The sequence below is a fragment of the Apium graveolens genome, chromosome 2 (genome assembly GCF_009905375.1).
Source record: "Apium graveolens cultivar Ventura chromosome 2, ASM990537v1, whole genome shotgun sequence".
NCBI lineage: Eukaryota > Viridiplantae > Streptophyta > Magnoliopsida > Apiales > Apiaceae > Apium > Apium graveolens.
Genome location: NC_133648.1, coordinates 281,137,045 through 281,209,133, shown reverse-complemented (window position 1 = coordinate 281,209,133; position 72,089 = coordinate 281,137,045). Strand labels below are relative to the sequence as shown.

Genomic DNA, 72,089 nt, shown 5'->3' with positions numbered 1-72,089 from the left:
AGGATTAATAATTAAAAGGTGTTTTAATTATTAATGAGAATAATAAATGGGATAATAATAATAATATTTATGGGAAAATTTCAGCTGAAAATTTTGCCTATAAATATACTATTATAGACCCTATTTTCATTCGAACCCAAAAACCCAAAAGTTTTAGAAAACCAAATTCTCTCCACCTCCTCCTCCTCCTTAACGTCGTTTTCTTGGTGGATACCGGTGGAGTGCTTCACGTTTGAGGAGCAGCTGCTAAGGATCTCCGATCGTTGCTTTTGGATTGCTATTAAAGGTTAGTAATCGATCCCTATGTTTTTACCACGATTTATATGCTTTTATTTGGATTTTATGTGTGTAAAAGTGTTTTACCATGCCTCCGCTGCGATTAAAATCCAACAATGATCACGTAAAGCAGTAGTGAGACGTCTCAGAAGAATGGGTAAAAGTAGTTTGCCAAAATTGATCCTTTGATTGAAAACAACCGCAAGACCAATATACTGCAGAGTGGAAGTGATGTTGTGAAAGTTGGATTTAGTGCAGTTGGCAAACACTTTAGAAAGTGTATCGAAGAAAATGTCCCATTCAGAAACCAAATTGGATTTAGACAACTTGGTTAAATTAATCACCCCCTGATAGTGAATAGCATGGAAAAAGTTTGAAATATCATTTTCAGAGGGCAAATTACAGAAATTGTCCAATGGAAAAGTTAACGCCCGATTGACGACTGTTTCATCAACCACATACTGTGTGTTTGCCACGGTGAATGAAAAAGATTTAAAATCATCGGCCACAGTAGAGGTTGTGCAAATCAGTCTGAGCAGATTAACATTTAAAATCACATTTGATTTAATAGCAGAGCTAACAATCGAATGGTCATTTAAAAATCTAATCCACGGCTTAAATTTTTCCACATCACATTTATCTGGATTAAAATAACCAACAAGATTATGCGAAACAATTTGGAAATTGAGAGCCATTAAAAAATAATAAGACACACACTTTCAGAATTTTAAGAGTAATATTAAGAAAATTCGAATTAATTAAATTAATTTAATAATTCGAATTAAATCAATTATATCCGAAAAATTTAGAAAGTAATGTATCTCGTTAAAGTTCTTAACTCTCAACACAAGATCTGAAAAACGCATATGACACAAAACAAAATTAACTAAATAACACACCCAAAAAATAAACAAACACAAAATGATTTTGAGGGGAACAAAACGAAGTGAAAATTTAAAAACAAATAAAAATGGACAGCACTTCTGTATGTATATACGTGTATGTATATATCACAGGAGTGAAGTTTTGAGAAGCGGAGTAAAAAATCGAGCAAGAAGACAATGGAGGTTTGATTAAGATCTGTTCGAAATGAGAGAGACAAATAAGAAATAAACAGACTGTTGGTTTTTTTTTGAAAGAGAACTGAATGAATTACAAAACACAACAGAAAAAAATATTAAGTAGAACAACTGGTATGACAATCGAGGAAAGTCATACCGATTGTCTTCCCGATTGTCATACCAGGCAAATTGAGAAAACAAAATAGTAATAATATAACTGGTATGACAATCTGATAGTCATACCGATTGTCATACCAGTAGAAAATAAAAACAAATATTATCCGGTATAAATTTTATTACTGGCATGACAATCAATAGTCATACCGATTGTCTTTTCAGTTATAAAATTAAACTGACTTAAAAAATAAACACTTATATGTACTGGAATGACTTTCAGCAAAACAATTTCAATTGTCTTGTCGATTGTCATTCTAGTATAAAATAAATTAAATATTTATATAAATATACTGAAATGACTTTTAGCAAGACAATTTCAATTGTCTTGCCGATTGTCATTCAAGTATCAAATGAAAATACACAAATATATATAAATATTATATAAAACAAATATTAACAGTTTTTAACAAATACAGAACATATTAAAGAAAATTACAGAAAAAACTACAATAAATACTAATATAGATATGGCAGAAAATATTTACCCAAATAAAATATTTCAGAGATAATTATACTTTCAGTTCAAAAATAGATTTCTTTTGAATTTTAGCAAATAAAATTCATAGAAAAATATTTTTAGAGAAAATAAAATATTCTGAGACATTAAAATTAACAAGTTGGATAAATAAATAAGATAAGATAATAAAAATTACATAGAAATAAGCAAGTATTATGGAAAATATGATAAAATAAATTTGCATAAATTCACTCAAGAACAGATTTCAGATATTCACAAGTTTAATCACCAAAGCTATTCAACATACCCAATTTACCAACTAATTTGGTAAATGTGGATTCATCAAGAGGTTTAGTGAAAATATCTGCTATTTGTTCTTCTGTTGGAACAAAAAATAGTTCAACAGTACCATTCATGACGTGCTCTCTAATAAAATGATACCTGATGTCAATGTGCTTGGTCCTTGTATGTTGCACAGGGTTGTTGGTGATGGTTATTGCACTTGTATTGTCACATAGAATAGGTATTTTGTTCAATACAGAGCCATAGTCCCGTAGCTGATTCCTAATCCATAAGATCTGAGCACAGCAGCTTCCAGCAGCAATATATTCTGCCTCGGCCGTTGAATTTGAAACTGTTTGCTGTTTCTTGCTGTACCATGACACTAGTCTGCTACCTAGGAATTGACAACTCCCTGAGGTGCTTTTCCTATCAACAACACTGCCTGCGTAATCTAAATCTGTATATCCAACAAGGTTAAAACCAGATTCATTAGGGTACCAAATACCTAGATTTGGTGTTCCCTTAAGATATCTTAAGATTCGTTTAACAGCAACGAGATGAATATCTCTAGGATCCGCTTGGAACCTTGCACATAAGCATGTAGCATACATAATATCTGGTCTACTTGCAGTAAGATAGAGTAACGAGCCAATCATACCTCTGTAGCTTGTGACATCTACCTTAATGGAGTTTTCACATGGTCCAAGCTTGACAGCTGTAGTTGACGGAGTCCTTGCTGATGCAGAATCCTCTAGATTGTACTTTTTGAGGAGTTCCTTGAGATACTTGGATTGACAAATAAAAGTTCCATCTAACCTTTGATTTACTTGTAATCCAAGAAAGAACTTCAGCTCTCCCATCATGCCCATTTCAAATTTGTTGTGCATTAACTTAGCAAATCTCTTACAGAGATTATCATTAGTAGACCCAAATATTATATCATCCACATAGACTTTGACTAATATAGTATCATTCTTATGCTTTTTAGAAAAGAGAGTTTTGTCTATGACACCTCTAATAAAGCTATTTTCAATAAGAAATTCAGAGAGAGTGTCATACCATTTTCTCGGAGACTGTTTGAGTCCATAGATAGCCTTGAAAAGAAAGTAGACAAAATCCAAATGATCTGGATCTTCAAAACCAGGAGGTTGCTCTACATATACCTCTTCATCCAGCTTTCCATTCAGAAAGGCACTCTTGACATCCATTTGATAAACTTTAAAGTTAGAGAATGCTGCAAATGCCAGAAATATCCTGATGGCCTCTAGTCTAGCCACTGGAGCATAGGTTTCATCATAATCAATGCCTTCAGATTGAGAATACCCTTTAGCTACCAGTCTTGCTTTGTTTCTTGTAACCACACCATCTTCATCTAGTTTATTCCTGAATACCCACCGAGTACCAACAGCTTTCTTGTGTGTAGGTCTAGGTACCAGTTTCTAGATTGTTGATGTTCAAACTGATTGAGTTCATCTTGCATAGCAATCACCCAATCTGGATCAGTCAGTGCTTCCTCAATCTTCTTAGGTTCCATCTCAGAAAGAAATCCTGAGAACAGACACTCATTTTGAGTAGCACGTCTAGTTCTGACTCCAACATCTGGATCACCAATAATCAACTCAAAAGGATGAGCTTTATTCCAGACAGTCTGTCTTGGAAGATTTGATCTTGATGATTCGCCTTGAAATTCACTGGGATGTTGTGTCCTACTAGTTGATCCTTCAGCATCTCCCCCTGAGTTGTTGCCATGTTGACTTGAAGATTCTCAGTCAGTAGCAGTGGTATCTCCATTGTTGCCAAAGTTTCCATCACCATTACCTTGAGTATCATCATGATTAACAGGTTCTTCATCAGCAACAACCTCAGGTTCTTGATCATGTTCTAATTCTGAATCTGACATATCATCAAACTTCAGTTTCTCAGAAGGATCTTCAGTTTGGAAACTAAGGAGTTTAGTGTCATCAAATGTAACATTGATGCTTTCAGTTACTTTGTGTTGATCAATGATATACACCCTGTATAATCTTCTTCCATATCCAACAAAAATACCCTCATATGCCTTTGCCTCGAATTTACCACGACGATCATCTCCATCCTTGAGCACGAAGCATCTGGCACCAAATACATGAAAGTATTTGATAGAAGGTTTCTGTTCATTCAAAATCTCATAAGGAGTTTTCATGAAGTCTTTGTTGATTAGAGTTCGATTCTGAGTATAACATGCAGTATTGACAGCTTCAGCCCAAAAGTATATTGGAAGACCTAATTCACTTAACATCGTTCTTGCAGCTTCAATCAATGTACGATTCTTCCTTTCTACCACTCCATTTTGCTAAGGGGTTCTAGGAGCTGAAAATTGTCTAGTAATCCCTTTGTCAGTACAGAATCCATTGAGAAGTGAATTCTTGAATTCTGTTCCATTATCTGACCTTATTGCTCTAACAGGGACATTAGAATCTAACTCGATCAACTTGATATGATCAATCACAACTTGTGGTGTTTCATCCTTAGAGTGAAAGAATAAAACCCACGTATACTTGGAATAGTCATCAACTATCACAAGACAGTAACACTTCTTTGACATCGAAAGAACATTAACTGGTCCAAATAAATCCATGTGCAATAATTGCAGAACACCAGTTATGGAGGATGTGTCAGTGCCTCTGTGACTTGATTTCTTTGACTTTCTTTTCTGGCAAGCCTCATATAGTCCTTCTGAGGAGAATTCCAGCTAAGGTAGACCTCTGACCAATTCTCTTTTGACAAGAGAATTCATTATTTTGAAATTGAGATGAGAAAGTCTCTTGTGTCATAGCCAACTCTCATCAGACAATGCCTTTGCATAGAAACAATTGACTTCAGGATTGCTTCCAGAGTTCATGTCAGCTACGAACAGATTTCCTTTCCGGATTCCCATCAAGGAGGGTTTATCATTTTTCTTGTGCAGAATCTGACACTTCAGCTTGTCGAATAAAACATTGTAGCCGTTGTCACATAACTGACTAATGCTAAACAGATTGTGTTCAAGTCCTTGCACAACATACACATTTTCAATGATAACATTTCCAGCTAGCAAATAACCATATCCCTCAATTAAACCTTTGCTGTTATCTCCAAAGGTAACCACTGGGCCAGCTTTCTCAACCACATTTGATAGCAGGGCTCTATCTCCGGTCATATGTCTTGACGATCCGCTGTCAAGAATCCACACTACCGGTTGTACCTATTTAATGCCCTCTTTTCTTGACGATGAGGTGTTTGCATCACTAGCCATGAGAGCAAGATTCCCAACTTCTTCATCTTCACTGTCAGTAACATCCCAGCTTCTTCCCTTTGTCAGGTAAGCCCTTTCAGATTTACTCTTCTGATTAGAATCATAAGAGTTCTTCCTAACTTGTTTTGGCTTACTGCATTCTGTGGCAAAGTGTCCCAACTCATTGCAGTTGAAGCATCGAATGGTGCTTCGATCAACCATCCCTGTTTTGTACCCACCACTGCTGGTGTTAGAGGATGAAGACCCACCTTTCTGGAATCTGTTGTAGTTGGACTTGTACTTGAACTTGGGATTCCTCTTGAATCTGACATTGGAGAATCTCTTGACAATCAGGGCCATTGACTCATCTTCCAATTGCTCCAGTTCTTCCAAGGAATAAAAATTATCTCCTGATTGATTTGTAGTAGGAGGATCAAATTCTGCTACTATCATATTTTCTTCAACCTTGGAAGACTGTACCATTCTTTCTGACTGTTGAGATTGTTGTTGTTGTTCTTCAGCTACTAGAGCAGTAGACGTGCTGACCACTCTTCCTTTCCCGTAGACTTCCTTCTGCTGAATCTGCTCCAACTCATAGGTCTTTAACACACCATAGAGCCTTTCCAAAGAAATCTCACTCAGATCTCTTGCTTCTCTTATGGCAGTGATTCTATGTTCGAGATGAGTTGGCAGTGTTAAAAGGAACTTTTTGTTGACCTCCCTGATGGAATAGTATTTACCATTAATGTTCAGGTTGTTGATCAATGCATTGTACCTCTCAAACACTTCAGTGATTCCTTATCCTGGATTGGATTTAAAGTATTCATACCTAGAGGTTAGGATTTCTAACTTGTTCTCCCTAACTTCCTCTGTGCCTTCATTAATAACCTCAATAGTTTCCCAGATGTGTTTGGAATCTTTACAGTTCATCACATGTATATTCATCAAGGGATCAATGGAATCTACTAAAATTAATTGAAGGCTAGCATCCAGGGAGGCTTCTTCTTTTTCAGCAGGAGAAAAATCCTCAGGATCTTTCACATAAGTTCTTGCTTTGGTAATCACCACATCATTTTCTATTACCTCTGGTTCAATAACCATCGGAATTTTAGGACCCTTCTTTAACACTTCCAGATATTTGGAATTTGCAACCTTTAAAAATAATAGCATCTTCTTCTTCCACATAACATAATTTTCTTTATCGAATAGTAGAATTTTAACGGTTCCAACTTTTTGTGTAGTCATTATGAATTTTTGAGTAAATAAAAATTCAAGGAGTGAAAGAATCACAAAAGTCTAGGATCTTGATTTGCTCGTTAATCAGAAGGCTCTGATACCAATTGTTAGGTCTCAATATGTTTGTAGAAGGGGGGTTGAATACAAACAATACCGTTTAATCGAATAAAATGCGGAATAAAAAAGGTGAAATAAAATTCAAGTTAGATAAAACTATTATTAAACTTGAAAGGTGTTACAACAACGGTATCGTTTACAAGGGATTAATCTCAAATAAATTATTCCAAATCTAGAATAAATTTGACATGAACTTTTTCTATTTTTGTAATAAAAGGATCAAATGCTAACTGCAATTTGAGATTAAGTTCTAGGGATTTTGATCCGCTAGATAGTTACACAAGAACAAGAAAAGGATTTTTAGTGGTTAAGATTTAACTATAAATACTAGAAATGAATGTCCTGAGATATTGCAGTTGAGAATAATAAGTTCACTGCTTTCTGTTTTTCTTTCTGTGTTCTTGAGTAGTTGGCTGTATTCAATTCTCTGTCTTATAAAATCAGCTGTTGTTGTTAAGTAAACAAAACAATCCAATTGATCCAGAAAGACTTTCGGCAAGACAATTCATTTGAACTAGAAAGACTTTCGGCAAGACAATCCCTTTGAACTGGCAAGACAATTCATTTGAACTGGCATGACTTTCGGTATGACTATTGATTGTCATACCGATTGTCTTGCTAATACAAACGATAGTCTTGCTGAATTAATATAGAATATTAATTCAAAATCAATTCTGAAAATACATAATATTAATTCAGAATTAATTAATCAATTAATTCAATTAATCAATAAATTAATCTTTGCAGATATAATTTATTTTCTTAATTAAATTATACGACTTAATTAATTAATAGAGAATTAATACTACTCTTGAACAGCAACCATTCTTCTGAAAATCTTCTGAAAATCACTGTCAATTATGAATCAATTCCACCACTTCAATGTTGACACTCGATGTACTGTCTGGTTCATGAGTGACTAACTTCCGTGATGTTTCTTCATGCCTTGACTTTGATACTCTTGATTTTCTTCAGACTAATCCTGGTAATTAATTGATACCCTGACGAGATCTCTGTCACTTGATTAAATCCACAATCTTGATTTATATCACTGAGGGGTGATCAATTTCTTGAGCTTCTTCCAGTGAATTAAGTCATCAAGTCTGTAGATGAACAATGTTACTTAATCCTTTGACATATGTTACTTTGAGAGATCTCTCTGACGATAGAACCACTATTTACTTGTTACATTCTTATTTGAGTTGAGTTAATTCCTCGAATAAACAAATAGGCTATGACATATGCCTTTCAATGTCTTTTAGAGCTTGTAGGTTTCATGTTTTAATGGATAAATACCCCATAATATACTCATATTCACCTAGAAATACAGTAATATAAGCTGAAATTTGTTGCAAAGACATCACAATTATTCTTAAAACCAATGTATAGCACTGTGATAGACATCGGTTGTTAACCGATGTCAAAGTCTGATGACATTTAACATCACACGCGAAGACATCGGTTCATATTTTTTTAACATCGGTTCTGAACCGATGTCTGATGCCATATTTCTAGTAGTGCATACCCTGTCTTCCTGCATGTGAAGACCCTCACTACAGAATCAAACACAAAGGACCATTCTTTCCTTAAGTTTGTCATGTTCAAGCTTGACAAGTTGATTCTTCCACCATAGTTGATGAAGTCCATAAACTCAGTCAGTTCATCCTGGGTTGGCACCTCCACTAAGTTTGCAGTTGGAAGACCCAAAGCTATATTCACATCTTGCCCATTAAACTCTATCTGTTGGCCTCAAACTGAGCAAGTTATCACCAGAGATACAATGTTGTCATTCATAACAGTCCTTACCACAACTAATGTCCAAAACTCATTCAGAACATCCAAGTACAAGACTGGGTTAACAGTTAAAGCTCCTGCAAGATAGGATTCAGACAATAATTTTACAAACCTCTTGAAATTATCAAGGGCTTGGTTAGCATCAGTAAAAGCTAGGTAGTTTGTTCTTTTCTCTGGGATAGTAGCTCTAACGATATTGAGTGCCATTGCAGTTTAGTGAGAGTGAATGGGTAAGAAAAAATAGTGAGAAGGGAGTGAAAACGAGAGAGAAATCGGTTTTGGATTGAAAAGCTAGGTCACTTGAGATCTCGAATGTGTAAGTATGTATATTTATCGAGATGACTGTGTATTTATAGTAAAAGCAAATGACTTATCGAGAAGTCAAAAATAGACGTTTGGGTTATACTTATCGAGAAGTCAATTTGAAAAAGAATTACATATCGAGAAGTCATTTTAAATTATTCTTTTAGAGAACTAAAAATTAACTTATCAAGATGTCAAAAAAATACCCAGTTTGTCCAGAAATGGACTGAATTTGATTCCAATTTTTATTTTGAATAAATTCAAAATAAAATCAGAATAATTTTGCCAAAAGTAATTTACCAAAATAAATTATTGAATCAAATTATTTTAGTTCTGAGTTATCTATAAGTCTAAAAAAGATACTTGTAGAGAACTCTATAAGTTTACACTTATAGAGAACTCTGCAATGACTTATCGATAAGTCATAATAATGCTTATCGAGAAATCACTCGAGAAGTCAGTAAATTGACTTATCGAGAACTCACTCGAGAAGTCTTAAAATGACTTGTCGATAAGTCAGTCAGACTTATCGAGAACTCAGTTCTCTATATACTTTTGATCAATTTGATTATGCCTTGTCTTAATTTTACACACTAAGCATGTAAAATTACAGCTAGAAAGTTTTCTTAGAATTTTGACTAATTCCAAGATGAATTTTTATTTTTGAAAAATAAATATGCAGAGATTTCTGAAATATTTATAATTTATATTTCAGTTAATTTCCAATTAAATCAAATTAATTTTGATTTACTAGAAATTAATCTGCTGCAACACATTAGCTGAGTTCTTGCCTTAGGATGAAGAATTAAGCATTCCAATTTCACCTACAAGTCTAGTGAAAGTTGCTTCATCCAAAGGTTTAGTAAAAATTTCAGCTAATTATTTTTCTGTTGGAACAAAAATGAGCTCAATGGTACCATTTGTAGCATGTTCTCTAATAAAATGGTACCTTACATCAATGTGCTTGTTCTAGAATGATTAATTGGATTAGCCACTATAGATATAGCACTATTATTGTCACACATAATTGGAATTTTATGTAACACTAGGCCATAGTCCATTAGATGATTTCTAATACAAAGCACTTGAGCACAACTTCCTGCAGCTATGTATTCATTCTCTTCTGTAGAAGTGGACACAGATTGTTGTTTCTTGCTATACCAGGATACAAGTCTTTGTCCAAGAAACTGACAGCTTCCACTAGTGCTCTTTTTGTCAATCTTGTATCCAACAAAATCTGCATCTTTGTAGCCAACAACTTTAAAACCAGTTCCCTTAGGATACCATAATCCCAACTTTGGAGTCCCCTTTAAGTATCTGAAAATCCTCTTTACAGCCATCAAATGTGATTTTTTTGGATTGGCTTGAAATCTTGCACCCAGACATGTAGCAAAATTGATGTCTGGTCTACTTGCAGTTAAGTAAAATAATGATCCAATCATCCCTCTATAGCTTGAAATATCTACACTTTTGCCCTTTTTATCTTCATCCAACTTTATTGTTGTAGACATGGGTGTAGATGCTGGTGAACAATCAACCATACCAAAATTCTTCAATAAATTCTTAACATACTTAGTTTGGCTGATGAAGATTCCATCACTTCTTTGACTGACTTGTAGTCCAAGAAAGTCACTTAATTCCCCCATCATACTCATTTCGTATTCACTCTGCATAAGCCTGGAGAATCTTTGGCAAAGCTTTTCATTTGTAGAGCCAAAGATGATATCATCCACATAAATTTGAACTAGGATTATAACATCACCATGTTTTCTTGTAGAAGATAGTTTTGTCTATAGTCCCTCTAGTAAATCCTTGTTTAAGTAGGAATCTGACAATGTATCATACCAAGCTCTAGGTGTTTGCTTTAGTCCATATAGAGCTTTGAGCAATTTGTACATAAAATCTGGAAATTCTGGATCTTCAAAGCCAGGTGGTTGTTGCACATAAACCTCTTCTTCTAGCTCACCATTTAGGAATGCACTCTTGACATCTATTTGATACACTTTAAAATTTGAATGTGCAGTAAATCCTAGAAAAATCCTTATTGCTTCAAGTCTTACAACTGGAGCAAAAGTTTCATCATAATCAATTCCTTCTTCCTGTGAGTAGCCTTTTGTAACCAACCTTGCCTTATTTCTAGTAAGTTTACCATTTTCATCCATCTTGTTCCTAAACACCCATTTTGTTTCAATTATACTTCTGTTCTTTGGTGCAGGAACTAACTCCCAAACTTTGTTCCTTTCAAACTGATTCAATTCTTCCTACATGGCAGATATCCAATCGGGATCCATTAGAGCCTTTTCAGTTTTCTTAGGCTCTACTCGAGACAAAAAACATGCATGTAGGCACTCATTAGCAGTTGCACTTCTAGTTCTCACACCAGCAGTAGGATCACCAATAATTGCTTCTCTAGTGTGACTTCTATCCCACTTCCTTGTGTGAGTTTGTTGACTTATGCCTTCATCATTTTCTTCATCATTGGTATAACTTGTAGATCCTTCTTCTCTTTCTCCCCCTGAGTTTGTGTTGTCAAATTCAGGTGTTTGAGATGAGCCTCCATTACCATGATTTTCCTGTTCAGTTTTCTCTTCGTTCATCATCTATTGTGCATTAACTTCATCTTCTCCATCAGAATCACTATCAATGTTGAGGTTTTCAAATATAAGGGCTTCGGCTTTATGATCATCAAGGCATTCCAAGTCTGGACACTTGTCATCATCAAAAGTTACATATGTGCTTTCCATAATCTTCTTTTGATCAATCACATAGACTTTGTAGGCAGTTCTATCCAATGAATATACCAGAAAAATTGCTTCAAAAGCCTTTGAGATAAATTTTACCACATATTCAGAGTTGTCTTTTAAAATGTAACACTTGCTTCCAAACACATGAAGATGCTTTACAGTAGGTTTTCTCTTAGACATGATTGAGTAAGGTGATTTTCCAAGGGCCTTGTTAATAAGATATATGTTTTGAGTATAACATGCAGTGTTAATAGCTTCCTCCCAGAAACTTGTTAGCAACTTGGCATCTTGCAACATTGTTCTAGCAGCTCCAACCAATATTCTGTTCTTTCTTTCAACTACTCCATTTTGTTGAGGTGTTCTAGCAGCTGAGAATTCTTGAACAATGCCTTTGCTTTTGCAGAATTCACTCAATGTTGCATTCTTGAATTCTGTTCCATTATCACTTCTCAATCTCTTTACACAGTTATGATCTTCAGCCTGTTTTTTTATCTTCTTGATGTGCTCAATTATGATGTGTGGAGTCTCATATTTAGAGTGCATGGACTCTACCCAAGCGTGTCTTGAGAAATCATCCACAATCAGAAGTGCATATTTATTCCTTGAAATTGATAAGACATTTACTGGCCCAAACAAGTCCATGTGAATAAGTTGCAATGATGCACTTATAGAATTCACGGTTTTTGACTTGTGACTTGATCTTTTCATTTTTCCTTTTCTGACAGGCTTCACAGACTTCAACTTGAGCAAACTCCAGATTAGGCATGTCTCTTACTAACTCCTTTTTGACCAAGGTGTTAATTGCCTTGAAATTCAGGTGAGACAACTTTTTATGCTAAAACTTGCTTTGTTCTTCTGATGCCTTGGTGTAGAAGCAACAAGTTCCATCCTTATTTGCTGAGTCCAATTCTGAGCTTCCTTTTCTTGCTCCTTTCAGAGTAACTTCAATTGTTTTATTGCTGATAAAAGTGCATTCTTCTTTGTTGAATAAAACTTTAAAACCTTTGTCTGCAAATTGACTAACATTGAGAAGATTCACTTCAAGACCAACCACCAGTGCTACATCATCAATGACAATATTTCCAGAAACAGTCTTGCCATATCCCATTGTGAATCATTTGATGTTGTCTCCAAAGGTCACCAAAGGGTCATCCTTCTTCTCAAACTGTGATAGCAGGGCCTTATCACCCGTCATATATCTGGAACATCCACTGTCTATGATCAATATGACCTTCTTCATTTTTCCCTGCACACAATGAGTTTTAAGTGTGTTTAGCAACCCAAGCAGTGTTGGGTACTTTCTTCTTGTTAACTGATTTAGCAGAAGTAGAATGAGTTGTTTCAGATAAAATAGAATTCATTGACTATTGTGCATTTTCCCTGTTTGTTGTAGACCAAATTTTTGTTTGTCTAATGTCTACTCTCAGCTTGTGGCAACTTTTCATCACTTTCAAGTTTCAAGGGATACTATCAAACTTGTCACAGAATGATTAGGGTTCATTTGCATCTGCTTCATTGTATTCGTAGGCTCCTTCAATTGTCTTGCTAACAATATTTTTACAAAGATGAGTTAGATGATTCACATAGCCACATTTCTCACATTTCTTTCTTGGAGCATCTGCAACATAAGCAAAATTTTTGCTTTTGTTTATCCCAATTTTCCTATTTCTATTTTTTTTCTTCTTTCTTACATCTACAATTTTGGTTTCTTTGACAGATGTCTTGGAATCTTGGTAGTCCATGATCTTCTCTTCAGTTTTGAAAGATTGAGTTGCTTCTGCATTCTTCTTCTTATTATCTTCATCAGTAATTTCTTGCTTGATAATCAATTCTTCTTCACTGAAGTTAACTTCATATGCCTTGAACATAGGTGAAACAACCTTTTTCAGCATAGCTGGAACATTTTCATTTTCTGTTGCTTTTCCTTTGTCACCTGTATCTTTCTTCTAACTGTTCAAGGCATCATAATCAAGACCAATAGCAATATTTGCACATGGCTTATTTTTCTCATGGTATTGTCCAACCAACTCTGATGCATTCTTGAAGGACTTCAACTTTACTTCATTCTTTTCCAGCTTCTCCCTTAATACTGCTTCAATTTCACTTACACATTTGAGCTTATTTTTTAGATATGCATTCTCTTGTCTTACAACTTCAAGCTCTACCAACAACAATTCAACTTCTTGTTTCTCATTTTCAAGCTTCTCATTTATCTTTGTAAGTCTGCTAACCTCTTCATTAGCATCAACCATGCTTGTATGAATGCGAAACATTTATGTGCTCATCTTTTCTACAGTTTCCTTATATTGACTTACATTTAAATCAATGATGGTGAGAGTTGGTACCTGTGATTTTGATGAGGATGACTCTCCTTGCTCCAAGGCCATTAGTGCATAATTTTCAACTTCATCATTATCAGAATCATCCCAACTTTTTCCCTCTTCAATATAAGCTTTGCTTTGCTGTTTCTTCAGAAGAGATTCATACTTTGCTTCCAGTTCAAGATAAGCTTTGTCTTTCTTTGCTTTCTTGGGTTTTCTGCATTCTGTAGCAAAATGGCCTAGTTCATCACAGTTGAAGCACCTTATCTTTGATCTGTCAACAAATCCTGTTTTGTAGCCATTTTTGCTATCAGATGTGTACCTCCATTTTCCTTTCCAGCTGCTGTCTTTGTTGAATGATTGTCTTTTACCCTTGAAGAATCTCGGCTTCTTTACTCTAATGTTAGATAACTTTCTTGCCGGATAGGCCATTGAGTGATCAAGCTCATCAAGTTTATCTAGGGTGTAGAACTCATCTTCTTTCAATTCGAGAATGACTTATTCCTGTGAATCATTATTTCTTTGCTCACTTGTTAAGACAACTGGAATCTGGGATCTTGGCTCATCATTAGAAGTCTGGATTTCATTGACAATTAGAACACTTGAACCATCTATAACATGCCCTTGACCAGTTCTCAGTGATTTCCTTTGAATCATTTCTAATTCATATGTTTTTAGAATTTAATATAGAACTTCTAATATTATTCTGCTCAAGTCTCTCCCTTCTCCAATTGCTGAAATTTTCTGTTCCAAATGGTCAGGGAGTGTAAGCAAAAACTTCAAGTTCACTTCTTCAGCTTCATAGTAATTGTCATGCAGCTGCAAGTCATTTATCATCTTGTTAAATCTTTCAAACACATCAGTGATACTTTCTTTTGGCTTAGCCATGAAACCCTCATACTGTGAAATCAGTATCCTTCTTTGATTAGATCTAACTTCCTCAGTACCTTCATAGAGTATTTCAATCTTTTCCCAGATCTGCTTAGCAGTGTCACAGTTGACAATGTTATTGTACATTACATTGTCAAGTGACTCTATCAATATTAGATGCAAGCCACTGTCTAGGGATTTTTTTTCTTTCTCAGGCTCAGTGTACTTAGAAGGGTCTTTTGGAGCATAATGAGCTGGAATAACCATATCACCATCTGTAGATTCCTCAACTCTAACCATAGGAGTGAAGGGTCCATTTTTGAGAATCTGAATGTATAGTGGATTGGCCATCCTCATAAACAACAATATTTTCTTTTTCCAAAGGGTGTATTTAGCTTTGTCAAAGGTAGAAATTTTATTGCTACTGATTTTCTGTGTATTCATTCTTCCAAGATCTTGAATCTGTTTACATTCAGATTTTGCTTTGATACCACTTGTTAGGTAATGAATTACATACAGAAGGGGGGGGGGGGTGAATGTGTTTTTATGTTTTTTATGCTTTTAACTATTTTGGTTTAGAACAAAGTAAATCAAATCTTGTAGTAAGATGTGTTAAAACAGAAGTTAAATATACAACTATGAATAACACAGATTTTTCAAAACTCACTTAATTTTATATTAAAATTAAGAATGTTTTGCTACAAAATTTCTAGGCTCTTTGTTGATAAAGAGCTTATCTTCTTCCTTGAGAGAATACAAGATTTTTCTTTTCTAAAAATGTTACTTCTAACAAAGGACCGGTGTGAACTTTATATCATAGTTAACTACTGGTTTACACAGTATATAATAAGAGATGCTATTCACTTTAATAAACTGTCACTAATTATTCAATTTTAGAAAAAGTATATCTTCCATTTCTGGCTTAGCATATCTTTGCACACTGTGTTAACTTTGATCTTCCTTTGTCATTAATCTTCACCCTTGATCTTGCACACTCTTCAAGCTGATTTTTGTAGACTTGTCAATCTAGCTGGTTGGATTGTTTGTTGATTGTTAATCTTGGATATTGAACTGGTATGTAATTTGTACTTTGAGATTTTACCTTGAGATCTCCAGTTAGGCATATAGATAACTTGACATCTCGATAAGTATATTGGCTTATCGAGATCTCTAATAATCCATAGTTGATTTGACTTGTAGAGGTCTCTGAGTTCTCTATAAGTGAATTTAGCTTGTCGAGATCTCTCCACTTCATGTCTTCACTTTAGCTTATCGATATCTCTGAGTTCTCTAGTGACTTGTTGACTTGTCGATAACTCAGAGTTCTCTAGTTAAATTTGACTTGTCGATAACTCAGAGTTCTCTAGTGATATTTGACTTGTCGATAACTCTGAGTTCTCTAGTGAAGAAATGACTTGTCGATATCTCCAATTTTCATGTCTTCAGTTTGACTTGTCGATATCTCTGAGTTCTCTAGTAGCTTTCCTGAGTTCTCTATAACTCAGTCTGAAGTTCTCGAATGACTTCTCTATAACACTAAATCTGTGACTTGTAGAGATCTTGACTTATAATATTTTTCTCAAAACAGATTTATTCAACTCCAAGCTTCTTCATAATTCTTCTGAGGCATGATCTTCTTGATCTTCTTCCAGATAGAATTCTTAGGATTGATACTATTTACAGAAAAGACTCAAGTCTGCTCTTTGACATTTTTATAGACTTTAAATGTTATAATACAAAATGCAAACTAAGATAACAATACAATTTACTTAGGTTTGTCAATTTGACTTAGTCTTGTTATAGTACAATCATGTCTTGCACATCAGTTTCAAATTCCAACAGCAATATATTAAAATTATATTTTATTATATATAACGATAAAAATAACTGTGCATCGCACGGATTATATACTAGTTTATCTATTATACATACTAGCTTAAATCCCGTGCAATCCACGTGCTCCCGTTATTATTTAATTTTTTTTATCTATTTCGTCGTATTATAATTTTAAAATATTTATATGAATGTATAATTATTATAAATTTATAATTATAATAGGATAACATGTGGTCGTAGTTTAGTAGGATAAGTAGGCTATGTCCACTAGTTTAAGAATTTAGTAATTTAGCGGATATATACCACTATTTATTTATATTTCAATAATAGGATAAGTTGTCATTGTAGCTTAGTAGTATAAGTAGTCTAAGTCTAGTAGTTTAACAATTTAGTAGTTTAGCGGATATATAACACTGTTTATTTGTTTTTTGAATAAACAAAATTAAGGATTAACCGTTGAACCAAATTTTACCCCATTCAGATTATTATAGTATAATATAGTATATATACATATAAATTATGTGCAACGCAAGATTATATTGCGTTAATGGATAAATGCAATTGCAGTTTGCGTTTTCTTTTATGTTTAAAATTTGCAACTGTGATGTACTAATTGACAGGATGTTGACCCTAAATGTTATTTTAGGGTAAAAAATAATTTAAAATATCACTTCTGAAAATTATGGTCCAATATGTCATATCACTACGCGAAACAAAATAACATTTTGACAAAATGTAAGGTCCTCTCACATTTTGTACCATCTGATTTTTTTTATTTTATAAACTTGTAAAAGCTGAACACAGGCACGTTTTGCCTTGTTTTTTTTAATTGTTTAATTTTGTTATTTTGTAAACACTGAGTTGTGTTGCGTTTTGATACCAAGACACAACTTTATAAAATGTTGTGACCACTACAATTTTATCTAGCATTTTACACATATTAAAAAATTATTTTTAAATCAAATAAAAAACTGTTAAACACTAAAATAATAATAAAAAATCATTTTAAATTATTTCTAAAGCTCAAAAGGGATTGATGAATTTTAAAATGTTAAAAATTGTTAAATTATGTTACACCCTTAAATTTTATTTTATTTTTTAATTTAGAGTTACATTTTTGGTTCCCAAGGATTAGGGGTCTAACGACCCTAAACATTATACCCCTAAACCCTAGATTAAATATTAGGGTTTTGGCCCAAAACTCAAAATCCTAAATTGGTGTACGTTTTATTAATTTCTTTTATTTAATATTTTTAAAACCCAAAAGGGGATTAATGAAGCCTAAAATGTTAAAAATTGTTAATTATATGTGTATTTTATTCAATATTTTAACATTTCTAAATCGAAAAGAGGGTTATTAAATTTTAAAATATTAATTAAAAACGACGGTTAAAAATGTAATATTAAGTGGTATTTACGGGTACAAAACGACATCCACTAAAAAGCTAAAAAAATATAAAATAAATCAAGCACAACCTTAACGTGAGATAGTGTAGCGTATTATACATATATTAAAAAAGAGCTAAATACTACGCGAAATAGCGTTTTGGGCTATTTTCAAAATGATATATGCAACGTGTTTAAGTGACATTTAAGACGATTTTTTAAGAAAGTGACAATAAGGATCATTTATCTCAAATTAGTGACATTTGAGATCGTTTCCTAATTAATAAACGTAACAAAAACTTATATTTGTTATAATATAATAATGATCGTTAAAACTTAATCAAGAAGATTCATAAAACTTATCGAGGAATATTTGCACATCTTTTTAGAGAAGAAACTTAGGGGGGTGTATTGAATTGAGATTTTAAAGGATTTTTTTTCATTCATGAAATCTAGGTGTATTCAACTGGGATTTTTAAAAAATGTATCAGAATTTTATGATATTCAACTAGAAGTTTAAATTATGCTACAAAATCTGGTGGTATTCAATCAGGATTTTAAATTATGCTTAAAAATCTGATGGTATTCAACTGAGATTATTTAAAATCCATTAAAATCTGATGGTATTCACATGCTGACGGATTTTTTTGGACTTCATAAGATGATGGATTTTGTGGGATTGTTCAATGTATTTTATGGTTTTTGAAATCCCACCATAATTCATGAGATTTTGAAGGATTGTGTTTAAATCCCAAAGACTCTTCATCAACTCTACGACAATCTACGATATTTTATCTAGAATCCGCGTAAAATCAAAATCATTTATAATCCATTAAAAATCCATGAATTATATATAATGCATTAAAATCCAAGTTGAATACACCCCCTTAGCAAGGAAGAATTGTAAAGCTTATTAAGTAAGACTTACGAAACTTACTAGTGAAGAACCATGATACTTATCAAAGAAGATTTGGATAGCTTCCTTAGTAAGACTTGTCAACCAACCTCTAAAAATAGGACCTTCAGTTATTGAAATCAAATATACTGAAATATATTGAAATACAATTCTCTCTTTAACTTTTTATCCTCTCTATACGTGCAATTATTAAGTTATTCATAATCAAGTAATTCAAGATTTACAAAACATTATTTATAACACGTTATCAGTACGAGTCTTTGCCAGCCGAGCCTTGTTTTTACAAAAGAGGTAGAACTTAATTTTACTCGCGAAACCGTGTCAACTCAAGCTTGTTACAAAAAAGAGGTATGACTTAGTTTTGCTCATGTTTGTGCTCAGATATTAATTTTATCGTCTTTACATATTCATTTATATTATTTATTAAATATTATAAAGATGGCTCTGCCATCAAGTAACACTATTACAAAGATGGCTCCGCCGTCAAGTAGGACTCAAAAGTTTTCTGGATGGCTATGTCATCGTAGCTTTTGTACTAAAATATTATGTATATTGTTTAAACTTACTTACTTAATTATGTGACATATTATACCATATTTTAAATGTTTGTTTTAAACTCAGAATGACAAACCTTGCAAAATTAGAGTTTGTTGCGTTGGATGTGTCTGGGATAATTATTTGTCTTGGGTGCTCGATGCGGAATTACATCTTAGTGCTAACGGGCTAAAAGATACCATAAAACCAGGAAAGACGTCAACTGTTGAACAAAATTCCAAATTTATCATCTTTCTTAGACACCACATCCATGAAAATATGAAATCTGAATATCTAACTGTGAAAAATCCACTCACCCTTTTGATCAATCTCAAAGATAGGTTTGATCACCTAAAACTTGTCCATTTGCCACATGCCCGTTATGACTGGATAAATATAAGGTTGCAAGATTTTAAATCTTTTACTAAATATAATTCTGCATTGTTCAAAATAAGCTCAAAACTGATTTTGTGTGGTGAAAATATACTGATGCTGACATGATATAAAAGACCCTTTCAACCCTTCACCCCAACACTATGATTCTGGCGCAACAGTATAGGGAGCATAATTTTCGGAAGTATGGCGAGCTGATATCTCTTCTTCTTGTCACTGAAAAGAATAATGAGTTATTACTGAAAAATCATCAGATACGTCCCACAGGCTCTGCCCAGTTACCTGAAGTACATAACACATCATTCCAGAAGAATGGGCATGAGAAAGGGCATAGAGGAGGACGAGGTTACAGACAAAATCGTGGGCATTGAAACTTTCGAGGCCGGTTTCGAAATCATTATAATTCTAGCCACCTGAAGTGGCAACGTGATGGTTACAACAACTCTGACCACCATAAGTGGCAACATGGAGTGCCAAATAAAAGGAAGGCACCACAAGAAGAAGATATTAGGGATATATGTCTCAGATATGGGGCACATGGGCACTGGAGATGTACTTGTCACACACCGAAACATCTAGTTGACCTCTACGAGGAAAATAAAAAAATAACGAAAAAGGTGGAAACGAACTTCGCTAGTCATAATTTAAGTGAATAACCAAACAACAAGACCTCAAATGAACTAGACAATTGTGCTAACCTTTATTATGATTTAGATAACTAGATTTTATTTGTAATTCTTTGATGTTATATTTTAGACATGCTTGTTTTAATATTCTGCTTTCATGTACTTATTTTATGTTCTTGTATTATGTACGTTGTTTGTATAATAAAATTGTTGTTCACTTTTATATACACAGTATAAATATGGGAGACATATGCATTGCTGACTGCGCAACCACTCACACAATTTTACAAAATCAGAAATATTTCTCGAAATTGATTAAAACTAACTCACACGTTTGGACGATTTCGCGAACATCAAATATCATATAGGGTTTTAGGAAAGCCAGTTTTATACTACCAAATGAGACACAAATTCACATACACGATGCTCTATATTTTAGCAAATCCACTAGGAATCTTTTGAGTTTTAAAGATATTCGTCTTAATGGTTTACATGTAAAAACCACTAGAGAAAATGAAAAAAAATATCTCCTTATTACCTCAATCACCTCAGAACATAAGAAGATCTTAGAAAAATTGTAATCAATCTCATCTGGATTATATGCTACCGAAATTAGAGTAATCGAGTCTCACAGTATCACTACTCCCAAAATTATAGATCCAAAATCAGTCACCCTTTGGCATGAAAGACTTGGTCATCCATGAGTATCCATGACGCGTCAAATTATTGAAAATTATACGGGACATCCCCTTAAAAATCAAAAGGTCATGCCACGTGATGAACTTCTTTGTTCAACATGTTCTTTGGGAAAACTTATTGTTCGACCCTCTCCAGTTAAACTTTAAAACGAGTCTCCAGATTTCTTTGAAAGAATTTAAGGTGATATATGTGGTCCTATTTGATAACTCCAGTGAGCGGGCTGCTCCGTCCGACGGCGTTCCTGGACCTTCTGTGCGTAGGAGAGGTGTAGCTGCAGGTTGGGCGCCTGCAAAACAACACCGGAAGGGGGGTTTGGCTCCCACGGCGCCTCCGGTGTGAGAATAAGAACAGGCTTTGGAGAGGATGAAGGTATATATATTTATGTAATTTTGAGGCTGTTGTGCGTGTGTGTATGGATGTGTATATGTTATGGCTGCTGTGTATTTTTTAGTGTATGAGAGAGTGTGAGTGTGCAAGAGTGAATATTTTTCAACCCCTAAACCCTTCAGTCTTGGGGGTATATATAGCCCCAAGGTAGGGTTTAGGGGTAGTTACCTCTAAATCTGGGCCGTTGGATCTTGGGAGCGAAGGATGCCTGGCTTGGGCGGATTGCTTACACGTGTCCAGGGGAGGACCACCTCCAGAGTGTCCTAACGGCCTCTGACACGCACCGTGCTTGTCTGAAGTGTTGGTTGTTGATAGCTGTCATAGTCACGTGCCCACGTACCCCTCCTTGGCGGGTTGTAGGATGTGCATGTGTTTACTGGGACCCCGCTCATGGCGGTCTGAGTCCAGATCCGGATCCGGGTAGGCATTAGGTCCGGGCTCCCTGTTGGATCCGGATCCGGGTCATGGGATGGGCTCGGGCCTGGTCTCTCCATTTGATTATTCTGGGAGAGGGGGGTCTCGGTCCATCGATCGAGCCTGGTATCCTTTAGATCCAAGTTGAAGCCTAGTCGGGTCTCTTATACCCTATCATTTGCCCCCCACTCCCTTATGCAGATTTTCTGGAAGAGGGAGTAGATTAGAATTACGTAGTTGCCTCGTAGAAAAATTTGGTTGCCCCCCAATCCGGATCTGGTGTAATGGATACCAATCTGGATTAAGGTAGAGTAGTTGCTTCAGAAAAATTTCTGCTCCTGGTTGCTCCCCAATCCGGATCTGGTGTAATGGATATCAATCCGGATTAAGGTAGAATAGTTGCTTCAGAAAAATTTCTGCTCCTGGTTGCCCCCCAATCCGGATCTGGTGTAATGGATACCAATCCGGATTAAGGTAGAATAGTTACCCCAAATCTGTATCCGGTTATCAAGGGTCCGGATCATGGCCTTGGGTCCTGATCGTGGGCTGTGGAATTTGAAGAGTTTTTAACTTGTAACGTCTTTCAGTTTTTCCCTCCCACAAATTTAAATTTTTAAGCAGTTATTTCCTAAAAATTCGGCCCATAATGATTATGGGTTTTAAATGTGATTTAATATATATATGCATATATGTGTAATTTTTTATTTTTTTTTTGTAACCGTTCCCCAGGCCAATTGTCCTCTACCACGTGGCCGGGGCTTTTTAATTCTCCTTGCCTATAAAAGGCTTCACCCCCTCTTCCAACTTACTCTTTATTCACATCAAGAAAGAAAAAGAAAACCAAAAGTCGCCATTTTCTTCTCCTGTTCGAAGTAATTTTCAAGAATTTGGAGGTTTGGGCTTTGTTCTTCGCTTTCTCTGTTCTCCGATTTCCGCCTTGCCACAAATCTGTAAGTCCTTATTTTCTTTTCTTCTCCTTTTCTTTTCGATTTTCGTAGTTTTCTCCGAGTTCTGGTATGCTTTGGATTAATGGTAGATTTGTGTGTTTTTTGGTTTATTTTGTATTGGGTTTGCTCGTTTTTGTTTATGTATGTATAGATCTGTGGATGTTTGGGTATTTTGGTGCATTTTTGGTTTGATTTTTGTTGTTTTTGTTCGGGATTTTCTGGGTTTTCTTGGCTGTTCTTCTTGTTCTTGATAGAATATAATTGTATGTATATATAGAAAGGGGTGGATTTTGCTGTTTGATTCTTGTGATGACTGTTTGTGGGTAATTGTTTTGATTTTGATCCGGGTTGGGGTGTAGGATCCGGATTTGGGGGAGGTTTATGGTGGGATTGTATGACTTAGGTTTTATCTGTTTTTGGTTGCTTTTGATCCGGGCATGGGTGTTTGCCGTTGGGATCCGGGTATATGGGTTTTGTTTTAAGTTTTTTGTTGCTATGGATCCGGATCTGGGTTTTTGCCATCAAGATCCGGGTCCATGTGTGGATTGTAGTTAACATGATCCGGATCGTTGATGTTTTTCCGGGTTGGACTTGCATTGGTGGTCCAGATTATTAGGTTATGGTAAAACTAACATAACGTACCTGATCCGGACCACTTAGTAAGACAAATAAAATCTGTAGGGCACAGGCTAACTGACCTTCATTTTAATAGGTATATGGTCCGGATCAAGGAGCGAGCTAGGAAAGTCTATAACTGCTATCCCAACTTTTCTGACGAGGAGAGTGATCCGGAATCGTCTGGTAGAGAACAGATCCGGGGCGAGATGGTGAGAAAGGGATCCGGGTCTGTGGGAACGATTACGAGCTTCCGGTTCAAGAGGCTTCCAGAGAACTCTGTTATTTTCACTCCGGATGGCCGCTGGTCCGATATTAAATATCACTTTGTTAGGAAGCCACCCGGGTTTGAAGATAGCATATACTATACCCGGGTCAGATATGAGAGGCACAAGGATGGCCACCCGGGCGTTTATGATCAGGGTGCCCTGGAGGCAGCTTTTGCTTCGTTTGGGATCAGCCGGGATCATTCCCAGCTGAAGGATTTTTATGTTGAAGCTGACCCGGGTGATATGGACAAGGCAATCCGGGCTGCTTTTCAATTGACTCCTGATATCGCTTGGAGGTGGCCCGAGCCGCATGAGAGGATTTTCCATCGTCCTGCAGATGGTTTTGTTCCGGTCTGGCTGGAGCATTTAAGGTCCGGGTGGAGCCCCCGCTGCCATATTTTTCTTAAGCACCTGTGCAAGTACGTCTATAGGATATCCCCCATGCAGATAACCCCGAATGGAATCAAGTCTATGACCTGGTTCATAGCTTGCTGCAACAAGGCCAGGCTCATGCCTACCTTCAAGTTGTTCCACCAGATATTTTATCTTTCTAGGTCAAGCCAGAAACCTTTTTACGAGCTGAGATTCCGGGCAGCAGAGTACGGATTTGGTCCGGGTAGGTCCAAACCGGTTATGCACCAGACTTCTCTGAAACATTAGAATGGGGAGATATTGATGTTGAAGGGGTACGATTTGGAGTATCTTCCTTATTTCACAGCTGGGGAAGTTAAGACGAAGTTCAACCCAGAGATCTTAGAGGGGGAGGCTCAAGGATGGGGCTCCTCTGAATTCTTTCCAGGAGTGGATGCTTCTTGATGGGATTCTGCTGAACCATCTTTGAGCCCCCCCTTTGAGAGTCGAGGCGAAGAATCTGGATTTCGTCAAGTCATTGTAATAGTATATCTGAGCTATCTGTTCGAAGTAGTTGAGGTGCTCTTCCGGATCCCCCAGTCCATCGAAAAAGTCGAAGTTGTAGTGTTTGAGATTTTTCTGTCGAGGGATGGCTTCTAGGGAGTGGCTGAAGGGCGTGAGGGTCTCCCCAACTTCCACCCCGGATTCTTTCTCCATTTTTCTCTGGAGCTCGTAAATCATGTCCTTGAGATCTTTCTGACCCTCCTCTTCGTCATCAGAAATAAGTTCGGGGGTAGGGTCCCTCCGAGTTCTTTTGCCTCTTGCTTTAGCTAGGAGCCTCTCCTCCTCCAGTTGCATTCTTTTCTGAATTTTTTGCTCCAGCTTTTCTTCCTCTTCCTTTCTTATCTTTTCTCTGATTTCTTCTAACTTTTTCTTTCTGGTTGCTTCTGTCTCCTTCTTGTTAGGCTCCTTTTGATTTTTCTTTGCCTTGGCCCCAATTCGGTCGAAGACAGATCTCCTGGATTGCTGAGAGTCCCCGGACTCTTCTTGCTCATCATCTTGTTCAAATTCCATCTGAGCCCGGGCTTGTTCATCTCTGTAGAGCCTGGTTGCTTCAGCAAGTTCATGGCTTGTTAAGTTGGCCATATGCTCCTCTACAACTGGAACATTGGTATACTTGTATTGATTGAGTTCTATGACATTTCTGGCATCCCTTACCGGGGTATGCTGCGTCCGTGGTTGCTCCTGGAAGATCTCTCTGTCTCCTCCAGGTTCTTGGGCTTGAGAGGGGTCTTGATCCTGAATGTGGGTACTGGCGGAGGGCCTACCAGCTGTACTTTTTCCTGCTCTTGCCATTACCACAATTGTACAAACAACTGACCAAGATTTGAGGCTACAAATGTGGATCTGAGGTTGCTTTTTTGAATGTTACAAAAAATTTCCAGAATAACAGCACGCAAACTTTTTGGGTTTTGCTAACAATAATACCAAACAAGAACAGCAGGCTCTTGAACACAAAAGAAAATATGTAAGCTAAAACAGTTCTGGGTTTTAAAATCACCAAGACTATCAAACCCCATGCTTCTAGATTATCAAGATTATCAAACTCTAAACAACTAAAACTTAACAAACAAGAGCGGGCTCACACAAACGTGGCCTAAAGCAACAAGCTCACACAAAAGTGGCTAAAATGAACATTCATATTCAAGAAAGGGTTTTGTTATTTATGTTCTTACAGGTTTGAAATTGGACTCTCTCAAGAGTTTGCTGATGAAGATGAATCCAGGGGCACCGAGACCCGGCTAGGCTTCAACTTGGATCTAAATGATACCAGGCTCGATCGATGGACCGAGACCCCCCTCTCCCAGAACAATCAAATGGAGAGACCAGGCCCGGGCCGATCCCAAGACCCGGATCCGGATCCAACAGGGAGCCCGGACCTAATGCCTACCCGGATCCGGATCTGGACTCAGACCGCCATGAGCGGGGTCCCAGCAAACACATGCACATCCTACAACCCGCCAAGGAGGGGTACGTGGGCACGTGACTATGACAGCTATCAACAACCAACACTCCAGACAAGCACGGCGCGTGACAGAGGCCGTTAGGACACTCTGGAGGTGGTCCTCCCCTGGACACGTGTAAGCAATCCGCCCAAGCCAGGCGTCCCCCGCTCCCAAGATCCAACGGCCCAGATTTAGAGGTAACTACCCCTAAACCCTACCTTGGGGCTATATATACCCCCAAGACTGAAGGGTTTAGGGGTTGAAAAATATTCACTCTTGCACACTCCCACTCTCTCATACACTCAAAAATACACAGCAGCCATCACATATACACATCCATACACACACACACAGCAACCTCAAAATTACATAAATATATATACCTTCATCCTCTCCAAACTCTGTTCTTATTCTCACACCGGAGGCGCCGTGGGAGCCAAACCCCCCTTCCGGTGTTGTTTTGCAGGCGCCCAACCTGCAGCTACACCTCTCCCACGCACAGAAGGTCCAGGAATGCCGTCGGACGGAGCCGCCCGCTCACCGGAGTTATCACTATTCATCCATCATGTGGACCATTTAAATATTTCATGGTCCTAATCGATGATTCAACTATATGGTCTCATGTTTGTCTATACTCGACCAGAAATACAGCCTTTGCCAAGCTTCTTGCTCAAATAATCAAATTACGAGCCCAATTTCCTGATAATCCTATAAAATCAATTCGACTTGATAATGCCGCTGAATTTACATCCGCTACTTTCAATGATTATTATATGTCAGTAGGAATCTCTGTCGAACATCCCTTAGCTCACGTGCATACAAAAAATGGTTTAGCGGAAACGTTAATTAAAATACTTCAGCTTATTACACGACCCTTACTTCTAAGATCTAAATTACCAACTTTTATTTTGGGTCACGCAATACTTCATGCCGCAAATATAATTAAGATAAGACTATCTGCTTACGAAAAATAATCTCCTCATGAATTAGTTCTTGGTCAAACCCCTAATATTTCACATTTTAAGATCTTTGGTAGTGCCGTATATGTTCCTATTACACCTCCACAAAGATCTAAAATGGGACCACAAAGAAGAGTAGGTATATATGTTGATTTTGATTTACCATCTATTATAAGATATCTTAAACCTTTAACAGGTGATGTCTTTACTGCTCAATTTGCTGATTGTCATTTTGTTGAATCTGTTTCCCTCAATTAGGAGGAGATAATGTTTTGCATAAGTTAAATTCTGAACTATCATGGAATGTATCAGGATTAAGTTCTATGGATCCACGTACTGAACAATGTGAATCTGAGGTTATAAGAATCATTCATATGCAAAATATTGTTAATCAAATGCCAGATGCTTTTAATGATTCTAGACATGTCATAAAATCACATATACTTGTTGTTAATGCACCGGAAAGGGTTGAAATCCCTATTCATAGAGCAATTCCTGAAGAATTAATTGGTAATTTAAAACCACGCCAGAAGCGTGGTAGACCTGTTGGTGCAAAAGATATTATACAACGAAAATGGAAATTGATTGGACATGCCCCTGAAGTGGCAAGTGTTCCAGAAAATACCCCAGAAGCGGTATTACCTAGGAATGGAAATCGGGTCGGATCGGGTCGGGTATTGCAGAATCCATATCCAAACCTGGAAATTTTATCCATACCCGAACCCGACCCGAACCCGAAAAATACCCGAAAATGAATACCCGAACCCGATCCATCGGATTTCGGATCAAATTCGGGTATACCCGAAACCCGAATTTTTTTTTGAATTGGATATTCATACCCGAACCCGAAACCCGAACCCGAAATATGATAATTTGTATAATTATTGATATTGCAAGTATTGGGGATCGAACACGCGACTTATAGAGAAAGAGTTTTAATATATCATCTCTTCAACCACTACACCACATCATTAATTGTGTTATTATATGTATAACTAATATTTAAAAAATTAATTCAATTGATACCCAGTTTTTTAGATTTATTACTAAAAGCTGTTTTTCTAAACTTATAAACCTTATCACCCGTTTAAATGATTGAATAATTATATTTAATTAAACTTTATAGTTAGTTAATTTTTAACATAAATATAAAAATATATGTTCTAAAATTATATAATAATATGTATAATGTATATTATTAAAAATATACATATATATATATTATAATGTGTAATATATAAAATTATAATATTTTATATATATAATTAATATATATATATATAATTAATATATATATATATAATTAATATATATAATAATTCGGTTTTTTTCGGATTTCGGGTTCGGATAGAATTTCGAATTTCGGATCGGTATACCTAATATCCAAATCCAAATCCAAAAATTTTGGGTTTAAAAATTAAATCCATATCCATATCCAAATCCAAATCCAAAAAATCGGGTTCGATAAATCCAAAATTTCGGGTTTCGGATCGGGTATCCGTCGGATCGGATTATTTTGCCATCCCTAGTATTACCTACTGAAGAGGTTCGAGCCCCTGAAGTGGCTATATTAAATACCCCAGAAGTGGTATCACCTCCCGAAGAGGTTAAAACCCCTGACGTGACTGTGACAAAACCCGCAAAAGAGGTATTTCCTCCAGAAGAGGATATTGCCCCAGAAGTGGCACATGCTTCAATAGAAGCAAAGGTACTTGAAAATTATGAAATCTTACTGAGTTATGTACATAACTGAATATTATTGGGTGGTGGGAGTATTAAGGTTGATGATGTATATGTTTTTTCCGTGGCATATGATACTATTATGAACTCCGATCCTGGACCACAAAGTGTGGAAGAATGTCGACAAATAAATGATTTGCCAAAATGGGAAATTACAATACAGGAAGAATTGCAATCCTTGCGCAAGAGAAATGTATTTGGACCTACAGTTCAAACCCCAGCTGGTGTGATCCCCATCGGGAATAGATGGGTGTTTGAACGAAAATGAAATGAGAGAAATGAAATTGTGAGATATAATGCCCAACTGGTAGCCCAAGTAGAGATGCACAAAAAGCCCATCGGGCCGTGTTTTATATGGGCTTTAAAAAGTCCGGTTTTTTTGAAAATGGATCAGGCCGGGCTTTTGTAAAAACCGGGTCGGGCTTCCTAAGAAATATAAGGCCCGTTTTAGGCCTGCGGGCCGGATCGGGCCGAACCAGGCTCTAACCGGGCCTTTTATTTATTTTTTATAAATTATTTTAATATTTTATAACTCGAATTATGAGTATTTTAAATATCAGAGAGAATAATATCTTGATATATTAGATAGAGTAAATTAGACACCAATATATATAATTATTTTTAATATAAGATATAAATAATTAATTCTAATAATATAATATAATATTTTAAAAATCATAAAAAATATTGTATATTTTCAAATTTTATATAAAAAATTCAATTTTTAAATCGGGCTTTTCAAAAAGCCCGGGCTTTTACCCGGGCCGAATCGGGCTTTTATCCGGGCTTTGTTAAATCTGAGCTTTTATCCAGATTTTTTGGGCTTCGGGCATGACCGGATTTTCGAGAAAAAATGAGGCCCGTTTAAGGCCCGCGGGCCGGGCCGAACCGGGCCGGCCTTTTTTCCGGATCGGGCTTTTCGGGCTTTTTTCCAGATCGGATCGAATCGAATTTCGGGCTTCGGATTTTTTGAACATCTCTAAGCCCAGGATTTGATTACCAGGAAACATACTCTCATGTGATGGATGAAGTCACTTTTCATTTTCTGATAGGTATGGCTTGTATAGAAAGATTGGAAACACATCTCATGGACGTTGTTACAGCCTACCTTTATGGATCACTTGATAGTGATATTTATATGAAAATCCCCGAAGGATTAAAGATAGATGAAACTAAGCCTTGACATTTATACTCAGTTAAATTACAACGATCATTATATGGATTAAAATAGTCTGGTCGTATGTGGTACAACGGGCTTAGTGAATATTTATTAAATAATGGGTATGTTAATAATCAAGTGTGTCCATGTGTGTTTATCAAAAGGTCATCAATTGGTTTTATTATTATTGATGTGTATGCGGATGATTTGAATATTATAGGTACCTCCGAAGATATTACTAATGTTGCTGCTTATTTGAAAACTGAGTTTGAAATGAAAGATCTCGGAAAAACAAGATTTTGTTTAGGCATAAAGGTGGAACACTTATCTTCGGGTATACTTGTTCATCAGTCCACTTATACAGAATATATTCTCGATCGGTTCTACATGGACAAAACTCATTCATTAACGGCACCAATGATTGTTCGATCACTCGAAGTTGAAAAGGATCCATTCCGACCCATAAAAGAAGATGAAGATGCACTTAGGCCTGAAGTTCCATCTTAGTGCTATTATAGCTCTTATGTATCTTGAAAATAACACAAGACCTAATATTGTTTTTTCTGTGAACCTGTTGGCAAGATTCAGTTCTAATCCAACTAAAAGGCATTAGGATGAAATCAAACACATATTCAGATATCTTCGTGAAACAATTGATCTTGGGTTATTTTTTCCACATAGTTCAAATTCACAACTAACTGGATATGCAGATGCTGGGTACATGTCGGATCCTCATTTTGAACGATCACAAACAGGTTATCTATTCACATATTGTGACACTGCTATCTCTTGGAAGTCTACAAAATAGACTATGACAGCAACTTCATCAAATCATGCAGAGTTACTTGAAATTCATGAAGCAAGTAGGGAATGCATTTGGTTAAGGTCTGTAATTCAACATATTCGAGAATCTTGTGGATTATCAAGTATTTCAGACAATCCTACAATTTTGTTCGAAGATAATACAGCTTGTATCAGACAGTTAAAAGAAGGATATAACAAAGGGGATCAAACCAAACATATCTTACCAAAATTTTTCTATACGCATGAACTGCAGGAAAATGGTGATATTGATGTACAACAAGTGCGCTCATGTGATAATCTTGCTAATTTATTTACAAAGTCACTACCCACATCAACATTTGAAAAGTTACGGAATAATACTGACATGCGTAGATTGATAAACTTGCTATAACAAGATGTCAAAGTGTGAGATGTAAAATTTAGGGGGAAACTGTACTCTTTTTTCCTTCGTCAAGGTTTTTATCTCACTGGGTTTTTCCTTACAAGGTTTTAACGAGGCAGTTAATCTCTGTAGTAAACTTGCAATTGACAATAATGGAGAGTGTTATAATATAAATAATGATTGTAAAAACTTAATCAAGAAGATTCATAAAACTTATCGAGGAAGTCTTTCAAAACTTATCGAGGAAGACTTGCACAGCTTCTTAGAGAATAAACTTATTAGGAAGGAATTGTAAAGTTTATTAAGGAAGACTTACGAAATTTACTATTGAAGAACTACGATATTTATCAAAGAAGATTTAGATAGTTTGCTTAGTAAGACTTGTCAACCAACCTGAATTAGGACCTTTAATTATTGAAATCAGATATACTGAAATATATTGAAATATAATTTTCCCTTCAACTTTTTATTCTTCCTGTACATGCAATTATTAAGTAATACATAAATAATTCAAGATTTACAATACATTATTTACGAGAGGTCAACTTTCGGCACCCATGTGAGATTTAAAATCGTTTGTTTCCAATTGTAATACTAAGACCATTATCCAACCATGACAATAAAAATATAGTTGTATAAAGGGATATAAGTTCTAGAGACATGTAAATGACAAGGAAGTGTCAAGTGTAAGCAAATTAGCACTCCATCCTTGACTTAAATACCCCCACGGGCCCAAAAGCCCAATAATCCCTTTGAAAATAGTCCACACTTTTATTCCCAATTTTCTTTCCTCGGTACTCCAAAAACTCAACTCCCACATTTTTCTTCTGAGACTCTCTCTCTCTCTCTGTATTACAAACACATACACAACAACAAAAATTGTTATATGTTTGGCATCTCTAATTTGATCAAGCCATGGAAACGAACACACAGCAACAACATCACTCTATATGGACCGGAGTCATAGAGCTCACGAAAATGGCCCAGTACCGGTCCACTGATCCATTAACATGGGCGGTTCAGCTATCTTCGACTCTCTCCTCGGCCGGTGTATCTCTACCGTCGATTGAAGTTGCTAAAATAATAGTAGATTACATTTGTTGGGAAAATAACGTTCCAATCACTTGGAAGTTTCTAGAAATGGCACTCACTATGAAAATCCTCCCTCCTATGCTCATTCTCGCTCTCCTCTCCGTTAGGTCATACTTTCACTATTCAGGATAAATTAATACTCCATAAATTAATAAAGTATAAATTGCGTGTATTGTTAACATATAGTAGGAATCTGCTTGAGGAATAAATTTATGATTTGTTTTCTTATGGCTCAACATTGTTCAAGTGCGTAGAATAACATTTAGAGATAAATTGCTTAATATGAAAAATGTAGTGACTGGAATATCAATGTTTGCGAGTGAGGGCCTATAATTGTAATAAATGTAAAATGATATAAGAGTAAACATTTTAATGCGTATTCAATATAAGGTAAAAGAAATACTAACCAATTATTTCATACATATTTTTTATGTATGTATTAGAGATAAGAATGTATGATGTGTGTATTTAAAAGATTCAAACATGCTAGATGTGGATCTTTATCATACATATTGAACGAACGGGCATGCATGGTAGACATGTGTATCGATCAAGCTGAATGTTCCATAACACAAGAGTTTCTCTTACATTGTTATTCGTGCTTCACTTATGCTTCAAGTGTTTATGCAATATATTTAACTTTTTTATGTTAGACATACACATTCAAGTACTAGCATAAGGTCACGATTCTAACATGTTATCAGAGCTTAGGTTCGGGATCCTACCTGTTTCCGCTGTTGCTAATTTCACTTCCACAAAACATACCTGTAGTTAAGCACTTAAGCTCCAACAGTTTCTTGCAAGCATCTGTCGAAACTCCAGCATGCACTTTGTTACTGTCCAGCTTGTTCCACAGCTCTCACTTTTCCGCTGCACAATAAAATCCTGGTCTCTATTGGTTCATATTTTCCTGTGTTAGCAGCTCTGTGAGACAATTTCACAAACAGCTTGTGAGTCAACTCAGCGAGTAACACAACCATTCCGCAAGGCACCACAACTACCAGCCACAAATCTTTATGCCAAACAAACAACAGCCAATCCTCAAGCTTCCCATTCACTCAGATTTGTCGTTTTAACTCGGGTAATTTGGGGTAACCCGAAATCAACTAAAAAATGACCCTTCTTTTGGGGTTAATTTTGGGTCAACCCGAAACAAGAAAAATGTGAAAAACTTTGACCCAAATTTTTACTTTTCGAGTCGTATTCGTGTGGCATAGTTTGGTCGGGTCTGATTTTGCCACCCCTAGCTGGTACTGTTTGTGTTGTTTCTAGATTGGAAGTAACTTCATTTTTAATTAGAAGCTCAACATCTTTTCACATGTTATCATCACATTTTTCTTTTAGGTTTCTAACTTGGTCCCTTGTATGTTTGATATCGCATTTAGCATTTAATTTTAACTTTCTAATGTTGTTAGTTTGTGTTTATTCTCCCTTTTACACAATGCAGGGTAATTTCATGTCGAAAAAGTCAACCAGCTGCATATAGAATCTTTTTAGAACTCCTCAAAAGACATGCATTTTCATTGTCATCTCAAGTTAATGGTCAACATTATCACAAGTATGAATTCTTTCTTTTATTTAAGCAATTGATTGATGTATATAGTTTATCTTTGAATCATTTGAATAGTATTTATTACTTTATCCTGGTTGACGCTATTGAATTATAGTCATCCAAAGATTTCTTGGTGGTCATTAATATGGTTTTTCAATATATTTTAACCAACAAATAGGTCTCATATATTAGATCGTACAAGACTACACATGTTTAATAAAACTAAATATACATATTGAATATGCTGAGTGACTAGCATTTTTGTTGGAAAATGAACACAGAATGAAGACTAATTCTTCATAACTAGTAGGTGGTGATTGCGGACTTGCGGTTTAATTTTGTAAGGTTAGTGATGTAGGACAGGGGTTAGGGATAGGGTAAACAAGGGTATATGGGCCTATCCCTGCAAAGAATCAACAAAAAATACACGAAAATTCGCAGATTATAATTCATAATTCAAATCTATCCCAGTATGAGAGATTACAAAGTTTATATATATAACTGATTACTTGGGAGGCAAGTAATTTCCTAAAATCAAATCCTTATAAATATCTACTAATTGAAGGAAACAAATCCTTCTATTATTCTAACAGAATAATCTAGAATCTTCCTAGTAAATATCCTTAACATATCTTAACTACCCAATCAATTATAATTATGTTTAAATCTAATTAGTAATGTAAAATATATACAAACCAGTTTAATAATTCCTTGTTCCGCATCATTCTCCTCTCTTTTAAAGAAAACTCGACCACGAGTTTTATAATGAAGAAGAATCAATAGTCCTCGAACAGGACTCCATACGTGTTGAAGATCAGGAATCTTTAGAAGCCATACAGAAATATCATTTACATGTTTAACTTCGTAAAACTGACGAGGAATAATGAAATCAATATGATTTGTCAGAAAACTTTCTTTGACATCTTCAAAGAGTGACATATCAACGTTAACGTCAATCTCATGAATTGGAACATCAATTTGATGACGAACAATTTCTTCATCATTAACTTGTAAATCTTGTACATTTGAATCATCGCTAAAAGTGTTCTTGTCTATGGTAACACTTGAAGTTGTCACTTTCAATTGTTCCACAATACGAGGGTTTATAGGCTTTGTCAACTTGATGCATAATTCTTCAAAGAGCTTTGTTTGATTCCTCGTAGATTCTTTGTACTCGTCATACAATTGTTCACGCTCGATCTGTAGTTCTTCGTACCTATCAACAGTTGTCCAATATTCAGAATTACGTGGATATGATTGTTCAAGGATGCCTTCAATTCCACGAAGTAATCCATCAGGTTGTGAAACTTGTACATATAGTATTTGTGGATCTAGATAAGACATAGTTTTCAGATTTTGACAAAGTTTTGGGCTTGGTTTGAATAATTACAGGGTTTTGGAAGCCCTGGAAAGTGGGTCAGAGGCTCACGGCTAGTGGTGGTCGATGGAAGCTGGTTACAACTGCTGGTGGCAGGATATGGTTGATGTTGGCTGCTGGATGTTGGTTGATGGGGGTTAATGGTGTTTGGGTGGAGGAACAGTGGCTGTTGATACCACTTGATGTAGGATGGGGGTTACGGATAGGGTAAACAAGAGTATTTGGGCCTAGTTCCTCAGAGAATCAGAAAAAACACACAAAATCCACATATTTTAATTCATAATTCAAATCTATTCCAATATGAGAGATTACAAAGTTTATCTAGATAACTGTTGGTTACTTGGGAGATGGAAAGTAGGGATACTTCACTTTGGCGGTGAGTCGCGCACTTGATACGCGAGGCGTGCGGGGGTGTGTACGGGGGTGCGCCACCTGGCGTATCTGCGCATTTCATCGATCCCATACGCGGGGTGCAGGAAGGGGGGTGCGGGAGGGGTAGTAATTGTAATTTTACACTAATTTTAAAAGACGATCTTGCTGCTGCTAATCTACCCATCTCCGACACGGGCACCATCGAAGATGCTGTGTAATCGTCTTTCCTAGTTTCATCATTGCAGTGTGATTGAAAGTGATGGGTTTGTTGATTCCGTGTATGTAGCTGTGTGTATATATGAAATTTATGTGTACACATTAATGGGTAATTGTCAGGATAGATGTTATTGACCTGTTGACTAATAGCGGTGTTTTTGTTTTACATCACCTGCGTAGTGTTTCTTTTTTATTTTAATTTTTTTGTTTCTGATTTTGCTAAATTCTTATTTATTATAAATATAAAATATATTTATTTGCCGTATCCCCCACACCAGAATCCCCATTTTTAAAATTTGACGAATTCCCGTATCCTCGCATCTCGCACCAACGCACCCGCACCCGTGCTTCCCAGCTTGGGAGGCAAGTAATTTTCTAAAATCAAATCCTTATATCTACTAATTAAAGGAGACAAATCCTTCTATTTTTCTAACAGAATAGCCTAGAATCTTCGTAATAAATATCCTTAATATATTTAAAGTACCCAATCAATTATAATTACATTTAAATCTAACTAGTAATGTAAAATATGTATAAATCAGTTTAATAATACCTTGTTCCGCATCAGTTAGCATTCAAATCAGAATCATATTATATCTAGAAAGCAGATATTCTTCACTCACTTGCCACACCGCGCACCGGATTCTTGGGATTCTTGGGTGCACGGGGATTCTTGGGTGCACGGGGATTCTTGAGAATTTTTCTCTCATCCATGATTGAGAGAAGATAATACAGATACTTGAAAATTTAATCAATTAACTATGCTAAAATGCATCGGTTGGATTATCAAGTAATAATAATATATATTTGTAACGATAATATACTCAAAATGTACTTATGTAGTTCATTATTTAGTTTAATTTGACTGAAACTCCTCAAAAATGTATAAAAAATATATATTTAATGTATTAATGTTTGGTGAATCCCCCGCACACGAATCCCCATATTTTTAGATTTGCCGAATTCTCGTATCACCGTACCACGCACCCCCGTACACACACCCGCACTCATGCTTCTTAGTATTATATTAAATAGTATCTTTATTTTGCAAAACAAACAGCAAGATGGTTCAAACTACAGAGGTTTGTTGTTCTTTGGTTTTGTTTAGCAGTTTGAATGCTTAAATATAGGATTTTAAATAAACCATGTGTGAAAAATATGTATGTGTCTATGTTATACCATTAAAGAGGAATAATAGATCTCATGTCTTTTGCACGGGTTCAAATTAATAAGATATGGATCAATTTGCTTTTTGGGCCAAGTTCTTTTTTTATTTTTCATGTTTCTTGGGCCAAGGTAAATTACTGAGAATATAGACATTTACAAATAGAATCTTAAATAGTGTAATATTCATCTGTGTTCTTAAAATAGTAAAAATATAGACTTTTAAAAGTATGATCTTAGTATGTAATTGATGTATATGAACACCTTTTAAGCTAAGATTCTACATTTTTTATATAATCTATAAAAATTATTTAGTTTAAAATTTGTAAGTGTTCTTTATAAGAATATGATCCGTTGAACATATACGACTTACCAATGATTTTTGTAATATTTATAAATTTTCTTTTTCATGTTTCTCATTTCTTTTAAAAGTTTAATTTAATATATACAGTCCCATACTCCCATGGCTAGCACTTAGCGTACTATTAACACAATATCTTTAATCTTTTGGGTCGAGTTTCTACACCGAAGGTGTAGATGGATTAGGTTTTTTGTGGGATGACAACAGGTCGGGTTCGACCTGCTGTTGTAAAATTCAAATCCAAACATTTTCTGTGTTTAAAAATAGATCCAAATCCAAAATTCAATATCCACTAGTCTATTATCGCACAAATAAATTTTAACATTTGTAATTGTTAGGTAATGAATCACACACAGAGGGGGGTGAATGTGTTTTTCTGATTTTAGGCTTTTCTTGATTAATGGTTGAACAAAGTAAATTAAATCTTGTATAGAATAGTGTTCATGCAGAATCTAAACTTGCAGAAAATAAAGAACACAGATCTTCAAAACTCACTTAATTTTATATTAAAAATTAAGACTTTTTGCTACAAAATTTCTAAGCTCTTTGGTGTTAAAGAGCTCAGTTTCTTCTTGAGAGTGATACAAGAGATTTGATCTAAATTATTACTACCAACTAAAGGACCAGTGTTAACTTTATAACTCAGTTAACTGCTCGTTTACACAGTGGATAATAAACATGCTATTAGCTTTTCTAAACTGTCACTTGTCATTTCTATTTATAGAAAAACAAATCTTCCATTTCTGGCTTAGCATATCTTTAGCATCCCGTATTCACTTTAATCTTCCTATGTCAGTTAATCTTTGCCATTGATCTTGCACACTCTTCAAGCTGCTTTTTGTAGACTTGTCAATCCAGCTGTTGGATTGTTTGTTGATTGTTTATCTTGGATATTGAACTGATCTGCAATTCTGTACTTTGAGACTGTACCTCGAGATCTCCAGTTTAAATTAATAGAACACTTGACATCTCGATAAGTACATAGGCTTATCGAGATCTCTAGCACTCCATATTAAGTTTGGCTTGTAGAGATCTTCAGCTTGTCGAGACCTCTAGTCTTCACATCTTCACTTTGACTTATCGATAACTCAAAGTTCTCTACTGAATGTAGACTTGTCGATAACTTTAAGTTTTCTAGTGAATGAATGACTTGTCGATATCTCCAATCTTCATTTGTTCAATTTTGCTTGTCGATATCTTCCTGAGTTCTGTAGTAGCTTTCCTGACTTCTCCACTCTGAATTCATTCATTTCTTCTATCCCGGTGGATATTGCTCATCCGTCGGGTATTGATTGTATCCCGACGGATGTGCCTAACAGCAGTCATCCGTCGGCTAGCCAAACTACTATCTCGATGGATGTTCCTCATCCGTCGGTACTCTCTGTAACTTGAATGACTTCTCGACAAGCCATTCTGAAGTTCTCGAATGACTTCTCTATAACATTAAATCTGTGATTGTAGAGATCTTGATTTAGGGTATTTTTCTCCAAACAGATTTATTCAACTCCAAGCTTCTTCAAAATTCTTCTGAGGCATGATCTCCTTGATCTTCTTCCAGATAGAATCCTTAGGCTTGATACTGTTTTAGGAAAAAGACTCCAGTCTGCTCCTTTGCATTTTTACAGACTTTAAGTGTTACAAGTAAAAAATACAAATTTAGATAACAGTACAACTTACTTAGAGTTGACAAATTATCTTAGTCTTGTTAAAGTACAAGCATGTCTTTTACAACAGTAATCTTATTATTAATTTACTGTTTTATTGTAAGATAATAAATTACAATATATATATATATATTTGAAATTAATATAATTAATGATATAAATGTTTTTTTATATTATGGTACCGGCATGATCCAAACCTTGTAGTCAGTGTTATTAAAAGTGCGCGTATGCGCAAGCAATGCGATGCAAAGCTAAAGCGCTTCGCTTTGGTTATGCGATGCAACTTCAGTGAAGTGTGTGCTTTGAGCGCTTAAGCGATGTGCAAGAAGCACAGAAAAGCGCACTTCTTTTTTTGACTGTGCTGCTGGCTGGATTGGACTGTTGATCAAGTAGTTTTTAAGGAAACAAGTCGTAACAAAACCCTAAAACCTAAGTTAGCCAACTGATACATATTACATGAACATTAAGATACAGAGATACAAACAGATATATAAATACACGAATGATACAAGGCAGGCAACTGATCTAGAACGATGTTAGGATAGTCAAGATGAAGATCTCAAATATCCTCAAAAAGAGCCTGGAGATGATTTCTAGTAAATAGTAATGTCAGGTTGTCAACTGTTAAGAAGACCAGAAACAATCTATAGGGCTTGTAGTTGATTTTCTCTCTTTATTTTGTTACCATAACTTCGTATTTGAACCTTTAGTTTGAATCCGGTGATTATTGATATGTTTAATGTCTATTTAATTTGCCTATAACATGTTAAATTTTTTGTTATGCATTTATTTTTAACTGTTCTGCTCTTTTTAACAAGCGCGCTTATCGCATTGCGCTTTGCGCTTATGTTTCAGAAGGCCTTTGTGCTTTAGTGCGCATATCGCGTTTAATAACAGTGCTAGCAGTAGTTAAAATATTAAGATCAAAATATTTTAGTATTGCATCGAAGCTGGGAAGCAGGAATTCGCCACCCAGGTGACGAACCGCGTATCCCTCCGTGCGGGGTGCGGGAGTACGCCGGGGTGCGTACCGTATTCGGCATATCGCGGTATTTTTGAGCAAGAACACGGAGGGGGCATAGTGGTGCCACAATGGCGTAAATTGTAAATTCCGGCCCTATTCTGGGCATTATTTGTTTGTATTTGAAACCCCAATATCTATTTTTTAGCCCGGGTGCTGGAGAAGGAATGAAAGCCTTGATATTTCTAGAGAATTGTGCCCACCTTTTCATATCGCCGGCCATGTATACTGCTGTGAGTAGTGTATACAGCTTGTGAGTAATATATATGAATGTATATAATATGTTGGGGAAGGGAGCAAGAACATACACCGAGCTAAAGTGGTCACATGGGGTTGCACAAGTTTTTAAGTTGAATAATATTATTAAAAATTGAGTGGACATATGAAGGTTACACTATTGTTTCTAACCTTTCAATCTGTGAAATATAAAAGTCACCACGCCCAAGACACCATAATTTAAAAACTTAAAATTTAAATAATTATTTTTTAAATACATATATATTAAGTAAAATAAAAATATAATAATTTGTTTAATATTTTTTCATATATAATAAATATATTTAGATTTTAATATGTTGTATCCCGCCGCACCCGTATCCACACATTTTGATAATTGCCGAATTCACGTATCTCCGCATTGCGCACCGCCGTACCTGCACCACAGCATATATGTTTTTAATTTTATATAATTATATATATATTTATCAAGAATTAATTATATATATATATAGATTATATGTTACTTGATATTAGTAAAATACCTTATTGTGTTATAAGTCATATTTTTACTCATCATTTTATATGATAAATTTGCTTAAATCATCTTTAATCCGGTTCTCTGTTTGTGGCACGTTTTTTGTGTTGAAATGGTATAGACATACAATATATTTGCAATTGTTTATATCTAAACTAGTTTACTAAATAATATTTTAATTATTCTTTTTACAGTTTTTATTTAATATTGGTCATTCTGAAATTTTGAATAAATATAATAAATATTGAAGTCTAAAAAATCGCTCACTCATTAAACATATTTACTCCAATGAGCCGCTCTCTTATTGTTCACAAACATAGTATAATAAAATTATTTTATTTCTTAATTTATACTCCCTCCGTCTCTTTGAATTGTTAACATTTGAAATGAAGTGTTCGACACGTATTTTAAGGCTCGTGTCTAGTATAGTTGTATAACTTATTTTGAAAATTTTCTTTTTCTGAATAATAGTTTAAACATTTAATATTTATTCAGAAGAAAAAAATTTGAAAAATAATTTTTGTAACTATACTAGATAGGAGCTTTAAAATGCGTGTCGAACACTTCATTTCAAATGTTAACAATTCAAAGGGACGGAGGGACTATCAATTTTGTGATATAATGAAATTTAATTTAAATATTTTCAAGAACTAATTTTAATAATTTAATTTATGGCATCTTATTATTACTTTATTTTATACTCCTCCGTTCCTTCCAATTGTTTACACCGGGATTGGGCACGGAGGTTAATGAAAAGTTTTAATTAGTAGAGAAAAGTAATAAAAGTGAGTAAGATGGTGGAAGCAATCAATATTTAATGTATGAAGTGAGTGTAGTGGAGAAAAGTAGTGGATGTAGTTGATTTTTATATTATAGAACTTTACTATTTTTGGAAAATTTTGAAAAGTAAAGAATTGAGAGGGACATCCGAAATGGAAAAGTATAAACAAATAGATGAGACGAGGGAGTAAATAGAAACATGTATAAGTAATATCTAACTTCTGCACAATTATAATTTTTCTATAACATAAGTAAAATATTAAGATGCTAAGTTTGACTTGCAAAGAATGGTTAAGACAATACTAAAATAGTCGTATAAGTTTAAAATATATTTTAGGACTTCAAATTCAGGATAATATTAAGATGTTAACTTCGACTTGAAAAGAAAGTAAGCGAATATTAATATGGTAGAAATTTTTGAGGAGAAAAATAAAATGGTAATTATAACTTATACCATAAGCTTAGGAAAATATTAAGATGCTAACTTTGACTTTTGGTAAGACAACATTAAAAAAGTTGTATAAGTTTAAAATATATTTTAGGAATTTAGGGTAATATTAAGATGTTGACTTCAACTTGAAAAGAAAGTTTAAGCGAATATTAATATGGTAGAAAACTTTTAGGAGAATTATAAAATGATGATTTGAGTTAAGGATAAAGTTTAATAGAATGTGAGGTAATTAAACTTTTGACTTGAAAAAAAGTGTAAGAAATAATAATATGGTAGAGAAATTTTAGAAAAAGAGTAAGATGATAATTTGAGTTACGAGGAAAGTTTATTAATATGGTAGAGAAAGTTTAGGAGGATAATATGATGGTATTTTGAGTTAAGAGAAAAGTTTAGTAGGATTTAAAATTTATGAGGATATTAAGATGATAACTTTGACTTGAAAAGAAAGTCAAAACGAATATTAATGTGGTAAAGAAACTTTAGGAGAAATATAAGATGATAATTTGAGTTAAGGAGAAAGCTTAATATGGTAGAGAAACTTTAAAAAAATAATAAGTTGATAATTTGTGTTAGGAAAAAAGTTTATTAATATGAAAGAGAAAGTTTAGGAAATAAAAAATTGATAATTTGAGTTTAAAAGAAAGCTTAAATATTGTATTGAAATATATATACATGTCTATTCAGTGCATTAATATTTTAGCTATATATTAATTATGGTATATATAATATCATAATTAATAATAATCTGCAATATTTTATTTGTTTAAAGTGGGAATTTGTATTGATTTTCCATCATGTGAAGATAATACTGTTTATAATTTAATTTTATTTAATTTCCTCTTTGTCTTTAACTATTATAATTGTTTAAATAAATTTGGAAGTGTTTGACTTTTAAAATTTGCAATACTTTTAATAGAGTTTGTAGTTATGCTGAATATATGAATTAAATTTTTTAATAGATAAGATGTGTTTAAATTTTTTAGAAGACGCTAACAAATTTTTTTAGGAAGGTGTTAACCAACCAACCAAATTATCCCATGTTTTGCTTACAATAGTATAGTGTAGAAATTCAAAACTGTCCACTTGTCAATAATTTTTTTTAATGTAATAATTTTTATTTATTAATTAACAGAATATTGTTGTCGTATATTAAGAAGTTTAATATATATGAATAAGTAGGTACATGTTTTGCAAAGGTTCTGCCACAGGTGTATAATGTTTTGCAGTATTCTATCAATTCCACACCAATGCAAAATATTTTACATGTAATATTTATTACATAAATAAAAAATTTGTACTATACTTTTTTAGCCGAACTTGACCTCTGGTTTTTCTCAGTCACTTATATCATAATCTTCATATAACTAATATAATATTTATCTCATAAACTGAATGGTATAATGTATATAGTTAAAGTTCATCCACTTTAATTCTAAATAATATTTTTTAATCGCTTTATATGACATAATACCATGGAGATTAGCATCTACCACTAAATAGTTACATTAGTTTTGATAAGGATAGAAATTTATGATCATGTTCTACCTGACAAATAAATGCATGTTTCTATATTTTAAAAAGGTTTTTTCACTTTTAATAAACAAAATTACTGTTTTATTAATTACGAAGAAGAATCTTAAATCTTAAGCAAATTGAATATAGATAAATGAAAACAGAGAAAATTAATTAATTGATGCGCATCAGTAGTCTTAGTTTAGAGTTTGTTAATAAAATTTCGAGGATATTGCAGGATCATGGAATCTGTTGATGATGTGCTTCATCTTTCTAAGAGTTTTAACCTTGAGCCAAGTGACCCTGGGATCCTCGTAGTTGAATTTGTCTTCTCGATTGTATGGCAGTTGGTTGATGCGTCACTAGACGATGAAAGCTTGCTAGAACTTGTACCAAGGAAAAGTTTCAAGTGGCCGATTAAGTCTCACGATATGGATATAGACAATCATAATTCCTTTGATGAAAAGACAGCAAAATGTCATGAGGGATTGCACAAAATGAACACATTGCTGGCTATGGAAGTAATTGGAGATTTGTTTGGTAATAAAGTTACTTCCAGAATACTTTACCTGGCACGGAGGAACATGTAAAAATTTCTATTTTTTCCGTTTCTTCTCTGTTGTTTCAACTTTCAAGTGTATTCATTTTGATGTACAGCATCTTGGCAGCACAACGTGACTTTTGGCATGTTGAAGTTCATTCTATATCAGATCTGATTTTAGGAATCGGATGTCATTATTTTAACTGAATATGATTCTCTCGTAGGCCAGTCAGTTGGGAGTCTTTCGTGGAGGGCTTGCAAATACTTGCAGTGAACTCATCAGCATTGAGAAATTCTAAAAATATTACTGCAGACACTCTTTTGATACTGACATCTGATGCACATAGTGTTTTCTCCCGGGATTCCAACGGAAGTTCATACCAACAGTTTCGTGCTTTAATGGCTTCTGGTTCACTTTTATCTTCTTCTGCACAATGTCTAGGTGCTAGGCATTCTGCACTTTGGCTCCCTATTGATATATTTCTAGAAGATACAATGGATGGGTCGCAAGTCGTGGCTAGGAGCGCCACTGAAACTCTCATTGGTATTTTTTATTCTTTACTGTAAATGTATCTTAAGTTCAAAACTTTGTCCAGCTTCTTACTGAATTCAGATTCCACCTTCTTTGTGATTAGGGATACTCCATGTCAGACATGATTTTTAAACTCAAAACACCATCCCCACACTAAGTCGATCTATTATGGACCACTCAATGCCAAATTTAGCTTTTCTTACTCGATATTTTTTCCCTTAAAAAATCAAAATTACACATTATGTAGGTACTCAATTGCTATACTGTTGCAGGTCTGGTGAAGGCTCTTAAGGCAGTTAATCAGACCACATGGCAGGACGCATTCCTTGGTCTGTGGGTTGCAGCTTTACGTCTTGTTCAAAGGGTATAGTCTTGGCGCTTTTTCAATTTCTGTAGAATATCAGGAGACACTTAGAAGACATTATCGTCGAGTTATGTGATTGATTTAAGAAATAATTTGGATGGACAACTATGAAATACTTATTAATAATATTCATTGTAGAATATTATGCCGTATCTCTACCCGCGCTTTCTGTTTTTTTTTTCCATCAAAAGCTGGCAAGAAATTAAACCTTACAAGATTAAGGTCTATTTAACAGCATTATTAGTTGTAGATAAAAATTACTGGGTTACAACGTAATTTTTGACTGTGTGAAAAGCGTCCAAGAGTAGATTTAGTAGTTGTTTAAAATACTTTTATGACCGAAAGCATTAAAAATCTCCTTGTTTGTTGGTCCAAGTTTATCTTTATGCATAATAATTGTTGATATTCTTGTCTAATTTTCTTGGTTTCAAGGAAAGAGACCCAAGTGAGGGTCCAGTTCCTCGACTTGACACATGCTTATGCTTGTTATTGTCCATAACACCGCTGGCTATTGTAAATATAATCGAGGAAGAGGAGATTTTTCTCATGGATGAAGCTGAGTACTGTTCTGCAAATCAAAAGAATGGCAAAAAGGTTTCTGCAGAACTTCGAAATGACTTGGTTTCCAGCGTGCAGCAATTGGGTGATTATGAAGGCTTGCTAACTCCACCAGGATCAGTAAGTTCAGTTGCAAATCAAGCTGCTACAAAAGCAATGATGTTTCTCTCAGGATTATCAGTGGGTAGTGGGTACCTTGATGGTATAACATTGAGTGACAAGCCAGTGAACTGCGGTGAGTGTTTTAAAATGTTGTAATCATAGCTCATAGTAAGATAAGTGTGCGAAATTCTGTTAAAAAAAGTGTGCTGAAATAGTAAAAGGTAACTAGTATGCCACTTTTATAAAGATTTCCTTGTCAAGATTAATCTGCTCGTAGCTATGTGAATATATTCAGTTTTCTCTATGCCGTATTATTTATAGAATTGTCAAACTACAAATAGTTATGAGGACACTAATATCTAATTTTTGGACACCCAAATTGCAAAATACCATTATAGATTTGAAAATCCACTATGAAAATGATATTAGACTACAATTGAAGGAATTTATTTTCCCTTCTGTCTCGTAAACTAATCTTCTTTACTTCCTCTGTTTTGTTACATTTGCAGAAGTCTTAACCTACCATTTTCTATATATTAACTATATCAATAAGTATTGACATTCTTCAGACAGACAATTCATGTCCCATTAAAACTTTGATTGAGAACACACTGCCCATTGAGTTCTCCGTCTGTTTTTTCAAGTTGGGTTTTACGTAATGTGTGTGTGTGACTGTGTGTGTGTATATATATGTATAGGCAAATATTTTATGTAAACCACTTAAACCTTAAACCATTTTAGACCGTTGCGGTACAGAGTGCAGAACTAAATAGTTTCGATTGATAATATTGCATGATAATAGTGCAATACAAAGTATGATATTGCAGTACAATTTATAATATTGCAGTATGTAGTGCAGGACAATAAAAGTGGTCTAAGGTCTAAAAGATTAAGTGGTCTACACTGAATACAACTATATATGTATATGTATGTATGTAGGTTTATAAATATGATTTAAGGTTGTGTATGTGCATGCACATGTTAAGGTGAATATAATACATGCACATGTTTATGTGAATATATTACACAGTAACGACACGCATTGACATTAGGTCACGGTTAAATTGTTCTTTTGGTATCTGTCTGCATGATTATCTGACAGCCATGTCTATCTATCTGTGATTCCATGCAGCTGGAAACATGCGCCATCTAATTGTAGAGGCATGTATTGCGAGGAACCTTTTAGACACATCAGCCTATACATGGCCGGGATATGTCAAAGGACACAGTAATCAGATACCTCGTAGTGTTACTGGCCAAATGCCTGGCTGGTTATCATTAATGAAGGGCTCCACTTTAACTCCAGCCCTAATAAGTGCTTTGGTTAAGACTCCAGCTTCTAGGTATTGTCAGATCTGGTTTTTCTTTTCCTCTGCGGTTACTACTTAATAACAGTGCAGTAAAAAGAGTTACCTAATCTTATATAAGGAGTATTTTATTACAATTGTGTTTGTTGTCTAATAATTTTCCCTACATGTTAACTACATCGACATATGTTGTTATTTATGTATTTAATTGGTATGAAAATTCAAGTTCTATTACTTAATTCTAAAATTATGAAAACAACGACATAATACTTATTTCTTAGTATTGTGCTAAAAAAGGTTTACACTTTAAATCTTATCAGCGCCAAAAGATAATGTAATACATATATGTGTTAATAACTAAAAAAGGTCTAGGATAGATATAGGGGTCCGATACTTGACAATCACAAATATATATCCTAATATTAATTAATATACATCATATTTCATTTACACCTGAATTTCAACAATATTTTAAAAAGAAATACAATCACATATAAATGTTGAATTGAAAAAAAATCTACGGGTATCCAAACGTTATAAGCTTGTAGAACTGAATATTAATTATGTACCGTTATTAGTGTATAACTATAACTGGCCATCCCAATTTTTAAAACCATGTACATCAGATTCTTTGCTTTTGTACTTTTACCCAGTGGTATAGTAACTGAATTTAACACTGGGTTTGATGGAAGCTTAGCAGAACTAGAGAAAGTATATGAGATCGCAATTAATGGTACAGGCGAGGAGAAAATATCTGCAGCAAAAGTTCTTTGTGGAGCATCTTTAACTCGTGGTTGGAATATACAGGTAACACATCTTAAATAATCTCGTACTCGTCATATGTAGATCCGTTTGTTCATATGTTTCACATGCTTGTAGGAGCATACCGTGGTTTTCATCACAAGACTGTTATCACCTCCAGTTCCTGCAGAGAGTTCTGGTGAAAGCTATTTGATAGGATGTGCACCATATTTAAATGTGATATTTCTTGGAGTTACAACAATTGATTGTGTTCAGATATTCTCCATACATGGATTGGTAGGTTCTGATCTATTTTTGATATCGAAGCTTAGGCCTCGTTTGGTTACCTCAACTTTGTAGTTACACATCAACTTAAAAAATTCTGGAACTAACTTAATGTGTAAAAGTTACTCAGATAAACAAAAACCTGTGTTTGGTTAGTTGTAATTTGTAGTTAATTTTTTTGTTTGAAAGAATTTAATATATAATATGAATAATAGTTATATTAATTCAAATATGAACATAAAATTAATTGTAAGTAATATAATAAAATTCAAACAATATATTCTAAATACTATATAGAAAAATATACATAAGTAAATTTAACTATTTTAAAGATAATTAAGTTAATAGTTATAAACTACTATAAATTAAATAATATTTTTTTTATAGATTTCAAAACGTTAAAAATAAGATTTAACAACATGCCTAAATCAAATCAAGCAATCCTAATCAAATATTATACAAGAAAAATTAAAATTAAAATTAAATAGTTAATATAGAGAAATATATAAAATTTTACAACTAAAAAGAAAAATAATTAATTAAGAATACGAAATATGAAAAAAAACAGGTTAAAGATCTTTTACTACAACAAAATTACAAAGTTAAAATAATTATTCATGAAGAAAAAATAAAAACTAACTAATAAAAATACAGTCACAATTACAAAATACAAAAATGAAGCGAACACTTTTTCACTACGTAACTCCAGGTGACCACCGATGTGCTAGGTAAATAGGTTACTGTATTTTGTAGTAACTCAAAAAATCATTGAATTTTAAGTTATGTGGTTCATTTCAAAAGTCATTTAACCAAACACCTTAACATATTTAGGTTCCTAGGTAGTTGTAGTTCCTTAGATGGGTTACAGCGTACCAAACGAGCCCTTAGTAATAATATTAGTTTTCTACTCTTTTGTGTAAGAAAATAATGTAGTCGATGCATTTATCTTTGTCCTTGAGAAAGATAAGCTGCTAAGTCAGTCGACCCAGTCCCCTCATAATATGATAAATATTAACTGCACTTTTATAAGTTAATGCATTGAATTCTAAAGATCTTTCCCTAAATACGCTAATCAGCCAACACAACCTCGCTTCTCTGTAAGAAAAATTGTTCACTGTATGTTTTGAAAATTAAGCTCTAAGGGTGACCAAAATAAAGACTGACATAAAAGATCTAATAAAATTATAGCTTTTAGCTAATTTACTTTCCTTTTTCCAGGTCCCAGAACTTGCTGGAGCATTGATGCCCCTATGTGAATTCTTTGGATCCTGCTCACCAAGTATCTCTTGGACCCTGAAATCAGGAGAAGAGTTAACGTCTCATGCTATTTTTTCCAATGCCTTCACTCTTCTTCTGAAGTTATGGAGATTTTATCAACCTCCTTTTGAACAAGTGCTGGCAGGGAAATCTGTAATTGGTACCCGTTTGACTCCTGAAGACCTTTTACATGTATGCAACTCTCGATTAGCATCAGTAGGAAATTCACGCCAGGAGCCTACCAAGAGATTGTCAAGGCTATCAAGTATGCCATCTACAGAACCGATTTTTATGGATTCTTTTCCTAAGCTAAAGCTTTGGTACCGTCAGCATCAAGCTTGTATGGCATCACCTCTTTCTAGCCTTGTACCCAGGACGCCTGTTTACCAGATTTTTGATGGCCTCCTTAATATGATGTTTAGAAAAGTAAATAAAGGTGGTCAATCTCTGATTTCAGCATCCTCTGAGAGTAGTAATTTATCGGGTTCTGCAGTTGAAGATATATCTCTTCGTGTTAAAGTACCGGCTTGGGATATTCTGGAAGCTGTTCCATATGTGCTCGATGCTGCTTTAACAGCCTGTGCGCATGGAAAACTATCACCCCGAGAACTAGCAACAGGTTAGATGAATGTGCTCCTAACTCTATTTTTTATATGCTTTATAATTTAGCTGGCCATTAAATATTAATGTTGGGCGAAGTATTAATCAAACTCAATTAGGTGCTTTTATGGATTTAGGGACCTAAGGGAGCTTTTATCTCCCGGTCCATTATCTAGTACAGTTTTGTTGCAGTGTGAATCAAAGCTTCTTTAAGTCTTAGTTTTACATTCTGTTCTTTCTTTCAAATAATAAATTTCACGTTTTATCTGAAAGTCTGCTTGTGTTATTATTTTGAATTTTGACAATGCTCAGAAATTATTGCAATGAAGACCCATGGGTCTTACAAGTCAAAGGCTAGTAAACCGAGCTTATGGCTGCTGTACCTATTATATTATTATTATTATTATTATTATTATTATTATTATTATTATTATTATTATTATTATTATTATTATTATTATTATTATTATTATTATTATTATTTTGATTCTTTTAAAACGCTTCGCTGAATTTTCAGGGCTCAAAGATCTTGCTGACTTTCTTCCTGCATCACTGGCGGCCATTGTGAGTTACTTTTCAGCTGAAGTGACACGAGGTGTTTGGAAGCCTGCCTCTATGAATGGAACTGATTGGCCTAGCCCAGCTGCCAATTTGGCCATGATTGAGCAACATATACACAAAATATTGGCTGATACTGGTGTAGACGTGCCAAGTCTTGGGGCAGGTTTGTTTTAGCATGTGCCATATATCAATGAACTACCGTAAACAGTAAAGTTTCCATAAGGTTGTTCCTGTTAATTGAACATAAACATCTTTATCCTGTAAATAACGAGTTAAGTCTCAGGGGATCCTGTTAATTGAACATAAACATCTTTATCCTGTAAATAACGAGTTAAGTCTCAGGGAATCCGTTAATACAGCAAAGCTCACTTGTGAAATTTACAGAGAACTTTTTCTCAAAATATAAATTTTTCTCCAAATATATAGATATTTAATAAAATCCGAGTGACAGCAGAAAACAGATGATGTGATGTGACAGTTGACAATCATCTGGTATTTGAAAGGATAAAGTGAAACTTTTATTTATTATAAGTTGAAGAAAGAAGCCTTTATAACATTAACATTACAAAAAAATTCGTTGAAGATTTTAATTTTAAACTTTGCAAGACTCAAAGTCCTAGAAGTGATGCAGGACAACAATTAAAAACAGGTAAAAGGATAGATATTTGTGGATTAACCGCAGAAAACCCACGCCTAAGGTGATCCTACCGAACAAGAATCACTACCGTAGGATTTCCCAACCGCAGAAGAGATGTTTGTTAGGATCGCAACCCATAACAAGAGAGAGAACAATATCAATTTCAATATAATCAACCCTATTCAGTAATTAAGATTACAATTGTTTATATATACTCCTAAAACTTAACCACCAAGTAAAATCTTCCCAATAAAGGATTTTTTTTTTAATTGTCTACCATTATCTAGAATATTCCTACTAATACTTATATATAACATAACTATATTTTAAATTACAGTTAAGTCTATTTCTAACTAATAATATAAAATAAATACAAACGAATATTCTAATTTTTTGTTCCGCATCAAGCAGTCTCACCTAAATGACCTATTATCCATGTAAAGTAATAAAATAGTTTATTTATTCAATCTACTCTGAATTTTCTTCTTAAATTCCTATTGGGATTCTTTGTTGAACAATTCTGACAGATTCATTCCAATCATAACTCTTTCGAATTTTTTATTCATATGAACATAATTTTAGGAGTTTGTTTTCTTAGTCAAATTTTAGTTATCCAACTTGATATTGTAAAAGAGGGTTATCAGATGACCATTATAGTTTAGGTTACCTTTAAATGTATAACAGTAAATAGTAGTACCAAAGAAAATTTAAAACGTCCCAATATTAAAATAGGAGGAGTTCTCAAGGATGGTAAATGTTCTTCCAGTCTAGCAACTTCAAATGTTAGTTTACTAGAGGTTGCCTTAGTGGGGCATGGTGTGCAGGAGTGTTTAAGTTCGTGTAACTGATCCTATCTAAAAGACATTTATTTTTGTAGTTGGAAGTGCTCCGGCTACTCTTGCTTTACCCTTGGCAGCTCTTGTAAGCCTCACAATAACCTACAAACTCGATAAGGAAACTGATGGTTATCTGAACCTTGTTGGCCCTGCCTTGAATACACTCGCTGCTGGTTGCCCGTGGCCATGCATGCCAATCATATCATCTCTATGGGCTCAAAAAGTAAAGCGTTGGAGTGATTTTCTTGTTTTCTCTGCGTCAAACAACGTGTTCCAACATGATAGCCAGGCTGTAGTTCAGCTTCTGAGGGTCTGCTTCAGATCCACTCTTGGGCTAAATTCCTCTCCCATAATAAACGGTGGTGGTGTTGGTGCCCTTCTTGGTCATGGTTTTGGGTCTCATATATCTGGAGGACTGGCGCCTGTTGCCCCCGGAATTCTCTACTTACGTGTCCACCGATCCGTCAAGAACGTCATGTTCATGTCAAAAGAAATAGTTACTCTTCTAATGGATTCTGTTAAAGAAATTGCAACTAGTGGATTGTCTACTGAGAAGCTGGAGAAGCAGAAAAAAGCCAAGTACGGAATGAGATATAATCAGGTTTCTCTTGCTGCAGCAATGACACGTGTCAAGCTTGCAGCTTCTCTGGGGTCTTCAATAGTTTGGATAACAGGTGGAGCAAATTTTGTTCATTCTTTAATTAAGGAATACTTGCCTACGTGGTTTATCTCTGTTCATGAGTCAGCTTATGAAAAAGGAGAATTAGGAGGAATTCTTGCTATGCTGAGAGGTTACGCTCTTGCCTACTTTTCAATGCTTTCTGGTACTTTTGCATTGGGTATAGGCTCGGCGACAACTGTGCCTAAGCGGCGACCACATGTTCTTGGGAAGCATTTGGCTTTCTTAGCAAGTGCTCTCGATGGTAAGATATCGCTTGGTTGCTGTGCGGCAACTTGGCGAGCATATGTTACAGGGTTTGTAAGCTTGATAGTTGGATGTGCTCCCGCATGGATGCTGGATGTTGATATACATGTATTGAAGAGTTTGAGCAAGGGCTTAAGGAAGTGGGGTGAGGAAGAACTTGATCTGGCTTTACTTGGAGTAAGTGGCAGTCGTGCCATGGGTGCAGCTGCTGAACTGATAATTGAAAATGGTGTTTGAAATGCGTTAGATGGAATCTAGATGATGCTAGATGTATCCTATAGCCTGGAGTAGTAATAGTTTATTGTATAAAATGTAGAGGGGTGCTGACCCTTTTAAAGCTCCATCACATTTTTGACGTAGTCTGTCCATCACAATTCGATAAATCTTCTGAAGATACTTCATGGGATGAGCATTCTGAAAATGCACTTTTCTTAATGCGCGTTTCATGTGGTATTTTGAGGGCATTCCCTTTCTATTTTAGATCAGTAGTCCTGAAACTGTTGTATTTTGGTCAAGTTCAGTCATTATTTATGACATTTGTTCTTAAATTTCAACCACAGCTTGTTTAATTTTTGGATGCTCAACCTGCATGCAAGATAACTTATGCATAGAATTCACATAATGTTTGTTAAACATATTTCAATAGTTTCATATTAAACATTGCATATATTATTGAGATTCATAGCGCTACATTATTTTTGTAGGGTTTCCGAATGAAAGTTCTCCCAGAGTGCAATTCATCTATGACCACATAAATAATGCTATAATTACACATTAGCTTACATCTGCAATTTCTGATGTTAATTTAAATACATTTGTGTTTTAGCTATGATTGCACTATGTAACATGTACATTTTCTAAGTAAAAGAAATATCTGTAATACAGATAGTGAGGTTGCTAAAAGATTATTAGTGAGTACATATTATCATTCCAGAGGTTCAACAGGAATAGTAGGACTGGCTTCTTCAGAAGGATGTTTACTATCCATGACTGAGTTTCTCTTGGTTGCAACTAGTGGATTATTTTCTTCATCGTTGATGGCCATTTGTCTGTCCAGTTCCGCAGCCTTGAAAACTGGGTGAATGTATGCTTCCTCCAGATACGCTTTCAAATTAAAATTCGGCTCTGTAGCTTTCTCCAGAGTATCTTTCACCATTGCATCCTATAATTTGCAGATAAAACGGCAGGGAGACCAATTTTTTTAGTAACTGTCTTGAGTTATCCCTTGGTCGGAAGTTTCTAAAAAAACTTGATTCATGCATGCAGCAGCATTCTAACAGCATTGGACAATTTAAATAATTAAATATTGCAGAGATCCCAGGTATCTCTCTCTGAAGTTCTAATTTATAGGTTATTACTTTTGTAAAAACCTAATAAATTAGGTAAATAATGCTAACCAAGGGCTTATGACAGTATTACTGAATTTCTCTGACTGCGAAATGTACATGTGTTTTCATGAGTTGTTTGATTTTATCATGAATGATAGAAAATTTAAACGCTGGCAGTGAAAATGACAAAATTAGAATAAGAACGAGTTGAACTCACCTGTAATGGGAACTCTGTAAATGCCGAGTTAAAACGCCCCTTGCAAAATAGATGGAACCACATTGTTAAAAATGGGAGTAGCATTAGAAGTGGTGTTGATTTGGTGGCCTTTTTGGTGCTCAATAATCCCATCAACAAAAGTTGTGATATTATCAAAGCAATTATTATGCGTCGATGGACGTCTGGCCAAAAGTTTGCTCCGCTCTCATACTTCTGATCATATACATTGATGATCTTGCAAAAAGAAGCAATATAACAAGTTAGATGTCTTTTTCTTTGTCTTGTCTTTTTTATGAACTAAAATTTACAGAATATCTTGTTACAATAATCTAATACGATAAAACTGCAACGAAGATTGCAGATATCGATCTTCTACAATGTATTATATTACTCTATTCATCTCAAGTGCAGCTAGACATGAATATCTGACACATTGATGCTGTGTAATTCTCTTTTCCAGTTTTCTTCACGAATTTATTTTTACTTTCTTTCATGTGCTTCACTCAGCATAAGTTCCACCTCTTCACTTGAGGCATATTTGAGACCCTAGGGGAAATTAGTAAAAGCTTGAATTTAGCAAGTATACCTGGTGGCGGAAAACGACATAGGAAAATGCAAAGAAGACAACAATGAACGGAAGCAGTATGGGAGTGACTGCTGAGTACACAAGTCCTAGCAAAAAATATAACTGTATGCGAGGTTCTGATGTAGCAAATGTCAAAGAACCAGCATCCATTGCCTCCTCCCTGTCCTTTTCTGTCTTCACCAAGAATGTATTTTTAAGATGGAAAATTACTAATGGAGTCAATCTGACAATCTCCGCAGCAATACCAGACCAACCATCAACCATTATGTACGTAATAAAAAAAGTGGCCTTCATTGGGATGGATACACCAACAGTTTTTGGTATCCTACAATAAAACACAATTTTTTGAATACAACTTCCCCTTCAGGATTACAAAATACATAACTAACGAAGGAGTTGAAGTAATTAACAGTCTCTAGATGAAATGCAGTGATCATTTATCTTGCAACCAGAATAGATGAAAAATTGTGGAGAAGTTTATAAGATCACGTGCAAATATTGTAATACTATTCCTTGCTACAAAAAAGCTTAATCATTAGGGGCCATAAGCTAACATACTCTGTTGCTGACTGGTGCACAAATTTATGGAGTTGTTGAAATGCCGTTCCTGTAATAATGCTTCCAAGAAACACATTTACAAGTAAAAATAAATGATACTTTGCTGCAGATTTTCTCTCCAAAGAAGACAGTGATGTTAAGCCTTCTATTTTGGACATTGTCATAAGAATTGTTGGAAGAACAACAAGGAATATCTTCAGTGCAATCCCTGGAAGAAATCCCTGAATAACGGACTTGACAGATTTTCTGTAACAGATAATTTTACAAGTAAAAATTTCATCTAGTGACTATTACATGATTTAACTAAAACAATTACTTTAGGCATAACTTCACATTTCAATGGCGGAATATAGGTAATAAATTAAGATAAACGATATATTATTGCAGACAAATCCCAAATTATGTCCAAATAGATTAGTGTAATCTAGTATTTCAGGCATCCCGTGTCTTCTGCAGTGGCAAATTATAACTTTGTCATTTGGTGTAACTAACAAAATCCATGTTTCCATCATCTTCTTTCCAGTCTGGATTTTTAGTAGTGAAGTCAGATATAAATTTTAGTCTGTGCCATGAAGAATACACTGTTGTGCCTTTTCAGCTATTAGTAGTCCCTCTGTAGTAGAAGTTAAGAGTTTCGCAAAAATTACCCTTATTTAGCATGTATACATGCTCCGTGCATACAAATTTCAAGCTTCTAGTTCAGTTTCTACGACATCCTGGTGAATAAACTTAAGTTACATATACTACTACTTCTAGAAGGCAGTTCATAAAATTGCAAAAAGTACACGATATGTTTTAAACACAGTTCTATCAGTTTAGATTTTTTCAATGTGCCATACAAGACACAACAAATATAATGTAGGAGCTTACTGAAACATAAAATAAGTAAAGAGCAGGAAAATGACTCACTTTCTTATTAGCGGCTTCAAAAAAGGAACAACCTTCTCAATGCCCTCAATGTTAGCCATGCTTTGGACGATAGATATCGGTACCATAAAGAAGAATACAAGGAAAAACAGAGAAGCAGCCATGAGCAATCTCCGAACAGTGAGTTTAACATATGGTATAGCAAGATTATCCCAGTAAACATCGCGTGGTTCAGGGGCCCATTCTGTTAACCAAATGGTAGGATTACTTGACTGTGTTGTTTGAGCACAAACAGCTGCGCCCCACCTTGACTTGAAAGAAACAAATGCAGCAGGGATTATAGAATTGGGATCACTTATAACCTTTTCCCTTTCTGCAGCTTCCTAAAAAGAAGTTTCTTTATATATCAGAGTTTCGCAGAGTTATTGCAAAACAGCTTCCTAGAACAGGGGTTTTTACAATAGAATAACCTGCTTAATAAACTTGTTGTAGCAGAAAATCCTTTTAGAACTTCGAAAGTAAGCATACAACATACGATGTTTCAATTTAAAAGAATATTAGTTACAGTATGTAATATGAACAAGTACGATTGAAGCACCTAATAAAGTAATAAGTGCACAATTAGATTTCCACAACTCTTCTTCACGCAAGCAAGCTTAGAGTGTATATCTAATAACAATATGCATATACAATTTAATCGTAGAACAAGTTCTTTGTCTAACAAGTTGCATTAGTTCTAAGAAATATTCTTGATTGGTGTGGTATCATTTGGTGAAGCAAAGATCAGAGTAAAAATCTGATACTAATTTGAAAACTTACTTCTTTACAACACCTTTCAATTTCATCTTTGTAATATTCAATTGCATCCACGCTGCTTCCGCAGATACCTAAAAAACCTATCTATACAGAAGTCAGTATAGCCTGAGTGAGAAAATGTAATACATACCAAATCAATGGTTTGAAAGTTATTATAACATAAAACCTTAGTTGTTGGCCTCTTTGCGGGGTTCCTCTCATACTTGTTCTGGTAATAGGTTAGTCGATTGTTCAAATTTTTAATATTATCCACCAAAGCTGCAAGTGTATTTGCATCGTACACTACCTACAAGCTCAGAATAATGATACCAATGTCAATCATGTGAGCTTATAGAACTGAAATAAGAAAAAAGAAAATTGCTTACTTCCCACATCCCCCCCCCCATTTTTTTAATAATGAACTCAATCACATGAAAAATATGCAGACCTGGTGTGTAAGGTAATGATCAGGATGGTTTACGCAAAAGAAGTGCTCAATGTGCTCAGTCACCGATTCATCAGGGTCTGGAGGGACATTTCTCACAAGAACCTGCAGGTGAAATTGAAACACACCAAGAGTCTATGGAATAAGATAATTGATATTTATTATTGATTCTGTAAATAAGATTAGCTGCAATATCCACTTCATGATGAATAGGACAGAATATGCTTATAACTCTTTCACAATTCCGGTGGCCTTTTGCCGAAATTTCTTATCAATTAAATTCCTCCAATTGAAAGAAGTGTATGTAACAGCCCGCACTTCCGGACCATTAACTCTAAAACAGAAACTAAAAGCAAATACAATTTCTTGATTAAAAAGTCTATTACAGAGGTCACTATTACAAAAGCGCAGCTAAAAGCGGAAGCCCAAAGGTCAATCTATTCCCATACTAAGATCCTCGAACTCCAATGTTATCCAACTCGAACTCTTAGGCGAAACCTGAAATTGAAAGAATGAGCTATACAGCCCAGCAAGAAAATAATCGATCCAACTAGTAGGCCAAGTAACACATACACATATTAAAAAAATACGATAATTAATACGATACGATATAAGAAACAAACACTTTTGATACATATTCTTATTCTTATTCGATACACATAGCACATAAATAACAATAATTCAAAATCCATAACCCATGCCACGACCACTACAACCCGGTGATAACGGTCCTAAATTTTCATAAAACTGTCACTACAATCCGGTGACTGCGGTCCTAAATTCTTATTCGATATTTTCACAAACCATGGCACAAATCAGAGATCTAAAATTATCGTCTACACACCACATATATACAACAATACGTATACTTGTAACACATAATACATTCAAAAATATCATCACTTAGCCCATATTTTGATAATCAAATATAAACGCATAACATACAATTTTGAAAACACTAGTAAGATCGATCGAAAACTTACCTTAAAATCTGACCAGATCTGAATATAGCCTTTTTGACCTACTAAACGACGTTATATTAGAAAATACGAAACACGAAAGTTGAAGATAACGAAAAGACCTCTCCGAAAAGTCCAGAATCACTGAATTCCGACTTACGATGAATTTTCTACGAATTTTACAAGACTGCTGATTTTTGCTGAGAAGAGCCCTACGAATTCTTATATAAAAAACGAGAAAGACGAATATGGTGTATTTATAACGATACAAAACCCCATATCTTAACCTACAAGTTATCCATATTAGAATTGGATCCAAATTTTAGGCCCTTTAGTCTAATTCAATTTTAAATCCTAGTCCTTGTCTAATTTTAATTCTTTTTATTCTATTATTCAATTAATAATCTAATTCTAAAAAAAATTACGGGATATTACATACTTCCCTCCTTAAAAAGAATTTGGTCCCCAAATTCACAACAATCCTAAAGTTCGAGACACATCTACCCCCTGATCTACCAAAGGTCAAACTATGGTTCACAAGATCGAATCCTAGGGAATGTACTAGTCCCATACCTAATACACTCCGAAGAACAGCCTGCTCTTGATACCAACTGTAACAGCCCGCACTTCCGGACCATTAACTCTAAAACAGAAACTAAAAGCAAATACAATTTCTTGATTAAAAAGTCTATTACAGAGGTCACTATTACAAAAGCGCAGCTAAAAGCGGAAGCCCAAAGGTCAATCTACTCCCATACTAAGATCCTCGAACTCCAATGTTATCCAACTCGAACTCTTAGGCGAAACCTGAAATTGAAAGAATGAGCTATACAGCCCAGCAAGAAAATAATCGATCCAACTAGTAGGCCAAGTAACACATACACATATTAAAAAAATACGATAATTAATATGATACGATATAAGAAACAAACACTTTTGATACATATTCTTATTCTTATTCGATACACATAGCACATAAATAACAATAATTCAAAATCCATAACCCATGCCACGACCACTACAACCCGGTGATAACGGTCCTAAATTTTCATAAAACTGTCACTACAATCCGGTGACTGCGGTCCTAAATTCTTATTCGATATTTTCACAAACCATGGCACAAATCAGAGATCTAAAATTATCGTCTACACACCACATATATACAACAATACGTATACTTGTAACACATAATACATTCAAAAATATCATCACTTAGCCCATATTTTGATAATCAAATATAAACGCATAACATACAATTTTGAAAACACTAGTAAGATCGATCGAAAACTTACCTTAAAATCTGACCAGATCTGAATATAGCCTTTTTGACCTACTAAACGACGTTATATTAGAAAATACGAAACACGAAAGTTGAAGATAACGAAAAGACCTCTCCGAAAAGTCCAGAATCACTGAATTCCGACTTACGATGAATTTTCTACGAATTTTACAAGACTGCTGATTTTTGCTGAGAAGAGCCCTACGAATTCTTATATAAAAAACGAGAAAGACGAATATGGTGTATTTATAACGATACAAAACCCCATATCTTAACCTATAAGTTATCCATATTAGAATTGGATCCAAATTTTAGGCCCTTTAGTCTAATTCAATTTTAAATCCTAGTCCTTGTCTAATTTTAATTCTTTTTATTCTATTATTCAATTAATAATCTAATTCTAAAAAAAATTACGGGATATTACAGTGTAACTAATGTTAAATAATGCTACTAACAGTATTAGGTGTCCTCATACGTTAATACAATATACTAACTACCATAAATAATTAGAATCTTAACATAAGATCCTGGAAAGGACCGTCCTCTAACACCTTGAGATTTTAGAGCGTCTGGTTCCTTTAAATGGTATAACAATATAGCTTATGACGACTCATAATTTCATATACTCGGGGACTTTTAAAACGACAATACAGAAAGTTGGTGCTCACAGTATATTGATCTGGACGACGACCTTCACCAGCTATAAAATGCAGTCTCATTTTAGCCACAATCTTGTATTCTTCATAAAGTGCATACCAGGTCCAAATGGAGAAGATATATGCCATTCCTATGTGTACCCAAAACCTGTACACAAGCAGTATATATTCTTTTCTATAGGTATGAAAGATAAATATATGCAAATCTAGGATGTGAATCATGTCGGATAAGTAGTGCAATTCAAGAGTCGTGACTGACACAATCCACCATATTCATTTCATCATGTCATTACCACTTTAGGAAGATTAGGTAAAATAATTCACATAGGAGTGGAATTCTTTCTAGATGTAGTGATGGGTCGTGTTTTTAGACATGAAACCCCTACTTAAACGTAGTTGAGACCAGACACAGGGTCATGTAAAGTCCGGTTGTAAAAAAGACTGTATCTTCCTTCTTGTGATTATTGAAACATCAGTGTTACTGAATAGCAATCATTCTTACCTCGAAGATCCAGCTGGAACATTGGATATTGAAAGTTTGTCAATACTGCTATATGTTAGGTTCTGAATATTCTCTAATGTGTCATTTGTCCAATTAACAGGTACCAATACCGCAAAAGCAAGTACAGTTATAGGGACAAAAATCTTCAAACTGCACGAAAGATTCAGCATAGTTAAATCATACAATCTGATCCAGTATAGATAAATAACTATTATTATGCGTGCAGCTCATTCTTATGTTACAGATAAGGTCACAGCTATGAGCTACTCAAGAGAATCAATATGTAGAGCCTATACCCTAAAAGAAGTGAAAATGTGAAATCAAGACAGAAATGCGGAACATGTAAACTGACCCAAGAAGGTAAATCCGAATATATACAGCAGAATCAAGGCCTGCGTGGTCAATAAGCTCAGGTTCGGGCATGTTTAATGCCGCAGGCATCCATTTCCAGAACTTTAAGTACATGTTAGGATCTAAGTTGACAAATTTGGATACAGACTTTCCTGCAGTTACCGGATTAGCTCTTATACCCTTTAAGTACCATTTTGGAAAGTAAACTCTATCATTTACAGGTTGAAGCCTCAACATTGCAAATGCCATCAGAAACATAAGAGCGGATAAACCATTGATTCCAGCTGCAACTGCAATATCTTGAAGGCTAGCCATTTTCTTTGTCAAATATCAAGAATCACCTACAAGTTGAGTAAACATAAGAGAAATATGACAATTATAGAGTATTAGGGACTTCACTTCTATAGTTTTGTGAGATTGATATATCTACTATTTATGCCACATAAATTTTGTCATGTCATAGTGATCAGCATCTTCAGTTTTTGATAAGAAACAAAAACTTCAAGTTTGGTGTAATATTACACATTTTCGGCCTAATAATTTAAATTAAGGACAAGGCTTCGCATGTCAGGACAATTAAAACCTGCTGCTACAGTCGTGCATTGTACACAATCTTATATCAGGAACAAAAGGGTTTGCACACAAGTAAATAAATTTAACCATTGTGAAAAACAACAAAATATTATTCCCCTGCAATTGGACGAACAGATGAACAATAGTCTATTTCAAGGCCAAATTCCACGTTTACTTGTACATGCAACAAAATATATATAGACAAATAATGTCGATAATTGCATGAACAAGGATAAATGGAGCTTCAAGACATGAGTTTTTGAACAATTTAAAGATGAGTTTGAGAAACTTACATAGCAAAAACACCTCTTTGTTCTGGTTGAACAGGAGCTGCTAGATAATAATAATAATAATGTCTTATGTAAATGGTATTTAGGGACGTTCGTTCTTGATTCTTCAAATTATGGTAAAAATGGCGATGAAGAAGCTTGTGTGTAAATTTGTGACAACAATCATATATACGAACATACATGCAATTTAATCTCTTCTTTTTTCCTGCTTATATTCGTTTTTCATGATTACCAAAAAAATATCCACATCCAAACTTTTGTGTCCCAAATTACAATGCTACATCCACAAAACATGATACAGTTTTTTTTCCCACAGAATGACATGTATAGATGATTTGTCCACTATATTAAATAAGCTGTAGGCTTTCCATCCAGTTTACTTTATTTTATACTTTTATTTTACTTTTACTTGCCATCCTAATTTATTTTCATTTTCAAATTCATGTACCATATACTTTTTACCTTACTATTTTTATAACAAAAATCATCTTAAACTTATTAATTTGAATTTATATAACTATATTTTTAAATATTTTATTATACTACATAAAAAGAATTATAACAAATTTGGCTACTAGTACTTCAATAAAAAGATTAAATATAATTACTAAAGTAAAATCTCCATGAACTAATATCGGATAGAGTAATAATCTCGCTTAAGTAATAAATTTAGTCGATCCCAACTTGGGCCAATGTTATAAAGTAATATTTTCGCTAAAAGCGTAAGATAATAAAAAAATTAGAAAATCTTTAAAGGCCAAGTAATATGTAAAGTAATAATTTTATTTATATATATATAATTTATTTATTTTTTAAAATAAAAAAATATAGTAGCTTGTTTCTTCCTTCCACGAAAACCAAAATTAACCTCATCCTTGATTTTATGTAAAGTATAAATAACCTATGTTTTACTAGTGTTGTAACAAGTGTTCAATGTGTTGATTAGGTGAAATCCTCCCTTTGATAAGCTTGGAATGACATTGTTATCATTGCCAGGTGATTCTATTTCCATTGGGTAATCTAAGAGAAGCTCAACATATATCATATTTTTGTATCATAAATTAGAGAGACATTCATTTAATGATAAAGTAATATTTTCGCTAAAAGTATAAGATAATAAAAAATTGGAAAATCTTTAAAGACCCAAGTAATATGTAAATTAATAATTTCATATATATATATAATTTATTTATTTTTAAAATAAAATATATAGTAGCTTGTTTCTTCCTTCCACCAAAACCAAAATTAACCTCATCCTTAATAAAGATTTTATGTAAAGTATAAATAAATGCTCGTATATTTTACTCGTGTTATTTTACTCGTGTTGTAACAAGTAATTGTTCAAAATATTGATTACTTGAGACATTGTTATCATTCGGTTCATGATCAATTTCTTCATCAGTGTTCATTATCGACTATATAATTTCTTCATTCGCAGGTGATTCTATAGCCATATCATTCTCGTTTAGGTAATTTAAGAGAAACTCAACATCTATCACATTTCTGTTTCGTAAATTAGATATACATTCATTTAATCCTTCAATATCTTCATTTATTTAACTAAGTTCTTGTAATACGTAAACGGTAAAAATTCAGTAAAATAATAAAATATTACTTTATTGATAAAGTAATAAATATTATTATATTATAAAGTAATGAATTCGTTAAGTAATAAATTTTCTCGGTCCTGAAGGTATTATTTTAAATAGGTTTAACTGTACTTTATTAACCATGAATATGTTCATGATTATGTTTTATGATATAGGTTTTATTCTTGATTTTAACTATAAAAATACAAAATAATTACAAATTTTAATCAGGTTAAAAAAAGAAAATAAATATATATATTTTTATTAAAAATTAACTAAAAAATTATTGAATAGCAAACAACCGGTTCATATTAAACTAAATGTCTATTCTACTGACTATTTAGTTTCGCATCATAGTAATCTCCGTAACTTTCCACCTTCTCAATTTTCACTCAACACACTTACACAAACAAGTCTACACAAACAAGTGGATGAAATTTTTTATGCTGCCAAAAAAGAAATATTTCAAAGGAGTAATCATATTGCTTGTCTTTCTAGTCCATCGCTATTTCATTTATACATTTATATTTGATAACTCCTGTGGCGGGGCTGCTCCTTCGACGTCGTGCTTGTATCCTTTGCCATTGTGGTGGTGTAGCTGTCGTGAGGTTCCTACAAAACAACACTGGAAGGGGGGTTTGGGTCCCGCGGCGCCTCCGGTGTGAGATTAAAAACTCGCTTTTGGGGAAGATGAGGATAAATAGGAATGCAAGGTGGCCGTGTGTGTATATGGGTGTAAGAGAGTGATTAACCCCGAAACCTTTTCTCCCTGGGCTATTTATAGTCCAAGGATAAGATTTTGGGGTCGGTACCTATGAATCGTAATCGTTGGTTCTAGGAGCGGAGGACACCTGTCTGGGATGAATGTCTTACACGTGTCCGGATGAGAATGATTGAGTAATATTCTGAGGATCTCCTGGCGCGTGCCCTAATTGTGCTCATGATTGATCAATGACAGCTATCCCTATCACGCATTTGGGCATGTGCCCCACATGCTGGGACTTCCCAAGGTTGGGCTTCCGGGACTAGACAGTCTGGACTAGTGGTGTGCGGGACTGGTTGAAGTTGGGAGTCTGGACCTAGTCCTTCTAGGAGCCATATGTACTATCATGTGCCCCCCACTCCCTTATGTAGATTTGTTTGTAGTTTGTTTCTTGTGAAAAGAAATTTGTGCTTTCCTTGCCCCTCAGTCCAGATTGTGTTGAGGTAGGATAATCCGGACTAAGGTAGATTTTCTTAAGGGAAATTTGTGCTTTGCTTGTTCCCCAGTCCGGTTTGTGTTGAGGTAGGCCAATCCGGATTAAGGTAAATTATCTTTTAGAAGAATTTGTGCTTTGCTTGCCCCCTGTCCGAATTGTGTTGAATTAAGCCAATCCAGACTAAGGTAGATTGTCTTTAGAAGATATTTGAGCTTTCCTTGCCCCCAGTCCGGATTGTGTTGAGATAGTGGAGTCCGGGCTGAAAGATAAAACTTTTTGTGGCCCCCCCAATAATTTGAATTATTACAGTTGTCTTTTGTGAAAAGACGTGCCGTAATAATTAGTTGTAATTATTACCGTGTGCATATATATCACTGTGTATATATAGGTTTGCACGATGAACGGTAAGGATTTGGCCACGTCTTCCTGCCTCTCTAAATTCACAGTGCCTATATAAGTGCACCCCTCCCCACTTTTTACTCTTTATTCTCCACAACTCATTCTTCCTTATTATTTTTTCTGGTCGCTGTGTTGCCGCGGTATCTGGGTTTCTTGGTGCTTTTCTCCTTTGCTTCTTCTTCGCTTTTGCCCGCTCTCTTCTAACCAGTGAGTCTTCTTTTTCTTCTGTATTCCTTTTATTTCGTTGTTGTATGAACTTTTGTGTTTAACTTATTTTTAATTTTGTATGAATGTCATGTTTATTCTTATTTTTGTGTTGTTGGTATATGAATGTGTGTATATATCTCTGTTTTGTGTTTTGGTGTTTGATTTTGGTATTAGGATGTTTCTATGTTTAGGGTTTTGTGTTTGAGTCCAGACTATATTGTTTAGTCCGGGCTTATGGTTTGTGTTTGGCTTTTCTTTATACTTTGGGTATTTTTGTTTTTTGTCTAGACTTGTAACCCTAGTCCGGATCCTACTGTCTTGTGGTTTTAGCTAATGTGTCATCTGGTTGTTGGGAGTAGTTTGTTCCTAGGGGTTTACATTTCTGAACTGGTTGCTTACAATTTAATAAAATTGAATAGGGTAGTCCGGACCATTTTAGGATATAAGATAAAGAATTTGTAGGGATTTAGACTAACCAATCTCGTTTCTTTTAGGTATATGGTTCAGACTAAAGCTCGTGCCAAAGTATACTTCTCCTGCTATCTGGGACCTTCTGATAGTGACTCCGAATCTGACTTTGACCGGACTGAGATGGGTAAGAGAGCTTCCACTTCGGACTCCAATGCCATCACGAAGTTGGCCATTGGTAAGATATTCCCTAAGAAGGTTCCATGTACTCCAGAGGGACTCTGGGTGGATGTTCCGAATTACTTTATTACCAAGAGTGAGGAGATAGAAAATAGCTGGTATTACAGAAGTATTAGGTTCGGATATGCTAGACAGCCAAATGCTGGTCTGGGGATATATGACGAGGCTGAGTTTGATCGGAAGTTCATGGGAACGATTGTTGCTAAGGATCCATACCCGTTGAAGTATGATACGCTGCCCCGGACCACGCGACCTAAAATTCGTCTATCCGGGCTGCCTTTCAGTTGGACCCCGGATTGAGTGGAGATGGCCTCAGCCCGGGGAGAAGATTTATTATAGACCGGCTGATGGATTTGTTCCCGTCTGGCTGGAGCACTTTAGGTCCGGGTGGAATCCCCATTGGCACTTTTTTCTTACACATTTATGCAAATACGTATATAAGTTGTCTTTTATGCAGATAACCCCTAACGAGATTAAGTGGACGAGCTAGTTTATTGCCTGTTTTAAAAAGTTTAAGGTTCAACCTACTTTTAGACTCTAGCACCATATCTTCAGCATAGTTAGGTCCAGCCAACCGCCCTTGTACGAGATACGCTTCCGGGCTGCAGAGTGTGGATATGGGTCCGGGTTCAGGCCTGTTATTCAGCAGTCATCTCCGAAGCATTGAAATGGGGAAATAATTTTTCTAAGGGGCTTGGACTTGTATTATTTTTCTTATATAGCACTTGATGAAGTCCAGACCAGGTTCCCTCATTCAGTTTTGAGGGATGATGCCATCCGACTCATTTTTTCCTTCTGTGAGTGCTCGGGTTCTAGCTGACCCGGGATACGTTTATGAATCACAAGACTATAAACTTGCTTGGTTGTAAGTATTTTCCCTGTAGTCCGAAATATATCATACCCGGACTCTGTTGGTTTTTGTACTTGTTGTTTATTTGTATCCGGAGTTTTGTAAGTTTGTGTTCTGTTCGGACTAATTTTTCTGTTTCTTCTTGTCTTGACAGGTTTTTGTTATTAAAACCCGGACATGTCTGCTTCAGCTTATAGTGATGCATTACTAAGCTTAGGAACTGCTTTTAAGAAGGGAAAAAATGCATCTGTTGCCGGGTCCGGATCGCAGGCCCATCCGGAGGAGGGGTCGCAGAACAATGTTGTCTCGAAGCCAGATTCAGCTAAAGAGAATCAGAGCACGAAGCCGGCTGTTGAGGTCCTGGGTGATGGTGATTTTTATGGCTTAAAAGAAATTGAACCTTTGGGAGAGATTCTAGAAGCTGAACCTGCGAGAAGAAATAAGAGGCTCCGAACTCAGGGAACAAAACCTCCCCGGGTGCAGGTTTCTCCGGCTGATGGTTCTGCCCGGGACAAGGGCAAAGGTTTGGTGGGTTCTTGCTCCGGGGATAGTGGTCCGGAGTTGGAGGAGAAACTTGCACGGTATATGGTTGAGCTTCCATCAGAAACAAAGTGGAATTCTATGAATCGCGTTTGGTTTGCCTCCGTGATGAAAGACTGTACCCGGATGTGGGGACATGTATGATTGCAGACTTTTTGTTTTTGCTTTAGTTTTTTCTTGGAAGTGGCTTATGTATTTCTTGCTTTGATTGTAGCTTGGGGCATCTATGACCGGGGCTGCAGCTATTACGTATTCCAAACTGAAACATCTCTGGGGGCTCCTTGCTGATAAGGAAAAAGAAGTTGGGGATCTCAAGGATGCTCTCTCTGCCAAGGACTCCTCTATCTCCGGACTGAACAAGAACTTTGAAGATATTACGGCCCAGGCTGAGTCTGCTGAGAGGGAGAAATCTAAACTCGTCGAGCTCCGAAGGAAGTTGTCTCTGTGAAGCCGGAGGCTGAGATTATCACGGCCTATAAAATGTCTGCGGAGTATGACAAGGCTATTTCTAGCGTCGGCACCCCGGAGATCACTCGTTATTGGATCGTTATCGAGAGGCATATAAAGATGGATCCTGAGGTAGACTTTGGCAGCTTTTGTCAGGAGTTTATTAAGGCTAAGAAGAACATCGAAGCGGGACTGGGTGAGCCGGAGCAGTTTGATGGTCCGTGCCCTAGTTTCCTTCCTGAGAATGGACCGGAGCCTTAGTTTCTTTTATGTAATTCTGGATTATTTGTAATTGACTTTTTTATTCTCTATAACTTTGGATTTCGCTTGTACTATTTTCCGAACATCTCTTGTCACAGTTGCTGCTTTAATTTTCTTTCATTGTTTTTCATATATTTCTGCTTTGTTTAATATTTACGCGTATTTTCCTGTCATAGAAATATTGTGATTGTCCGGGGTCGAGTATGGCCCAGGACTTAAGTTGTTTTTGTCTTAGAAAATTTTTCTAAGTTAAATAGGTGGCTAGTCCGGCTTGGCTGTTGACCCCGGACTGAGGTTACTTTTACTTAGACAAATAACTCTAAGTAAAATAAGTGGCTAGTCCAGGTTCAAGGTTGACCCGGACCGAGGTTGCTTTTACTTAGAGAAATAACTCTAAGTAAATTAAGTGGCCGGTCCGGGTTCAAGGTTGACCCCAGATTGAGGTTGCTTTTATTTAGAGAAATAACGCTAAGTAAAATAAGTAGCTGGCTAGTCCAGGTTCAAGGTTGACCCGGACCAAGGTTGCTTTTACTTAGAGAAATAACTCTAAGTAAATTAAGTGGCCGGTCCGGGTTCAAGGTTGACCCCAGATTGAGGTTGCTTTTATTTAGAGAAATAAGGCTAAGTAAAATAAGTAGCTAGTCCGGGTTCAAGGTTGACCCCGAACCGAGGTTGCTTTTACTTAGAGAAATAACTTTAAGTAAAATAAGTGGCTAGTCCGGGTTTAAGGTTGACCCAGACTGAGGTTGCTTTTACTTAGAGATATAACTCTAAGTAAAATAAGTGGCTAGTCCGGCTTCAAGGTTGACCCGGACTGAGGTTGCTTTTACTTAGAAAAATAACTCTAAGTAAAATAAGTGGCTAGTCCGGGTTCAAGTTGGATCCAAACTGAGGTTGCTTTTACTTAGAGAAATAACTCTACGTAAAATACGTGGCTGGTCCGGGATCAAGGTTAACCCCAGACTGAGGTTGCTTTTACTTAGAGAAATAACTTTAAGTAAAATAAGTGGCTAGTCCAGGTTCAAGGTTGACCAGGACTGAGGTTGCTTTTACTTGAAGAAATATCTAAAAGTAAAATAGGTGGCTAGACCGGGTTCAAGGTTGACCAGGACTGAGGTTGCTTTTACTTAGAGAAATAAATCGAAGTAAAATAGGTGGCCAATTCGGGTTCAAGGTTGACCATGACTGAGGTTGCTTTTACTTAGAGAAATAACTCTTAAGTAAAATAGGTGGCTAGTCTGGGTTAATGGTTGACCCAGGACTGTGATTGCTAGTAAAAAATTGTTAAGTAAAACACAAAGTGCTTTTCATTGATTTAAAGTTTGCTTTATACAAAATGTAGAGTAATAAAAAGTTTGCTTGCCATAGGCTATAATTTTTTGGTTATTGGGGTTGCTTTTCTCCTTGCTACTGGTAGTACTTTCTTAGCCTGAGTCCATGCCAGGTGTTGGGAACTTCGGAGTCATCCATATTCATTAGATTGTAAGTTCCTGGTCTTATGATTTCTTTGACCTTATATGGTTCTTCCCATTTGGGCATTAGCTTTCTAGTGTTTGTAGGATTTGAGGCTTCATTGTCTCGAATAACCAGGTCTCCAACTTGAAAGTTTTTGACTCTCAACTTCTTGCTAAAGTGCTCTTTTGTTTTCTCCTTATATTTCTCCATCTTGGCTACTACTTTTTCCCGGACTTTGTCAATTAGCTCATATTTGTTCTAAGTTCCTCTTCGTTGGCTATTTCATCGAAGTTTTCGCTTAGTGGAAAGGGGATCCTACCTCGATGGGTTGCATTGCTTTTGTGCTATAGGCTAGCTTGAAAGGAGTTTTTCCTGTACCTATCCGGGGGCTTATCCTGTAGGACCACAATACACTTGGCAGTTCTTCTGGCCATTTGGTCTTGCTTTCTTTAAGTCTCTTCTTAATGCCTCGGAGCAGGATTTTGTTTGTGACTTCTACTTGAGCATTTCCTTGGGAATATGCTACTGATGATTTTTTATGCTTGATCCCGTGCTCTTGGAGGTAGGACTCGAATTATGATCCGACGAACTGTGGCCCATTATCTGATACTAGGACTCTTGGGATCTCGAACCTCATCAAAATATTGTCCATAAACTTTATGCTGTCTTGCTGGTTGATTGTCCTCATTGCTTTTGCTTTAACCCAATTTGTCATGTAATCAATTGAAACCAACCAGTACCAGAGATCTCCTCTAGCTCTGGGAAAAGGTCCCATGATATCAATACCCCAAACAGCAAAGGGGATTAGAGACAGGACCGAGGAGGGTAGGGTTGGGCTCATCCGGGACACATTACTGAAGAGTTGGCATTCCTTGCATTTTTTCACGAACTCTACTGCATCCTGATGAATAGTTGGCCAGTAGTAGCCTTGTCTTATGATTTTTTGAGCTAGGGCTTTTGTAGACATGTGATCTCCGCATATTCCGTCATGGACTTCCATCAAGCAATAGTTAGCTTCTTCTGGGCCGATACATGTCAAAATAGGGGATGAGAAAGTTCAGTGGTGTAACAATCCTTTTTTGAGAAAGAACTTGGTTACTTTGGCCTTTAGTCTTTGAGGTTTTCCTTTGTCTTATGGGAGCTCTGCTTTTTCCAAGTAGTTGATGAAATGAGTCATCCAGTTCTGGTTGTTACCAATTTCCAGGACTTCCTCAAATTTAATAGATGGTTTTTGCAACTCTTCAAAGCAAACCAAGCAGTCTAGATCAGATGAGTTCCGGACTAGTTTGGACAGAGTATCCGCTTCTTCATTTTCTTCTCGAACTTTTTGCAGGTCTTGTGTTAGTCGCTAAGAACGCACTAAAAATTCACGCAAGCAGAGTATCCGCTTCTTCATTTTCTTCTCGAACTTTTTGCAGGTCTTGTGTTAGTCGCTAAGAACGCACTAAAAATTCACGCAAGTATACGCGATCGCAAGTAATATAGAATTATTTCTAGTTAATTCCCATAGGGACTGGTTAAATTAACTATATGATTTATGCACTTATGCAACAATGATATGGCTATTATTCAATGCTAAGACGAATAACAATTTGGGTTGATTATACTACGATTAACTATTGAGAATTATACTAGTGAACATAAACTAAGAGATTAAAGAGATGTGAATAATAACTGAAACAAACATGGGATTCTAACTTCATTAAATACTTCATTCAATAGCCTTTTCGTTCTTAACCTTAGCATGTAATGGTGATGACACTAATCATATAACACAAAACTGATAAACGCCAACTTTCATTGCACGTATACTGCCAGACATCCACAAAAGAGATAGAAGTTGAACATACACCAATTATATTGAGACCCTATATGTCTATAGAATTTGACAACATAACAGTTTAATGCATAAGTTATCTATCGTGATTACATAGGGCAAGTAAGATGGTTAAAAGTACCTACGAATCATGCATAACAATAACACATGAACCTATGCTAGCATGACAAGTTCTAAATCCTTAAATTCACTTTCGCTTTATTAAAGATTAACACGCTATCTTATAAGTTCGCGACGCTCATAAGTCGAATAAGTACAACCAATACTAGGTTATCATAAAATCACCACACACTAAGGCATCGAAATAAATTAACTAAAGAAATCCATATATAAATCTGCTAGATACCCACGATAACGATTAGCCCATAATCGGA

At 35.2% G+C, this 72,089-nt stretch overlaps 2 protein-coding genes across 4 annotated transcripts; one reads left to right on the top strand and one right to left on the bottom strand.

Moving 5' to 3' along the window:
- The first annotated feature begins 32,086 nt into the window (after positions 1 to 32,086).
- LOC141708542 (mediator of RNA polymerase II transcription subunit 33A-like) lies at positions 32,087 to 53,555 on the top strand. Of its 2 annotated transcripts, none has more exons than XM_074512213.1 (12): positions 32,087 to 32,513; positions 33,854 to 33,964; positions 43,870 to 44,171; positions 44,402 to 44,716; positions 44,977 to 45,068; positions 45,501 to 45,861; positions 46,861 to 47,071; positions 47,728 to 47,842; positions 47,915 to 48,073; positions 49,280 to 49,937; positions 50,436 to 50,642; positions 51,994 to 53,555. In XM_074512213.1, the coding sequence occupies exons 1-12, from the start codon at positions 32,230 to 32,232 to the stop codon at positions 53,112 to 53,114; spliced, it is 3,936 nt and encodes a 1,311-aa protein (XP_074368314.1). In that variant the 5' UTR covers positions 32,087 to 32,229; the 3' UTR covers positions 53,115 to 53,555. The 2 variants fall into 2 exon arrangements, with proteins under 2 accessions (XP_074368314.1, XP_074368313.1); XM_074512212.1 differs by having other exon boundaries at positions 43,870 to 44,217; positions 44,397 to 44,716.
- A 122-nt stretch (positions 53,556 to 53,677) lies between these two features.
- Positions 53,678 to 61,754, bottom strand: LOC141708543 (CSC1-like protein At4g02900). 2 transcript variants are annotated; one of them, XM_074512215.1, is made up of 11 exons: positions 61,378 to 61,754; positions 61,070 to 61,247; positions 60,580 to 60,715; positions 57,677 to 57,778; positions 57,416 to 57,535; positions 57,253 to 57,333; positions 56,476 to 56,816; positions 55,567 to 55,812; positions 55,009 to 55,333; positions 54,423 to 54,656; positions 53,678 to 54,039 (listed from the first exon to the last, which is right to left on the bottom strand). In XM_074512215.1, exons 1-11 carry the CDS (start codon positions 61,733 to 61,735, stop codon positions 53,803 to 53,805), a joined length of 2,358 nt encoding a protein of 785 aa, XP_074368316.1. In that variant the 5' UTR covers positions 61,736 to 61,754; the 3' UTR covers positions 53,678 to 53,802. The 2 variants fall into 2 exon arrangements, with proteins under 2 accessions (XP_074368316.1, XP_074368315.1); XM_074512214.1 differs by having other exon boundaries at positions 61,070 to 61,219; positions 61,422 to 61,754.
- Between the last annotated feature and the right edge of the window lie 10,335 nt (positions 61,755 to 72,089).

Excerpts from the sequence above, each read along its gene's own strand:
- LOC141708542 (XM_074512212.1), top strand. The coding sequence starts at position 32,230 with ATGGAAACGAACACACAGCAACAACATCACTCTATATGGACCGGAGTC. Across the intron at positions 45,862-46,860 it reads TGACAAGCCAGTGAACTGCG|CTGGAAACATGCGCCATCTA; the intron begins GTGAGTGTTTTA and ends GATTCCATGCAG. Across the intron at positions 47,843-47,914 it reads CTCGTGGTTGGAATATACAG|GAGCATACCGTGGTTTTCAT; the intron begins GTAACACATCTT and ends ACATGCTTGTAG.
- LOC141708543 (XM_074512215.1), bottom strand. The coding sequence starts at position 61,735 with ATGGCTAGCCTTCAAGATATTGCAGTTGCAGCTGGAATCAATGGTTTA. Across the intron at positions 61,248-61,377 it reads TGTCTTGATTTCACATTTTC|ATTTAACTATGCTGAATCTT; the intron begins ACTTCTTTTAGG and ends TCAGATTGTATG. Across the intron at positions 60,716-61,069 it reads GTTCCAGCTGGATCTTCGAG|GTTTTGGGTACACATAGGAA; the intron begins GTAAGAATGATT and ends GCTTGTGTACAG.